At 35.4% G+C, this 72089-nt stretch overlaps 1 long non-coding RNA gene and 1 other non-coding gene across 4 annotated transcripts; one reads left to right on the forward strand and one right to left on the reverse strand.

The window, feature by feature from the left end:
• Positions 1-17623: 17623 nt before the first annotated feature.
• Positions 17624-46569, reverse strand: LOC144318317 (uncharacterized). Of its 3 annotated transcripts, XR_013384166.1 has the most exons (8): positions 46400-46569; positions 45452-45486; positions 44721-44860; positions 40252-40389; positions 22012-22121; positions 20323-20384; positions 18775-18811; positions 17624-18155 (listed from the first exon to the last, which is right to left on the reverse strand). It is a non-coding gene; the product is annotated as an uncharacterized LOC144318317 (long non-coding RNA). The 3 variants fall into 3 exon arrangements; XR_013384167.1 differs by lacking the exon at positions 45452-45486; XR_013384168.1 differs by lacking the exons at positions 45452-45486; positions 46400-46569 and adding an exon at positions 44991-45066.
• Positions 20876-20982, forward strand: LOC144319871 (U6 spliceosomal RNA). Its single transcript, XR_013385559.1, has one exon. It is a non-coding gene; the product is annotated as a U6 spliceosomal RNA (small nuclear RNA).
• Positions 46570-72089: the final 25520 nt, after the last annotated feature.

Consider the following 72089-nt stretch of genomic DNA (forward strand, 5'->3'; position numbering starts at 1 on the left):
CTACATTAGACTGAGTTATTTGCTTACCTCTGAATTTGCCCTTCATTTATCAGAATTGTTTACAAGAGCGGAGAAGGCTAACCTATCTCTCTGTTCTTTAATTCTTTTGTTTATGATCTTGTGTAATCAAACAAGAACGTACACAGTACGGGAGTGAATGGTAAACAGCCATTGCTTTGTTATCATAGTTTATAAAATTACAGAATTTCTCAAGAGATTTGCATCATTGTTTGGTGCAAACCTTTTTCCCATCAATTAAGAAATAGATTTGCTTTCAGAGATTCAGTAATCCATTTTAATGATTTCCTCAACAGAGTCTAAAAAGCAAACGAATGAGAAGGTAATATAATTTCTTTTAGTCACCTTGAATTGGTTTGAAAAAAATTTATGTCCAAATATCTTTTTGGCCTATATCATGTATATTAGTTTAGTTTTAACTGTGCATTTGTGGTTAGTACATTCTTAGCAACTAAAGCTGATGCTTCTGGGTGCCTTGGATTAGTGGTTGAGTGTCTGCTTTCAGCTCAGGTTGTGATCCTAGGGTCCTGGGGTCGAGCCCTGCATCAGGCTCTGCTTATGTCTCTACCTCTCTCTGTGTGTGTCTCATGAATAAATAAATAAAATCTTAAAAAAAAGCTGATGCTCCCTTGTGCCATGTTCTATAGAGATGACAGATTGTAAGCAGAACTGCCTTTGGAGGCACAAAGAGAGAGGTCCAATGAAAACATGGCTTACCTTCATTCTTGAGGATGGCTGATGTGTTTGAAACTTTCTCAGGATCCCTGAAGGCAACCATTTATCTCGAGATATGATTCCATGGAGCCCATGGAAACTAGGAGAATACAAACTAACTGTAAATTCCCTCAAAATTTAGGGCACTAGATTTGATATCCTGGAGCTCCTCTTCAGATTGCAGCATCTTTGATTCCTAGGAAAATTCCATTCATGTGTTTTCTCTGTAACATTCCTGTTATATTCATGTTCAAAACCAGAATAAGCATTAGTGATGTTACAAAGGACAACATAGACAAAAGTATTTCATACACAGACCAGATCTTATATCTGATTTGATTCCCTAGTGCCATAGGCAAAATGTTTGTGGCTCCCTAGAACTGGTATGTTGAAATCCTGACCCCACTGTGATGGCAGTCGGAGGTAGCTGACTAGGTTATGAGGGTAGAGACCTCATGAGTGGGATTAGTGACATTAAAAAAGAGACCGCAGAGAGTCCCCCTCCTCTTTTGTCATGTGCGGATAAGGCAAAAAGATGGTCATCTATGAACCAGGCAGTGGGCCCTTACCCAGCCTCCAAAGTGAAAAGAAATGGATTTCTGCTCTTTATAAGCCACCTAGCCTGTGGTATTCTGTTATAGTAACCCAAATAAACTAAGACACATTAGTTCACACATACATACCTTTTTCAATTTTGTCTTACTCAGGGGCATTTCATCACTTAAGATAATATCACCTGCTGGAGTATATTAGCTTGAAATCTTAATGGGTTAATAAAATAGTTTATTTCCTTTCTCACATAAAATCCAAATGAGGTGTTCCTGATTGGCAGGTAACTTTCCACATTTAGGGACTCAAGCTCTTTACATCTTGGGGCTCACTCGCTTCTTTCTCAATTTGGCCGGCAGGTGTTACGCTACATCCAGTGACACCATAAGCAAAAACCAGCTCCATGGCACTGGTGACATGCTAAATACGGCTGAAAACTGTGTGGTCTATTTTTTGCCAGCCATTTTCCAGCAACATTTCTACACAACGGAGGGGGAAAACTCGGTCTTTGTCCTTCAGACTTACATGTCTCAAACATCCTTGACACATGCTGAAGTGATAGTCTTTCATTTAAAAAAACTTAGTTAGCTCCTTACTGTTAAGAATTGTTAAGAATATGGAACAATATGATCAAAGTTTCTGGGTGAGAATGTATTATTTAAAGGAATTTTTTATTTTCTTAAAAGTAATCTTTCCCTTTTTTGGGAGTATTTCATTTTAGAGTTAGTGCAGCATTGATTTCCAAATGATTTACTCTTATAAAAGTTCAGCAAAGGACTGAAGTCAACTTAACTGAGCGACAGTGTCTTGTAAATTGTGATTTGAATTGAATGGGAGGAAGTTTTCTTTTCTCAGACATTTAGTCTCAACTTCTATTTGAACCATTGGATTTAGAGATTTACTGTATTGATCTTGGAACTTTTTAAGAGCCACACAGTAAAGTACTATGTAAGTATTCCTGTACTATAAATACTAGTGTCATTTAAGATTTAGCTTAGGAAAGGCTCTTCTAAGCATGGGACTCAGTAGGCAAGCCTGAGGAAAGAGAGAACCTGGAGCAGCTGAGTAGGATGTGGGAGACGGAAGGATAGTGCCAGTGATAACTGTTCTCTATTTTCTAATTGTGCTACGTGTCAGCTGATGACTTGGAGTACAATGAACAAATATCAGTGATTAAAGAAAAGCTACTACTCTATTCTCTTGAAATGCATTTTAAGTGTCTACTATTTGCTAGACATTTTGGAAGAAATGAGAGCTGATAGTCTAGCACAATTAAGATCGAATTAACTTAGTAATAATACATATTAATGAAAACATGCTGATAATATTGGTAGTTTCAGTTTCATTTAAATATTTCGACTTCAGGAGCACCTGGGTGGCACAGTCAGTTAAGCATCCGACTCTTGGTTTCGGCTCAGGTCATGATCTCAGGGCTCTGGTCTCTAGGTCGTGAAAACAATCTCCAGGTCTGGCTCTGTGCTCAGTGTGGAGCCTTGTTAAGACTCTCTCTTCCTCTGTCCCTCCCTCCCACCTGCTCTCTCTCTTTTTCTCTCTCTAAAATCAATAAATATTTAAAAACATATTTTGACTTCAAGTAATATATTTTAATTTATGTATGTCATATTTTTATATTACACATTGATATGTTGACATAATTATAGAGTGAAAGGCAGCATAGCAGTATTCCTAGACCCCAGTGGGGTCTGGTACGTTAACAGGTACTCAAACAGTAACACTGGATGAATGAATAAATAAAATAATCTTGGATGAAAAATCAGGAGACTCCAGTTCTACTACGATTCTGCCAATGACTGTGTGACATAACCAATGACTCCCTATTTTGGTTTCCTAATCTATAAAATGAGATGGAAATACCCATTCTACCCACCTACCAGTCTAGACAGTTCTTTGAGTAGGAACAAAACAGCAGATATGTAAAACCTGTGAATGTTCCAACAGCTGACAAACAGTCAAAATGGAGAAGATTCTTATTTGACTAAGATATTTCCATATTCTCTTTTAGAAATAAGCTTTCTGATTGGCACAGGTTTTAGGGAAATTAAAGTCATTTTATTTTAGAAATGTAATTATATCACCATCAGGCAAGTCTACTTTGTGAAATCTGGGAACCTAGCATCTCTTGGAAATGTAGCCTTGGGATCCCTGGGTGGCGCAGCGGTTTGGCGCCTGCCTTTGGCCCAGGGCGCGATCCTGGAGACCCGGGATCAAATCCCACATCGGGTTCCCGGTGCATGGAGCCTGCTTCTCCCTCTGCCTGTGTCTCTGCCTCTCTCTCTCTCTCTCTGTGACTATCATAAATAAATAAAAAAAATTAAAAAAAAAAAAAAAAAGGAAATGTAGCCTAATGGCTGTGACTTGGGGCCCTGGAATAATCTCAAGTGTGTCAAAGGGTATCTTGTCCCCAGTCCTTTTCTCCTCATGGGCAGATGCTTCCCAAAGTAAATCCTTGGTATGTATTTTTGTAGCCCAGATTGCGTAAGAGAAAGAGCTGTCGCTTGAAGGCAGTCAAACAGCAGACTAAAAGGGAAGAGGTGCACATTCACAAATTTGAGATTGAGGTGGAAGAGGCATGTTTCATTCAAAGTTCAACATCCACTTATTTTGAGGATGGAGACTGTGTTGTGACTCATGCATGCTGTGAAAAAAATGCCAAGTGTCTTGATAACTAATGTTAGAAGGAAAGATTCACCAACAGGGGGCAGAAGCTCATGAAATGCTAATTCTTGACTACAAGAATGAGAATCAATTTTAGATTCTAATCTCTTTGGAATATTTCAAAGGACTAATATTTTGGTAAAAAAAAAAGGAGAAATTTGTATATTATGAGAGAAATGAGAAACACTTTTTTTTTAAAATTACTATTTACCTTTGAGGTCTTCTTTTTCTCTTTATGTAATGCTTTGGCTTGTCCATTTTGCTTTTGTCTTCCAGCTGTCCCTTATCTTCCAGCTAAGCTTTCAGACTAAACATGGTGTTCATTTCTTTTCAAGCTTTCAGACGAAACATTCTATTTACCTTTATAAAATCTGGTTGTGAAGGTACTCCTTTTATGCTAAGAGTTGAAAAACCATAAACTAAGCCAGAAGGACAATACTTCCTTCAAAAACCCCTCCTTTAACACATGATTTTTCAGAGCATTAAAAATGCCATAAAAAGACATTTTCCCTTCCATTGAATGTATGATGAGTGCTATAACCTGAGAGCGAACGGAAGAGCCGTATTACAAAGTCTAAAGACCAAACACTAGGGCTTCGTTAGGGACGGCACACTTAACAAGAGACACAGGGCAGTTCAGTTGGATGACAGTGGATCAAATTAATTCTGCAAAATAACAAGGTCAAACACTGGGAACCTTCATTATAAAATGCCTTGGAGTGAAGGCTTAGCAAGGAGTCAGTCTTGCATAAGTACAAAAGCCAAACTTTAGAAACTAAATTGTTGGAGATGGTTTATTTTTTATGCGATGTTTTTTTCTTTTATTTTAGACATTTTACTTGAATAGAAATATTGATTTGGCTAATAAGACATACATTTTTTTTTATCTCAAGATAATAATGACTTCCAAGGAAGAGGGGAGTAGGACTCAAAAGAAGCAATCACAGACCACAAGCATAGAATAATTTCAATAACACTGCACTTGAGTACAAAATTTGGGTTAACAAAACCATAGCCTCCTTCGGCTTGTCATTCAAACACACAAAATAACTTGATTTCAATAGGCAAGACAAATTCACATTTACTTGGAAATTTTCTAAGGTACTTACAGAAAGTCAAAGAGAGGACTTAAAGTGAAGAAAAATGTGTCTGATTAATAATTAATAAAACTATTGTTGATTCAAGGAATATTGTTGAATAGAATCTTTTCCACATCTTAAATATGTCTTGATGTTAAATGCAACGCTGTTGAGTAGTTTCAAGAGAAATGTTGGCTCTGTATTAAGAAATCTACATTTAATACATAACTACATGGATTTGATGTCTTTGTATTAGCCGGTCTTGAAAGAAACTAGCCATATCCAAATTCATATACTGTGCAATTTGCATGTTTTGAGTCTGATAAATGTAGCTGTAGAGAATATGTATTTTTAAAAAAGTAACCATGCTACTTGCTCTTTTAAATTGCTCCGCTGCATTTTTAAAAGTTTTAAAAATGGGTACTTGTACATAGAACAGCAACTGTTGCTCATTCTGTCTTTGCCTCTACTTCAGCAAAGGAATATTTCAAAAAGGAATACATTAGGAATATATCAAGATACATAATGCAATGGAAGTGTTTTATTTTTTGTTTAACCTTCACTACAAGCATTTTGTCTGTCCTGCAGAAGAGAATGTCTCCCACAAAACCTTCGTGGCCACTTATTGCTGTGGCCACATTCTTAGCTCCATCGAGACAATTGGCAGAGATCGTAAAATATGACATTACTTTGAACAACAGCCTATCCCTTACTGGAATAACACGAGGGTTTTGGTTGAAAATGAACACAGTTGAATCACTTGTAAGAATGCAGTATGGCTGAGCTAGTCTGGAAAAACACTGCTTCCGGCTACATTTTCCTTGATCCCCTTTCATCTGTGTCACCATAATTCAGGAAGCTTATTTCAGCTAGTAACAACAGGGATGTGAAACACAGACGTAGAAAATTTGGATCTCAAAGATGAATGGGGGGACTTGTTTCAGAAGTTTGAAAGATCAAAACTTTGAGTAGTGTGTATTCCAAACCATAGAATTTGGGGTTAATCAAGGACCATAAAGTTGGGTGCCAAACAGTCTCTGAGAATTTTGAAACATAAGCTGAATATACAGTTGTTTTACATTAATAACAGCCAAATTCATTTTTGAAACATGCAAAAGGGTGCTGTGGGAATTTTTTTTTTTTGCTGTGGGAATTTTATAGTTTCTTTTGTATGTTCTATATTCAATTATAAAAATATTTAAATATCCTTAAATTTGTAAATAATATACTTAATTTATATTACATATTTGCATTATATACACAAATTATAGACATTTATATATGTATAATTTATATACATAAGTTATGTTTGATTTACTCAAATACATGTGTATATATTAGCAGAATAATCTAATAAACGTTAGTGAACCCATTATCGAACCTAAGAATTAAAGGTTACCATGACCTGCGTCTACCTATGTATACTTTGCTATCTCATCTTGTTTTCCACCAGAGAAAACTGGTTTCATACTAGTAGTTTCTACTCTAGTAGAGGAAACTAACTACATGGATAGTTATTTTGGCATAATATAAATAAACTGAAGGCAACATCTGGTCCATTTTTTCTTGTGTGGAGATTTATTAAAATGACCTTATATTTTATGCAGTCTTACAGGACAATTCTATTCAACATATTTTAAGACACATCCATATTTTTGTAAATGTTGTGTTTCATTTACCTTAACCACTTTCTAATATTTGATTCGGTAAATGCAACACCATTTACTTGTCTATTCCTTTGTCAAACGACACTTGTGTGGCTTCTAGCATTTTGTTATTATTAATACTGCTGTCATTCATATTTTTGCATGTTTCTTCCTGCACATATGGAAGAATTTTTCTAAGATTTGTATGTAAGGGTAGAAATATTGATTTGCAGGGTATGAGAATGCTTGTTTAACTTTACAAGATAATGTCAACCAGTTTTCTGGGGGGGGGGGGGACAAAAGCTCAAATTTGATTTCCCACCAGCAGTGTATAAACTGTTCCTGTAGATCTACATCCTCTCGTATTACCTACCATATTTCTTAATTTTTTGGCACTCTAGTGGGTATGTGTATTAATTACACATGACTTTACTTTTTAAAATTTTTTAATTTTTAAAAGATTTTATTTATTTATTCATGAAAGACACAGAGAGATGCAGAGAGAGAGAGAGAGAGGCAGAGACACAGGCAGAGGGAGAAGCAGGCTCCATGTAAGGAGCCTGATGTGGGACTCGATCCGGGGACTCCAGGATCACACTCTGGGGCGAAGGCAGGCGCTAAACCACTGAGCCACCCAGGGATCCCCTACAAATGACTTTATTAACCTATTAATAATCCCTCTCGTTGTTGTCTAAATTACATTTCATTCATCGTAACACTTAACACATATTTATTGAATGCCTACTATGTGGCAGGTATTGTTAACTGTGCTGTGGATCCAGCAATAAGCAAAACAGAAAAAGAAATACCTGCCCTCGTGAAGATTAAGTTCTAATTGGGCAGAAACTGAAAACGAATATAATAGCTAAGTGAATTATGTGGTATATAAGGAGATAACAAGTGCCATTGAGAAAAATAAAGAGAAGTGAAGAATCTGAGAGTAGAAGGCTGGTTGAAATTTTAAATAGGGTTGATTTTTGTGAGCGAGAATTTGAGCAAGGAGTTGAAGTAGTGAGGACTTTGGGATGTATAGGGAGCAGCCAGGGCAGGAAGGAGTGTGGTATGTTTGAAGAATAGTTACAAGGCCATTACATCAGGAGCAAACTGAGCGAAGAGAGAGTGGTATGAGATGAGGTTGAAAGGTAATTTGGGAGCCAGGCCAGCTAGCATCTTATAGGCTACCTTAAAGATTTAGCATTTATATGGTGAAAAGTGAATCTGTTGAAGGATTTTGAGCACAGGATTTATATGTGAGGCCTGAAGCAGCAGTAGGTTCAAGCAAAAGAGGCCAGTTAGGAGAGGACCAGAGAAATGTGAAAGATGATGGTGAATTGGACTATGGTGATAAAAATGGATGTGGTGAAGTTGAGGAGAGTAGATATTTTTAAAATACTGGCTTGTTGTCCTTGAACGTGGAAGATCTCTATGTATTTAGTTCTTTTATTTTTTAATTTATTTTTTAAAGATTTTATTTACTTATTCGTGAGAAACACAGAGAGAGAGGCAGAGACATAGGCAGAAGGAGAAGCAGGCTCCCTGTGGGGAACCAGATGTGGGACTCGATCCCAGGACCCCAGGGTCACAACCTGAGCCAAAGACAGATGCTCAACTGCTGAGCCACTCAGGTGTCCCTATTTAGGTCTTTTATAATGCCTCTCACCAATGTTAAATTTTCTACATACATATCTGTACATTTTTTGTTTCTGTTATTACCATAAAGAGCACCCCTCCTGCCACTTCTCATTCTTGCTCTCCCTCCTTTCAACACTTTTTCAGATTGTTACTTGTGTGAGATACCATTTATTTTTGTATAGTGTCTGCATAACATGGGTAAAACCCTGCTGAATTCTTATTAATTCTAGCAATTTGTCTATAGATAATTCCAGGTATTTTATGTGGTCAATAATATCATCTATAAATCATGTTTTCTTTCTTTAAGTATTCTTTAAATATTTATGCTCGTAATTTATTTTGCTTCTCTTATTGTACTGAAAAAGATCCTCAATAAAATTGGAATAAAATTTAGCGATATGGGCATTCTTGGCTTGTTCCGGATTATGAGGGGAATACATTTCATATTTTACCACTAAGGATATTTGTAGTAGACTTTTGGTATATATCTTTTATCAGGATAAGAAGCTCCCTTCTATTCTTAGTTTTCTTGGCTCTCTGTCTGAAGAGATGCTGAATTTTATAAAATTCCTACATCTCTTAGATGATCTTGTGTTTTTCCCTTTAAATATGTTTATGTAGTTTAATAGATTTGCAATGTGAAAATATATTTGTACTCCTAAGATAAGTCAAACTTGGTCATGTGTGTTTTTTATGCTATTCTGGATTGAGTTTGTAAATCTATTGTTTAAATTTTTGATATTCATAAATGAGATAAAGCTATGATTTTCCTTGTGAAAACTGTTCTTGTCTAGTTTATAAGTGATACCAGTACTTCTATTTCTCAGGTTTCAAATCCACTGTACAGAATTTGTACACACGAAAGTGGTAAAGGATATTTTAATACCTTAGTCCTGTTCACTAATATCATACTTACTAATATCTTTACTTAATCACTACATACCTTTAATATCTTACTTACCAATACTTAATATGTGGATTTCCTACATATTGACACAATTCAAAGATTTGTGTTAGGCCACATGGATATTTTACGGTAACACATGTTTGCCTTAGCTAATGAAATCAACACTCAGTCAATATGTATTATGTCCGTTGTGCTTTTGTAATTCATAAGGGATGATTAACTTATGTTGATGGGTAAACAACACAAGAATGATTATGCTATGGGGCTAAGGTGTTGCAAACCAATTCCTACAGGAGTGTGAAGTTTTGAACATATGAATGTTAAATCGGAATCACTATGTAAAGTGTCTACTATTTTATTATACATGCATTTTTTTTTTCAAAAGTTTTGTGTGTGTATTAGTTCCCAGATCTCTGCCCTAGCCACCACGGCTCCTGTTATTGTGTCTGCCTGCTTTTAGATTACCTAACATTTTCAAGTTAACTGAGTCTTATTAATAGTGATTTGACTAATTCACTCAAAGGTCAGAGATCTTTTCAAGCTGTAAGTCTCTTTAAGTTGGTGTCACTTCTAGATTTCACCAGACTACAGAAGTTGTTAAATAAATAGATTGATTAGAACTGAATACTTAAAAACAACAACTTAGAAGAAAATTTAAACAGCTTAATCTACAGCTTAATAATATCAAGAAGTTGTTTAAATGGATTATATTTTTTTCTTCACAGTGTTATGGAATTAAGCATTTGTGTTATACAATGGTAGTGGTTTGAAAACTCCAGAGATGTATTTATTTGACAACACGATGAACTCCTTGTGTAGGATTACCAGATATAAATGCAAGACATAGAATATTTGGGACATATACAAATAAATATTTGGTGTTTATTCAAATTTTACTTTTTGAATTTTTCAATTTATTCAGTTGTACCTGGATGTCTTACAGTTTTGTTTGCTGAATCTGGCAACCCTCTCCCTTGGGGAATTAAAAACAAAAATAAGTTTTCATAAACACAGTGTATAATTTTAAAGTAGCACCCAGCTCATCTGACTAAGTCTATCATGTAATCACTTCAAATGGTTAACATCTGTTCTGGTTATTCAAAAATAAGAAAGCAAGTCAATTGGGAGAGTTGGTGTACATCCTTTCTACACATTTAAATAGAATTTTAGGCAGTTCTTGGTATGCGGTCTTTTACATGTGAGATGGAAATATGTAGGACAATAAGAACAAGTGAGGGAAAAAGGAGTTGCTACATTCTCTCCTGACAATGGCTGGGGGTGAAGACTTCTTTCAGTAGTCGGGTCTAGGGTCACTTTGAGCAACTAGCTCAAGATGCCTGGACATTCACGGATGTATTAGAGATGGATGTAAATGAAGGAAGAGCGCAAAACTCTGAAACACAGTTACTTGGAAAATTGACTTATGGGTCCAAGGCCAGAGAATAGTTTGGTTAAAAAGTAAGCGAAATAAAAAAAAAAAAAAAAAAAGAAAAGAAAAAGTAAGTGAAATAACTGATATTTTCAACTAGTCTCTCTATTCACCAGGCAAGACCTGCTGCCTTTAACTGCCCATTCTACAATCTGATGAGAAATCCCGGGATTATTTTAAAGAGGAAATACTGTTAAATGCTCTTTCTGTCGATAAATTTTCAGTTTCTGAGAAGTTTATTTTCCAAGCAGAAATAATTCCCATTTCCATAAATAAAATTGCAATTAGGCTGAGAAGAAAAATTCCAAATAACTTGAAAGCCATTTTGGGAATTTGCATTAAACCAAATAGAGAAGTCACATAATGACTTATGTGGCTTTTTAAATGGCCATAGCTAAGTGTGCAAATTATCTCATAGAGTTAAATACTGCAGGTAATAATGTAATTTGAGCAGAGAGGAAGGAAATTCTTACTAAGTTTTAGTGATTAAGTAGGTTTTTTACTATAATTTGGTAAAAGCCCCCTGGCTTCCAATACAACTCGCCACCTTGAGTTTAACTCTCATTTATGAAAATCAAGGCAAAGTGAAAGGTCAAACCAACATGATATGCAAAACTCATCAATATCAAATTTCCCATTTTAATGTATGTTTACATTAAATTCCAAAAAAAGTTAAGATAAAATGCCAAGTTGTCAAATATTTATTTATGAATAAAAAACTTTAATATTATCTCTTACTAGTGTGCCTTTACTTAGAAATAGAAGACTGCTCAGGAAGCTGAATATCAGTCCAGTTTCAATAATTAGTCATGTTTGTCAGTGAAGCTTCCATATTTTGAGTAGTAGAATATTCTTAAGCCCTCTGGCATTAATGTTAATACTAACTAAAGAGCACTGTTGCCAATAAACAGCAAATGATTCACTTTCTAAACTTGTGTTTTAAAAAAAAAATAAACTTGTGTTTTCTGAAAATTAACTTGAATTGGATCTGTCATTTCTTAATTCAAGAATATATGTTTTTTATATGTGTAATTACTTTTTTTGATATTTTGTGGATTTTTTTCATTTTTTATAATGATTTTTCTCTGCTCTCAATGGTTTAATATATGATAGACTAAAATACTTAGGGCAAATTACCTGTTAGGATAGGGTTTATAGGTATCATGGATTGTGCAAAACCATTTGCAGTTGAATAATACTCCTTATATGTTAATATAGAAGCTTATTATCTCTCTAATATATATCACTTTGGCTGGGAATAAACTTGTCTGTAAAGAATATTATTGAGCAGAAAGCACATTTGATTCTAGCAGTCACGTTGGTCAATTCCCAGTGCAAAAAAAAGTCCAAGAGTCTGAATGTTTTTTGTTCAGACTTCTGAATAAGGGATGGAAAGAAACTTTTCATCAGCTCTTTAGCTCTCCAGAGTAGAAGTCTAAAGGTATCTTTTTGGTCCATGAATAGATTACCAAGAATTTATTTGACATTTAATGAATTCTGGGTGCCATGCAACATAGTGCACAGTATAGTCTGTGTCTTCAGAGCTTTCCTATTTATTTAAAAAATGGGTTTTTGGTGAAAGAATCAGGTGTACATTTAGCTGCATTAAAGTGAGACACTGTACAACCATGTGTCTGTCTATTGTGTTGCAAAGTGCAAATTCCTCATCTGGAATTTTATACTCCATAGAATGAGCACACCCTCTTTCAAAGTTTTTGGACCATTGTTTGTCCTGCGTATAGATTCCACCATAGTTTGATGGAGCTGTTTGTAATTAGTTAAAACTAATATTAGCCAGTTTTTCGAGTGCTCATCATGTGTCAGGTATTTTACAAGCATGAAATCATTTAAGCCTGACAATAATTCTACAAGGTAGTTACTACTATTACCCTTACTTTATAACCTGAAAAAAAAGAAAGGGGATAAAAGGGCAAAGCATGAAGATGTTGGGCAACTTGCCCAAGGTCATGGAACTAGAGGTTGGCATTGTCAGCAGGTGAACCTCAGCTGGCTGGTCCCAGGGCGTGCAGGTGTAATCGCAATGTTATGCCTCCTTCTTGCCTGCTCTTCAGCTTCTGACCTTGTGTTCTCGTTCCTCCTTACAATGCTTCCTTCCACCATTAAAACTTTTTCTTTTTATTGAATTCCTGTTCATCTTTGAAGGTTGTTCTCAAAAGGCACCTTTTCTTATTGACCATACACAATGTCCCCCTTCTGCTATTCTAAACTTCTCTATAACACTTTAACTCTTTTCAGCTATTTATTAAATTTTACCTTGTATTTTTGTAATATTTGCACGTATCTGCATTGGGAGATTATCAGCTTCTTGGCTGTCTCTTAATTCACTCATTTACTTATTCAACTGAATGAATGAATTCATTTATTCCTTCAACTCTGTCATTGCGCAAGTCTCTGCAGGACATGGAATTAGAGTTCTTGAGCACAAGAAAAAGCTTTTAGAGTAATTATAACAAATAATTACAATAGCAGTGGGGTCAGGACAATGACAATAAGGTGCAAATATGGGAAAACCAGGAGTTCAAACTGAAACTAGCTGGTGATTGGGGAGGTGAAAGACAAGAAAAACTTCTTAAGTTCTTGATATAGAGCTGAAAGCCTGGCATTGAAATGATTGGCGAAGAAATGGATGTTATAGTCCATAGTGCCACAGCACTGTGTTCCCGCATGTAGTAGGTGCTTAGCAAACATTGGCCGAATTTAATCAGATTAAAATCGTTTCCATTCATTGCCCTGTTTGTCATTTACATGTTCTCCTACCATGCGGACCCAGTGAGAACAACTTTGACGCTACTGATCAGAAAAGACTTTATAGAAATGAAAAGTTTCAGCTTTTTGTGAAGTTTGTTGAGCGATCTCACAATTGCACATCATGGCTAATAGTTTGGCAAATACTATGGGCTTTGTAGTCTTTATTTTCTTTAAAGCTCTCTATTTTTTTAGAGATTGTTAGATAAATACATGTCAGCACTCCACACAGAGTGTGCAGAACAGAACATTCAAGGATAAATCCTACCAACCTGAAGGGATAAAAGAATTTTTAAAAAGTCAACTTGCATTTCAGGTGGTTAGTCTGGGCAAAAAGAGAATAGAAACAGCTTTTATTTAGCCCATTCAATAATTCAAATCACTGGAGAACGGTAGTGGTGTCATCCCCAGGCAGCAAATTCTCTTATTTATTTTTAAAAATATTTTTTTTCTGCCAATGGTCTATTTCTACCATCTAATGAAAGCTGAGGATCGATTCTTCCCTGGTGAGTGCAGAGAGTTGGCCAAATGTGGCTGCATCACAGGTGACATATGTCAATACCTATGGAATTATAAAAATAGGCAGCCAGCATTGGCTCTGGTGTTTTAACATTAAAAAAATGTAGTATAAAGCTATGAGAACATGTGTGTTCTCTATGATCTTTGTACCAGGAAAGGTGTGATCGATATTTCCAGTCTAAAAGCACTCATGCTTTTTTTTTTTTGCAATATTGTGGAAAATTGAGTGTCTTTCATAGCAATTGTACGTATAAAATGTTTACTTGAAATTTACTTAAATAAATTTTCCTTAGCATAGTATTAAAGAAAAAGAACAGTGTTTTCCATAGCATATGCCCGCATTTGTGCTTTAATCCTAACAGCCTCATTTTCCAAAGGTTTATTTACATAAGTGCTTTCTCTGTAAATGTTACATTAGGAAAAAATACACACATTCACATAACCTTTTAAATCAACCACTGCTGGCAAAATGAATGGAGGAGACCCAAGAAATATGCCAAGAGTGGTTTGGAAATGTAGTTAGCCTTAATGCTGTTTGTAAAATTCATTTTAACTTTGATGCCTGATTGCATTGCAACACTTTTTCAAGATTCCATCTGGCACCCTAAGTGTAGTGGGTAATCTGTGCTGAAAAGGGAGTTTGGGAGGTGTTAAGTACATTGCCTCATGGGGATCTTGGACTAGGCTTTTTAGGCAGAGGTACTTTTAACCGATTAATATCTGGTGAATCTGACTTTGGTCTTCATTCTGTGCCCTGGAGACCTGCTTTTTTGGGTAGGATCTAACTTCACTACCTTTTTAGTGTATGATAATGAGACCAAAGGGCCCCCTTCTAACATGGTGAAAGGGATTGCCCTCAGATATTTAAACTCCTTTCACTTTCTAGATGCATTTTTTAAGATTTAGCCACATATGGTTTTATTTTATTATTTACTTATTTTTAAGAAGCCCTGTGCCCAGCGTGGAACCCAACACGGAGCTTGAACTCATGATCCTGAGATCAAGACCTGAGCTGAGATCAAAAGTTAGATGCTTAACCAACTGAGCCACCTAGGAGCCCTTCTACATGCACTTTTAAAGGAGCTAATGAAATTGACCAACTGTTTTGATCTTGAATGGGTAAAATCTACAAAGATAAAGCCAGAAAAACAAAAGTCAGACACATCCTAATAACTGAGGGAAATTTTTGATGAGTTCTTCAAATTTTGTTCAATTCTCAAACTTACTTTTATCATTCTGATGTCATATTTTCTAAATTCATTGGGTACATTTTTTCTTTGGTTTGGCACGGACCCAAATGTTGTAATTGTGAGACCACAAAACAAAGTAATTTGCTTTTTCTGTGTAAGTTCTGAATTATTTTTATAAATGTTTTACCTTAGAAACATAAATGTTTAAAATTGAGAGAGATACCAGCAAACCTTATTTTAGTCACTTTTAATGTTAACTTTCTAAGGACAATTTAAGAAAATTCTGTCTCTAGTATATCCTCCTACTGTCCTCCCTAGGGGGGCAAAATTCTTTCTCAAGATTACACTGCCATCTGTTTTCATTCGTTTGGTATTTGGTTGCAATTGTTTCACAGGGTATATTTTTGAATAATAATTAATAGAAGTAAATCAAACCTCTCAGAGAAATAATTCTCATATGTGGAATAACAAAACCAGATGAAAATATGACTGGAAATATCAAGTTTATTTTCAAAGTTAAGGACTGGAGAGTTTGCCTTGTGACCTTGATCAAGGTCAATAGGACTCATGTGAATAAGTCTTGGCAAAATGCTCCAAAATGCTATCCCCAGCAAGTATCTAAGGAAACTGGAACCAGGTAAAAAAGGTCAAGAAAACACAGGGCCATGAAAGAAAGAAAATCTCAGAAATCCATTCTTTGTAAAAGCTAGACTAACATGTTCTATTAAATCATTCAGTATTTTTGGCAGTATATTGGAAGTAAAATTTTATACTTTAGAGCAACCATGACTAATTCTTCTACCTGCTGTCCCTTGGTCTCTATATTTTTTCATTGGTGTTTTCTTTCTGTAGCTCTGCTGAATTCCTCTTGGGGGAAGACCAATGAAGAGTCCATTTTCTCGTTATTCAATATGGTCTAAAAATCTCATCAGCATGCTGATCTCACTTTGAAATCAATGGAGTCTCGGCCCCCTGAAGAGGTATTTAACTAAATGAGAAACAGCTCATGGGAAAATGACAGGGAAACCATTTTATCATACTAATGTACATTTCAAATCCAGATGTAAAAACTTGATGGACAATAGAAGGCAAAATTGTTTGACAAAGACCATGATGCAAAGAAACCTATTATATCAAGAATTAATTTAGTTCATGTAACAAATGTCTCAATTAGACAAAGGGGGGAATAAAAAGAGGCAAATGTTAATGTCATTAAGTTAATGTAATTAATGTTTAGGCAGGATGATTCAGCATAATTCAATACTTATTTGAACTCCTGAGCTAACAAGTTGTATACCAGGTTCTGTAATTTTTTATTGTCTATGACCAGAAACAACATTTTCAGAATTATAAATTGTACCTTTGAGTATATTACTGTATAGAAGTTTATATTATCTGTATTTTATCATAGAAGCATGATTGTTTCCGGGAATAATCAGAAATCTGGTTATTTCCTGGGAATATTATTTCCTTTGTAGGTCAGCTCAGTGGTAAGCCTCATTCCCCGGGGCTTCTCACTTTTTTCAACACTGGGAGTCTTGTCATTCTCCAAGACTTTCAAACTCACACAGAAACTTTTCAACATGAGAGTAGAACCATTTGCTATGCAGTCTGTATCCTTTCTATCATTTACTTTTCATTTACATTTATGTAAAGTTACATACATTTACATAAGTAAAAACATGGAAATTTTCATTCACATTTCAGGCATTTATTGAGGACAACCATTCCTATGTTAGAGTCATCCATCCTTTCACCTTCTATTTTCCTATGTGATGTCACTATATCAATCACCCCAAATATTTCAACTCTCGTGGCTTCTTATTCCTCTATGTCGACGTCTCTCCTCATATTTGTCCAGGGACTTACCTCCACAGCCCAATCCTGAACATTGCCCTCACCTGAAATGGATTAGAAGCATCATTTCTTTTCAGAAAACCTTACCAGCATTCCCTACACTCTTGTTCTTTGATCTTGTTGGGCCTTCAGTCCCTTGACATCCAACTTCATCTTCTATTCCTGGACTTACTTTAAGGTATTCCTTCCTTTTCTCAACATTCTTTTCACTTCAGGTGTCCTTTAGCTAATAGCCTCAGGTCCTTTGCTTCCCTGGCTTTGTACGTCATCCCTTAAAAATCTCTCTGCAAATCAAAAACCATTAAAAATTGCCTTCTACTTTCTTACACCTGTTAGAGTTTAAAATCGGAGGCAATTACACTTTAACAGCTGCTCTCTGATTTATTTCAACAACTATCCTGATCTTTCCATCTGTCATGCACTTTACTTTGTTCTCCTGCACACTTAGAGATAATCTTGACTTTTCTTTCTAAGAGAGAAGAGTATGAGCCACCAACATGACCTTTCTTTATTAACTCTCTGTCCTCTTACAAACATGTCTATGTCTGCCTCAAGCTTCGTTTTCTTTTCTTCAGTCTTTCTTCCTCTCTTTCCATCTTTTTCTTAAATATCAGTACTAAAAACAAACAAAAACAAAGATGTATCTCCAGATTACACCCCACTTTATATGGCACCAGTGTATCTTAACAAGTCTTGTGTGTGTGTGTCGCTAGTTAAGTCACTTAACCTGGTAAGTTCGGGTTCATCAATGTTCAGTGTTTGGCCAGTGTCACACTGCTCGTGGTAGAGCAGCAACCCATTTCAAGTCTTGTTACTTGTTATTTATCTTTTCATCTGCAATCTTCCAAATTAAATGTGCGCTCCCTATTCATTGTATCCATCACAGTGCTTAGCCCAGTACTTTTCTTGGCTTCATCCATGATAAAGTAATCACAGTGATTCATTGCTTTAAATTCTGCACTTAAAGGATATAATCACGTAACCTCTGCTCTTGGTGTCCAATTTAAAGAAATGTAACAGAAGATCCTTTTCAATGGCAGTCCAATGGAGGCTGGCATGATCTTTCGAATGCTTGAAAAGAGTAATGGTTTACATCACTGAACTATAAAATTGTACTGCCGACTCCTAATGACCTTCTTGACTGTCAAGATTTCCCTCTGGTTCTCCAAATGCCTGAAATTATAAAAGAAGAAAAATTTGAAATACTAAAATCATATTAGAAACTGCACCTGGAGAAAATGCTTCCAGGGGTCATAAAATCGCTAGGTTATGCAGATGAAACAATTTTATTTGAAAAAAATCATAAAGAGAACTTATGCCATGAATCAAAGTATCTAAAAAGAGATAGTAAAAAAACTACTGCATTTTTTTTCAATTTTCTATTCCATTTGGGACAAATATTTATCAGATACATTAAAGAAAAGTTTTTGTCAAAATAACTTTGGCATATACAATTGTGAAATTATTTGGAGTTGCTGCTTTTCAGTCATATTGTGGATATTGCTTTTGAGTATAGCAATAGAATAACATTTCTCTCACTTGAAGTATGAAAAGTAATTTTCCTACTTTACTTTTCTTTCCTACTATTTCTCGGATATTATTGCCCTTATGTCCCCTATAAGTGTCACATCTGATTGGATGCATTTCCATAAGCTTTTCTAGATTTTATTAAATGTGCATCTTTATTTTAGAGGATAGATGACAACAAAAAGATTAAATCCACATGTTAAATCCAGGTGCATCTGAAGAGACATACTTGAGTTTGAAGATATTAGTAGGGGAAAAGTTTTACCTGTCTTATTTACTGGAGTACTATTCAAGGGCATTACCTGTCATAAGAGAATGTAAAGAAAAGGAAACACATATCAGCATATGGGTTGGCTTTTAAAACCACCCATGCAGTTTGAACCAATTTACTACTTGCCTAATATGACATACACCATAATGAGAGAAATGCTAGAAATCCCAGCCATAAAACTGATGTCATTAAACCGTCATGGGCAGAACACCGTGCATCTTTGTCCTGTTAATGTGTATAATTAGAGACCCCTTGTTCATTTCATGGCAATTATAAAATTTTTTCCAATTGTACCAGTCACATCATTTGCATTCCTTCACATTCTGTAGTATCAGCTCATGAGATGTATTAAATGGGAATCACTCATTGTGATGTGAAAAAGGAGATCAGGAGATGAAACAAATGACTCTCTTTTGCTATCAGTTTGGGAAAACTGATGAAAGTGTTGGAAGGAAGCTGGCCAGATGGTAAAGTGTTTTATCAGAGACTAAATTACAGTGCGGTAGTTTGATATGTTCAGTAATACCTGCTAAAACATTAAAAGTGAGAGAGCAATAAAATGACATGTAACCTCAAAAACATTTGCCCATTCTAGGTTTGAGCATTCTTCTTTGAACTTACTCATTTTTGCTCTGGCAGAACTGGGGAAGGGGATATGGCTTTTCATGTAGTCATTGTGCCTTGAATTAGACTAATAGCTGGTTCCATTAGGTTTGTCAGTAGAAGTAGAATTTGCCAGTATCCTACTCTGTCACTTAAAAACTATTCTCTAGGGGGATTATGTGGCAGATGCAGGCTTATACATGTTAGAGTGAGTAACTCTTCACTGGAGTTTTATGGAAAGACTTTTTTGGCTTTCTGGGATGCATTTAGAACCCTCTTCTCTCTGTCAACTCTGTGAATTGTTTACTTGAAATTCATTCATTTAATAAGAACATAGGAGTGCCATTTGGAGAAAATCCTACCCACACCAACCCCTTCATCTTCGCCTAATTCTATTCCATTGGATCCCATTGAAAGAGAAAAATGAGAGGCTTCTTTGTGGATACAAACTCTCTTCTCACCCTACTTCCAGCCAGAGCCTCTCATTCCTTCCTAGGCCTCTACCTTCAGTGTCTGTCCTCATGGCACCCACATTGTCCTGCTGTAGCAAGAATTCCTCATCTTGATATCTGATCACCCTTGATCTCTGGTCACATTCCCTCTCCCCACTCCTTAGTGTCTGATCACCCTAGCCTGACCTCGGCAAGGATCCTATCAAGTCGATTTAGCCAGACTCTCCCCTTATCCTTGAAGTTTCCTATCAGTACCTTTCTATCCATTCACCACCACCCTACCACTTGGCTATGAATTTCTCCTGCCCATGCTGTATTTAGAATTGAACTCAGTTCTATGCTGAGGTCTCTTTCCTCCTGTTTTAACAGTTCTGAATGTGTTCTTACTACTTAAAAAAAAAAAAAAAACTAAAAAATTTATGAAAACAACTTTGCAAGTTATAGATAACTATTAGCAATGAGAAATAATTATTGTCATTATACACACCAATAAATTGTGTCAGGTGGAGACTCAGTTGATTTTTCTCACTCCCCACTCCCCAAATACTCCTGTGAAAAAGCCAGTATTAGGTCATTTGCAAGTTTATTTCAACATTTCTTTATTCTACATATGTTTGTAGTTCTTTGATTTCTTTTTTGATAGACAAATGAATTTTTATAAAGATTTATTTATTTTTGTGTGTGTGTGAGAGAGAGAGAGCACATGGGTGGAGGTAGGGACAGGGGAGAGAGAACCTCAAGCAGACTCCCTGCTGAGCACAGAACCTGATGTGTGGGGCTCTGTCCAAGGACCCTGAGATCGTGACCTGCTGAAACCAAGAGTTGGTTGCTCAACTGCCTGAGCCACTCAAGTGACCCAGACAGAAAGGTTTTCAAAGACCAGTCTCATATTGGGCGAGTCACATTACAAAAGCAGGTAGAAATTGAAGAAAATGATGGCAAATTAGATTATTTGTAATTGATCTCTCTTCTAATTTCTTGTACTTCTTAAGGTGAGTATGCCTTAGTTTTGGGGATAAAAACTAAATATTTGGTTTATAGTGCTCACTTCAGCAGCACATATACTAAAATTGGAACAACACAGAGAAGATTAGCCTGGCCCCTGAGCAAGGATGACATGCAAATTTGTGAAGTGTTCCATATTTTTCTGATGGTATCACAGGTGCAGACGTATGTCCAAACTCATCACATTGTATACATTAAATATGTGCAGGTGTTTGTGTATCAATTATACTTTAATAAAGCTATAAAAAAATCAGTACTTGTTATAAAAGTTGATCAAATCCAAATGTGATCTGTACCAGAGTTAATAGTATTATATGAACTTCAGCTTCCTGGTTTTGAAAATGTGTTATGCTAAAATAAAAAAAATATTTTAAAAATAAATATTTGGTTTATGGTGGGTATTTATTGGATGACAAACACTACATAATTATCATATAGGATAAATAACTCTCACTACATCTTACATTTTTTGGGAAGAAAAAAAATGTTGAATTTAATTCAAATCAACTCAGTTCATTTCAAATATGCCTCTACCGTGTCTTAGAGGTACTTTAATGAGAAAAGTTCTTGTTATCCAAGTTAAATATATTGTGTGTAGTTTTCTGAGGTTCTTATGGAAAACTATTGTATAATTATAAGGTACTTCCAAGATTTGTATGTAAACAATAATCAATTCTGGTTATTGCCAGAAGGTAGTGCCTTTTTAAAAAAAGTTGGTTTTCACCAATAACCTTACTCAGACATAGATATATTTAGGCTTTCATGTCAGTCCCTTAGCCTTCATTAGTACCAAGTATTTATGCATGATGGAGAACGTGTTGATATAGAGAAATGATGCATTCTGACTATTAAATTCAGGAAGACTACATTTGCAGGCATGGATTTTGAGGTGATGGTTTCATGCTCAACTGCAATTATTTAAAATTCTTTTAAGGAAGTTCTTATATTCATAATTACTTTGACTAAGTATAAACAATAGATAAATACTTTTCAAAGACAACATCACTAAACAATTTTTTATGACTTTTTTAGAGAAAAAGATATGTATGTTTCTTTTGCATATGTAATGCTGTAGTACCTTGAAATGGAAGAGACCATATATTAGTTAGTTAGGGCTGCTATAACAAAACACAGACTGGTTGGTTTAAAGAACAGAAATTTATTTTCTCACCATCCTGGAGGCTGGAAAGTCCAAGATCAAGGTGTCAGCAAATTCGGTGTCTAGTGAAGGTGTCCTGGCTTATAGACAGCTCCCTCTCACTATGTTCTCACGTGGCCTTCCTTGGAGTGCAAGGAAAGGTAGAGGAAGAGACAAAGACAGAGACAAAGGGAGGGAGAGAAAGAGAGTGTGAGCGAACTCTGGTGTCTATTGTTATAAATCCTATGAAATCAGGGACTCACTCTTATGCCCTCATTTAACCTTAATTATTTCCTTAGAAACCCTGTCTCTAGATATAGCCATGTTGGAGGTTAGGGCTTCAACATATGAATTTTAGGGGGATACAAGCATTCAGCTCATAACAGACCATATAGTTCAACTCTGATGAAAACTTTTGACTCTGCGTATAAGCATTTTGTTACAAACTAGAGAATGAATTATTCAATCTGAATAATATTTGCTTATACTAGCACAGTTACACCTTATAGAGAAACTGACTCTAGCTTCATGAAACCAACTTTAGTGCAAATATAAGACATATTTATATTCTGTTAATGAAATATGTTTCCATAGTGCAGTGCAATTGGTGAATTCTGATCTATTGTCTCATTAGTTTGAAATCAGACCCTTACATTGGAGTGAAAGTATAATATTCACTTACATTGCAGCTGTCCTGAAAAAAAGTTTACATTTTTCCATTTCTGTGACAAAACCCTTTGATTTTTACTGATAATCAAAATGAGACTCTAATAACAGCTTATTGTATTATAAAAGTAAGAAGTTAGTTACTAACTAAGTTCCAGTTGAAATCTATTGATTCATTGTGATTGTATCCTCCAAAATATCTACTATTCAGGTCCTATAGAAATGCAGTTATTATAGGCTATATGTCTGCCAAAGTGAGATTGTATCAACTGATATATTTTCACTCATATGTTACATTTAAAATTTCTCTCCAAGGTTTGTACATGAACCCACTGAATCATCACTTGGTTAACAATATCTGATACACTTCAGTGTCTTCTGGTTTATTATTTTCTCTTGTCTATGACATGAAGTGCAATGATTCAACTAAAGCCAAGTCACACCAACCTTCTTCTTTCTTACACTGTCACCTTGCCCAAGATTTATATCCAAGCAGAAATGAGAAAAAGAAGTGAGCCCCGGGGTTTGGGGGGCTGCTGGGGATCAAGTCCCGCATCAGGCTGATGACTGAGATGTATTTGATTATTACTATAAAATTGCTTACTCTTGGTACATTCTAAAAAAGTAAGAATGTTCTTTAGAAGTAAAACTTTCACTCTTTGCAGGTGACATGATACTATATATAGAAAACTCAGAAGACTCCACCATGAAACTAGTAGAGCTGATAAATGAATTCAGTAAGATCATGGGATAAAAACAATCAATATACAGAAATCCACTGCATTTTTATGCACTAATAATGAAGCAACATAAAGAGAAATCAAGAAAGCAACCCCATTTACTATTGTACCAAAAATAATAAAATACCAAGGGAGGTGAGGGACCTGTACTCTGAAAACTATAAAACATTGATGAAAGAAATTTGAGATGGCACAAATGGAAAGAGTCCATCCTCATGATTTGGAAAAACAAATATTTCTAAAATGTCCATACATTTTAAGTAATCTACAGATTTAACGCAATCCCTAACAAAGTACCATCATCATTTTTCACAGAACTAGAACAAATACTCATAAGATTTGTATGGAGCCACAAAGAAACCCTGAATAGCCAAAACAATCTTGAAAAAGAAAAACAAAGTTGGAGGTATTACAGTTACAGATTTCAAGTTATACTACAAAGCTGAAGTAATTAAAACAGTATAGTAATGGCACAAAAATAGACACATAGATCAAGGCAACAGGACAGAAAGCCCAGAAACAAATCCATGATTATATGGTCAATTAATCTTCGACAAAGGAGGCAAGAACATGCAGTGGGAAAAAAGAGTCACTTCAACAAATGGTTTTGGGAAAACTACCACTGTCTCATACCAGACACAAAATAAACTCAAAATGGGGTGGCTCAGCAGTTTAGCGCCTGCCTTCATGATCCTGGGGTTCCGGGATCGAGTCCCACATCAGGCTCCATGCATGGAGCCTGCTTCTCCCTCTGCCTGTGTCTCTGCCTCTCTCTCTATCTCTGTGTGTCTCTCATGAATATATAAAATCTTTAAAAAATAAAATAAAATAAGCTCAAAATGGATTGAAGACCTAAATGTTAGATCTGAAATCATAAAAAGCCTAGAAGAGGGTACAAGCAGTAATTTCTCTGACATCTATCACATCAGTATTTTCTTGACATGTCTCCTGAGGCAAGGGAAATTAAAGCAAAAGTAATTTTTTAGGACTACATCAAAATAAAAAGCTTCTGTACAGTGAAGGAAACAATTAACAAAACTAAAAGACAACCTATTAAAAGGAAGAAGATATTTGCAAATGGCATCTAATAAAGGGTTAGTATCCAAAATATATATAAAGAACTTACACAACTAAACTTTCAAAACACAAACTAATAAATGAGCACAAGATATGAACCGATATTTCTCCAAAGAAGACGTACAGGTGACCAACAGGCACATGAAAAGATGCTCAACATCACTCACCATCAGGGAAATACCTCACACCTGTGAAATGGCTAAAATCAAAAACACAAGAAACAAATGTTGGCAAGAATGTGGAGAAAAAGGAACTCTTATGCCTTGTTGGTGAGAATGCAGATTGGCACCGCCACTGTGGAAACCAGTATGGAGGTTGCTCAAAAAATTAAAAATAGAACTACCCTATGATCCAGTAATTGCACTACTGAGTATTTACCCAATAGTCAAATCACAGAAGCAGTGCAAGTGTCCGTTTTTAGATAAATGGAGAAAGAAGATGTGAAGTGATATATATATATATATATCTATATGAAATGGAATATTAGAATATTACTCCAGCATAGAAAAGAATGAAGTTTTGCCATTTGCAATGACATGGATGGGCTGGAGAGTACAATATGAAGTGAAACAAGTCAGCCAGAGAAAGACAAATACCATATGATTTCACTTATATGTGGAATTTAAGAAAGAAAATAAATTGAACAAAAGGAAAAAAAAAGAGAGAGAGAGAGACAAACCAAGGAACAGTTTTAACTATAGGGAACAAGCTTTTGGTTACCAGAGCAGGGGGTGTGGTGGGGGGGGAGGGATGGGTGAAAGAGGTAAAGGGGATTACCATGAGGAACACACTTACCATGAGGAGCATTGAGTAATGTATGGAATTGTTGAATCACTATAATGTACGCCTGAAACTAATATAACACTGTATGTTAATTATCCTGGACTTAAAAAACTTGAGAAAAAATAGAAATGTTCTTTATACTTTTAGCGTTCGGTGGTGATTGTTTTTCCTTAGGCATGTCTTTCCAAATGTCTCTCAGGTTCCTAGTATGGGTATCACTACATTACTGTTGTTTCTGTGGTCTGTTTTCTTTTTTCTTTCTATTTTTTCTTTTTTTTTTTTGTGGTCTGTTTTCTATTTCTTTTTGTTGAAGTGGGGTTAAATGCTGTTGCACAGTATGTGGAATTGAAGAGTCACATAAGCATGTCTGCCAATGATCTCGAAAGGCAGCATTCTCATTGAAGGTTTTGAAAATAGTTGAAGGACTTTCCTTCCCATTGTTTTCCCAGAAACTGACCATTAGAATGATTTTCAGAGTTACTTTCTTGACTTTAGAAAATACTCCTTTGTGGTCATCTAATAAATTACATGGACTCCTCTGCCTTTTGGCAATCTTCCCATAGTACGTCTATTGTTATGCTGATTTACAAAAGGGAACACATAAATTGATGCACATGGAGACCCCATTATTGTGGGGTTCTCGTGCAAATGTTATTTATTGGGAGCGGATCACTAGGAATTATAAGAAAAATAGTTGGTATTGACCCAGCTCCTGTAATTATCATACTCAGCCATTTAAATCACAGCTATATGCAGCCAAAGATCCACGAACACAATTCCCAGTAATATCATTGAAATTCAGCAGACAGACTTTGGAGCCAGACAAACCTGAATTTAAATTCCAGGTTCACCACACATAAACTTAATCTTCTGGAAGTCACTAACTTGTCTAAACTTCTGTTTCTTCATTGGAGGTTGATGAAATTAGAGATTATGTCTATAACCACCTAGTACAAGACCTGACAAAACTTTGAGAGTCAATAAGTTGTTAGTATCGTTTTTGGTTACACATCTGTGAGGATATAAGTCATTGCTTGTTCCTCATAAAGTATTAGAGATTACAGATTTAGTCTCTAGCTATGTATGGCTTTGTAGGAAATTTGCTCAGTGGTAAATATTTGTTAGTTTTTATAAGAGCAACGTGAAAATTTTAAATGTTTCAATACATTTGTATTTATGAAATATTATCCTATATAAATTGTAGCAAGTAGATTGCAAGGCAAAAGCGTAGGCATAGGACCCAGTTAGTCCAAATTCAGTGTGATGATAATTTGGGAAAAGGTGCTGGCAATCTGATGGAAAGGTGTAACTGGGTTGGAGAAGTATTTATGATAGATTCAAGAAGATCTGATGACAGAAAATAGGTTGTAGCAGGTAGGTTCAAAGAAAATTTCCAGATTTTTCACCTGTTTGTGCTCTCATTCAACACAAAAGAAAACAATAGAGTAAAATCAGACTTAGGGATAAAGTAAATTCAATGTTTTTAAAATTGATTCATAATTGGCATGCAATGAAGTGGACAGATACTAAATGTTCATTTTGACATGTTTTTACTATTTCCCGCACTAGTGCAATCATAGCATAATATAGAGGTGCCTGGGTGGTTCAGTGGGTTAAGTGTCTACCTTCGGCACAGCTCATGACCCTGGGGTCCTGGGATGGAGTCCTGAGTCGGGCTCCCTGCTCTGTAGGGCATCTGCTTCTCTTTCTGCCTGCCACTCTCCCTGCTTGCGCTCATTTTTTCTACCTCTGTCAAATAAATAAATAGATAAAATATTTTTTTTTAAAAAATCACAGCACAAAATAATGTGTGGAACATTTTCATTACCTCAGAAAATTCCCTCATGTCCCTTTCAAGTTGATTTCACCTCTCTTCTAGGCAGTGCTTTTATGAATTCTATTATCATCGATTGGTTTTGTGAATCCTCATACTGTGGATAAATGGTATCACGCTGAATGCATTTTCTGTGATGGGCTTTTCATTTTAACAAAATATTTTTGAGAACATTGTGTGTAGCTCATTCTTTTACATTGCTGAATAGTATTCCATTGTATGAAACTATCCCAATTTGTCCATTTTCCTATTGTCAGGCTCTTGGATGGTTTCTGGTTTGGACTATTATGGGTAAAATTGCTATATTCTTATACAAAGCTTCTTGAAGCCATTTGTATTTTAAGTTACTATCAAAGAATGGTATTGCTGGATTGTAGACTAGATGTATGCTTAATTTTAATAAGAAACTGGCAAACAGTTCTCCAAAATGTTTTCCATTTTATACTCTCAACAGTACTGTATGAGAGTTTACACTGTTCCACATTCTGTCCTGTATTTAGTGTATCTTGTTTATTTGCCATTCTAGTAGATGTGAACAGATGTCTGTGGTTTTCATTTTAATTTGTATGATTATGAATGATTATATTTCACGCAGGTATTTTGATCAACATTTGTCAAAAACAAAAACAAACAACCTTTTTTTCCCCCAATTGGCCAGATATTTGAGTCTATTTTTGGACTATCCTGTGCATGGATCTTACACGAATATCATACTGTCCCAGTTATTATAAGTTTTAAAATCAGTTTGTATAATTCCTTTAACTCTTTCATTTTTTTTCAGGAGGGTTTTCTAGATTTTTTACATTTATGTATGAGTTTTAGAATCTTCTCACCAATTTCTATGAGAAATCCTGTTGGGATTTTGTTGAATCCACAGAACAATTTAGAGACATGGACATCTCTAAAACATTGAGCCTTCCAATTCATAAAATGGCAAATCTCTCCCTTTATGCCACCATTAATTTCTTTAAACAGTGTTTTCTATTTTTCAGTACGCAGGTTGTGTATATCTTTCACCTGATTTAGTTGTAATACTTTTTATGTTGCTTTAATGGTATTGTTTATTGCTAGTAGATAGGAATGTAAATCATTTTTATATTTTTATTTTGAATCCTATGAGCTTGATCAATTCGTTTATTAGTTCTAGTCATTTTTTTGGTAGACTCTAGAATTTCACATATACATAAATCATGAAACTTTCAAATAAATATGGTTTACTTATTTCTAGGGTTTTTTTTGTCTTTTATTTATTCTTAGACATTTTTACCTGTACTGCACTGACTAGGACATCCACTACAATGCTGAATAGAAGTGGTGAGACAGTATCTCCGTCTATTCCCTATCTTGGAGGAAAGGGCTTAGTATTTCATTAGAAAATGTGATGTTAATATTAGGCTTTTCATAAATGCCCCTTATTGGGTGAAGGAAATTTTCTTCTATTCTTAATCTGAGTAGTTTTTTTTTAATCATGAATGAGTGTAGAATTTTGCCAAATGCTTTTTATGTTTCTTGAGAAATTCATGTCGCTTCATCTTTCCTCTCTTATTCTGATAGTGGATTGAGTTCTATTTATTTTTGAATGATACATTAACCTAAATTTCTGGGTTAAACTGTATTTGGCTATAACATAGTATCCTTTTTATGTATGACTGGATTGGATTCACTAATATTTTGTTATGGATTCTGTCATCTGTGCTTATTAGAGATATTGGCCTATATTTTTTCTTGTAATATTTTAACCATAAGCTTATTCTGGTTTATAAGATGGATTGGAAAATGCTCTCTCTTTTACTAATTTCTGAAAGTTTGTGTATGATAGCTATTTTTTCTTTCTTAAATGCTTGGTAGAACTTAATAGTGAAGCTGAGCCTACAGTTCTTTGTGGGAAAAATATAATATTAATTTCCTTAATAGGTATGGATCTCTTGCATTTCTATTTCTTTTTGTGTAAGTTGAAATTGTCCATTTCATCTAAGTTGTCAAATCACTGGCATAAAGTTACTAAAAATATTCTCATAATCATTTTAATAATTTCAGTATTTCTAATTACTTCCTCCTTTTCATTCCTGCTATTGTTAATTTGTGTTCTCTCTCCATGAAATACAGCGGGCTAACTTGTTAGTTTTCAAGAAGGGTAGAAGTCCTTCCAGCCTTTGACAGTAACTTGAGTAAATTTTTCAGCAGCCCCAAATTTGACTAATTTTAAATTAACAATAGTCATTTGCTATATTACCAGCTTTTTTCATTTGCCAGCTATCTCAATCCATTAATACTTGTACAGTATTTTTCAATTTCTTGGTGCAAATTAGTCTTCAGAGCTAATACTTGAAGAAGCTTCGTAAGTGCTAATTTCATTAATAACTGAAATTTAAATATACAGTATTTCTTTGCAGCTGAGAGGTACTTTGGTGGGTCCATGTTGACATTACTTGCACCATCAGGTAAAACTAGATTAAGTAATTTATTGAGCCATTAGGAATTATTGCCCATTAAGGCAACTCTTTTTGGAAATATAATAATGAATAAGGCACAGTTCCTGCCCTAAAAGAGCATACAATTGAGTATTGGGAAGGACAAGTTACTATGACATTATGGTTTACTCTAATAAGCAATGTGATAAAAATCGGCAAAAAGAACGTAAAAGAAGGTGATTCTAAGGGGAGATACCATAAACTAAATTCTGAGGAATAAGTAAGAGTTAGGTAATCTGTTCCCAGATTGCTGCCTTTCAGAGACTGCAAAAATGCAATCTATCATTAGTCACAGATGCTGTATTTGCAAATTTGCCTACTTGCTAAAATATATTTGTAATCCCCAAATCAATATTTGTGACATTTTTACAGTCATTTACAGATATGCACAGAGCAATGAATGATTTGAGTGGCCCAACGTCCATGTCCCTGTTCCCAGCTCTGCCATCCTGCATCAGCTCCCCTGGTGTAAGCAAGTATCTTTTTTCATGGCCTATTTGGTGCTCTATTTTCTGCATTTTTGTGCTTTTTTTGGTGGTGGTTTCACTGTTTAAAATAGCCCCAAGCATGATGTTGAAGGGCTTTCTAGTGTTTCTGAACACAAGAAGGCTGTGCTATGCCTTAGGGAGAAAATACAAGTGTTAGGTAAGCTTTGTTCAGGCATGAGTTATAGTGCTATTGGCTATGAGTTTAGTATTAATGAATCAACTACATATATCAACTACGTAAGTGCTTTTAAGCAGTAACACACATAAAGCAAAGTTATGTATTGATCGTTGGTTGAAAAGGTTGTGACCTGAAGCTCACAGGAGCCTAAGCCTGTGTTGCCTCTACAAGCCATTGCTCAGAATTCAATTGCTCCATTTTTGCAGTGACTTTATAGGACACGCTTACTACAGATAAAGAAAATTGACTATAAATGTCTTATGTTTTAAGTTACTAAGTTTTACCATCTGGGTTTCCCCAGCTATCCAAAAATAGAGCATTTTTATAAGAACTTTGGTAAGCTGAAGTGGCATGAAACAAAGAAGTAATTACCGTTCGTTTATATGGAAACATTTTTAGGCATTTCCAGACCTAAAAGACAACCTCTCTGATACCTTTAGCAAGTAGATTTTCCTGATACCTTAAGACACATCTTCTTAGTGAATTCATAAAATCAATTGAGATGAAGCACAAATGTTCACAGACCCAGTTCAAGGCTACTGAGTCTTGATGCTGAGATGCTGAGTGTAGTTCCTGGGGGAGGAGCTTGGTGGGGCTGCTGTGCTGCTCCAAGTGCACACTCCCTCTGTAATAGCCCACAGCAAGACACACACTGAATGCTACTTTCAATTTTTTTTTTTTCCATAAAAGCAAAAATCCTCTTTGGATTTATTTTGGTTAGCAAAAACAGGTAGTAATGCAAGTCTTTCATAAAAGCAAAGTGGCATAACGTGGACTTTTGATATCCATAATTGGTTATGCAGCAAAAGATAACTAATGTAACGTATAAAGTCCAATGATACAACCTTTTTATAATCTTAAAACTAAATCACATGGGAAAACATGTCTAATGGCTTACCTGAAATGTTTGGGGACAGAATAAATGCATACACTTGCAGGTGGATATTTACTCTGGAATCAGCATTGCTCTCTAAACTGTTTATTTGAAATTATTGTGTTTTAAGAGATTCTGAGCAGTTTTCTACTTGAAAGCAATTTAATGTACCAAGAGGTGGCCACATCAGATGCCATCGGACTTAACTTGGTTTTGAGGATCTCTTCTAGCAATGTGTTGTGGACAACATACCAATATTAGAAAATACCTGCTTTGTGGATTTAATGTTCTAAAGTCAGTTTGAAAAACAGATAAACAAGAGTATACTGGATATGTGGAGGAAAGAGTAAAACTTGACAACCTAAGATCTCTGATGGTTTGCATCCTCCACAACTACTTTATGCTTGTTTTAGCTTGTTAAGACAATAATTATTATTTAAGTTCTAGAAGAACTTTGCCTAGTTCTGATTAACACATAGAGGTGATGGGTGAGCCATTAGTGAAAGATTAAATTATTGGTTTTTTTTTTTTTTTTGGAAAGTCTCATTTAGTTTATAAAAGGGGCCGATTGTGTATAAAAATAGAAAATTGCTGAATTGGTCACAGGCATCCTTCTGAGATTAGATCAATGGCAGCTGCAAAACCACTGGGAGACACAAAAACAGCATTTTAGCCTTCACTAAAAAGACTTTGTGTCTCACTTTCATGTAGCTCTGGCCCATGCCTTGCTGCCAGCTCAGCTGTTAAATTACTGTGAGATTGAAGAACAAGTTGGGGCTAGTTCTATTGATAAGGAAAATAATTTAGGAAGTTCATGTGTTCATTCCCCAAAATGGTACTTTAAAAGGATAAAGAATAATAATCATAATGTTCAATTGTTCAATGTATACACAGATCTTAAGAGATATAAGAAAAGTAAAATGTTTTACCTGTGAAATTAAATATCTATTGAAAATTTTTAAAATTGTGCATCTTAGAAAGAACAATGATTCTGAAAATCAATAGGTTATCTGGCTTGGGAAAAATATAAAGGTACAAATAATGTATTTTAAAATTTTAACAGATAACTGAAACATTGTATATATCAGATCTTCCAGGATTCTTTTTTTTTAGGTCTTACTAATAGTCAGATTTTGGTGTTTGAGCACAGCAACAGGAATCTCGGCACTTACTCATATTCTTTGTAGTTTCTGATGTCGCTCTGAAAATCACAAGAGACATGACCTATTTGAAATTTAGTTTCTGCTTAGACACAAAGTCACAATTCTTGCTTTCATCTACCACAGGAATGGGAAGAAAGCATGGCCTGGGAAGAAATTAATCAAGTATTTTGCTTCTATTCCCTTCCCTGATATGACCTCTTGCCCTGTTCCACCAGGTCAATAATTCCCATGGGGGTGAGGGGTTATGGCAAACAGACCTCAAGACATTGGTTCAAAAAAACCAAAAAACCCAAAAACTAATGGCTACAAAAATAGCAAATTTTGGAACTGGAGAGGAGTTCCTATTAGGACTACCCATTTAAAATTTCCATGTTTTAAAAGTCTCAATAAACGCTCATATTCCTGAAAACCACAAAGTGGCTTAAATAAGATTTTATTTCCTTTAAGTAATCCACAAGGAGCCTGAAATATAACTACATTCTAATGTATTATACCTTAATAGATGCAAATTATTATTGAAATTGACTGTAGTTGTATTTTATTTTATTTTTTCATAGAATTACATTCAATCTAGCCTTTAGTCTACCCTGCTGGAAATTTTCTTCACTAGAAAATCTATTAGAAACTTTGATCTCTTGTTGAATTTACCCAATAACCAGTTCAGTTCACTGATCTGATTCTAAAATCTAAGCATATGAAAAGACTGGAATAATTGGTTTCCTTGAATTACACAGATTCATACGGATAGAATCTTTGGAAGAAACAGGAAAGCTGAAAATACTGCGAAAAGATTTCCTTCATTGGTTTCTTTGTGCTAGAAAGAACAATAAATTAGTTTTTATCTCTGAAACAAAATATTACCAATAAAAGATAATGAAATAATATGTTTTACTATAAAGATGTTTAATTTACATATCTGAAATAGTTACTTAAATCAAATTAAATCAATTAAGCAATTGAATATTTATGTTTTAGGGATAAAACTTGATGAAGTTTTTAAATTAATAAGCTATTTATGTTTTTATCTTTTTATTTTCTTAAAATATTGTATTTATTTATTTGATAGAGAAAGTGCATAAGCAGGGGGAAGGGTAGAGGGAGAGGGAGAGTCCTGAGCAGGGGGCCTGATGTGGGGCTCAATCCCAGGACCCCAGGATCATGACCTAAGCCGAGGGCAGACACTTAACCAACTGAGCCACTCAAGCACCCCTCTATTTCTGTTTTTAGAATAGTTTTAGGTTCACAGCAAGGTTGAGTGGAAGGAACAGAGAGCTCCACATACTTCTCCTGTCCTCATACCCACAATCTCCCCCACTATTTATATCCTGCCCCATATGGTACATTTATTACAGTCGTCCAAGCTATGCTGACACATTATCAGCCAAGGTCTATGGTTTGCATTATAACAGGGCAAACATTTTCCTAAACAGGTATATTTAACATAGGTATATTCACATACACATCTTTATTCACACGATATCCAAAAAATTTTAAAATTGTCCTCTCATTATAAAATTGTAACAAAGACTGGACAGTGTTTTGATTACTCTGGATGTAGTTCAGTGTAGATGTAGTTCAGTGTAAACACAACTTTGGAAGTCATCCAGAGGTTGTGACAGTATCTTCTAAATAGTTAGATATTCTTTCATTAAAGGTACCATGTACTCTTAGAGGGATCTTGTGAGGAGTATAGGACCAGTGCAAGACAGGGACCTGAGAGGGTATCTTTCCGTATTGAAGATTGAAATGGTCTTGCCTCTCTTTGACCTTATCTTTTGCAATGGAGTGGTGGTGGGAAGGAGGATCTGGAAACTGTGCCTTATATGTGATGAGACATCTTGAAACAACTATTGTTTGCTTGTGTTCTGATTCCCTGTTCATATTACTTAAAGCTATGGTAATCAGTATTGGGTAATATTGTGTGTCAGAAATCTTTTAGTTAATTCCTAATCTAGGACTAATTGATACTGACCCTGTGGTCATTGTAGCAGGTCCTTGAATCATGCTGTCCCCTGCACCATGCATGTTGAAATTTTAATGTCCAGTAGGACAGTATTAGGAAATAGGAGGTGATGAGGCCATTAGTGTGGAGCCATCATGAATGGGATTAGTGTCCTTAACAAGAGATCTCGGAGCTCTCTCTATGAGACAACACGTCAGGTAAGTTGCCATCTACAAACCAGAAAGCAGATCCTCACAACACATCAGACATATTGGTGCTTTGATCCTGGACTTCCCAGCCTCCAGAACTGGGAAAAATAAATATTTATTGTTAAAGCCACCAGCCTGTGGTATTTTTGTTACAGCAGTCCCCCCAAACTAGGACTTTCTGCCTACATAAACAACCAGTATTTCTAGATCAAATTTCTATTTTAAAACCTTGAACTGCAACCTTCAGCCAAGCTTATATAACTTCTTCCATGCTCAATGGATGTTTTATAAATGTAGTAACACAATGTACATTAGTGGTGAGGCAAGTAGGTTTGGAATCCCATACATCTGGGCTTTAATCAGAGCTCCTCTATTAACTGTGCTACCTGGAGAAAATTGCTGAAAACACTCTGGTTCTCAATTTAGCCATAGAATGATTTCTACTTGATAGATTATAATGTAAATAAGTTATTTATAGGCTAAATGAAAGCATGGATACCACCTTGCATAGTTAATATTAAAAAGTAGATATTCCATAAAAGTTATTTTCCCTTTATTCCATCTTTTAGGTTATTAGTTTATTTTTTAATAATTGTGCTTATAGTGCAATGAAAGAGCCGTGTGGGCAGTGCATTTATGATGATTTTATAGCATATCTATAAAATATAAATAATGATAATATAAAATGCCTTAATATGACATCATAAGGGGATATCTTGCTATCTTAATATTACTACTACAATTACCTCAGTCATTCCACAGGGCCTCTATTTTACGACAGATTTCAGACAGCTCATGTTTCAAGAATGAATGGGGTGATTTTCCTGCCTTTCATGCAATTTTGACAATTGAAATACAGCACTATAATTTTTCAAACTATACATATCTACTCTTGATGGTATTTTCAAAAATTTCTGAGTTGCCTTTCTATATATTCAGAACACGATTTGATTTCTGATATGAGATGTAAATTCTTCCACTTTGGCCCCCAGGATACTGAAAATTGACAGGTATGAGAAGCTGTGTTCCCAGAGACTTGGTGAGTTTAAATGAAAGAACGAAGTTATTTTTTTGGCCAGTTGCCACTTTACTCCATCACTATAACTGAATTAATCCCCAAAAAGGATCATAGTTTTGATTTTGAGTGGAAAAAATTTTAAAAGCAGTAACTTTGTACATAGCACTTCTTTACATTTCATGTGTTCCTTTAAAAAATTTTTCTCATGGAAATTTTAAACATAAAAAATAGAAAGAAAAGTATGATGAATCCCCAAGTACTATCACCAAACTTCAAGAATTTCATTTTACTATCTCATTTTATCTCTCTCCTCTACTTTTTTCTTTCTTCCTGGAGTATTTTAAACAAATCCTAGTAAAGGACTTAAAAAAAAAAAAAAAAAAAAAAACCAATGGCGGTGCCATTATCATGAACCAACACAATTAAAAATTATTTATGTCCTCCAATATCCAATCTGTATTTATATTTTTCATATTTTCCCCAAATAATCTGTTTGAATTTTTTGTTCAAAGAGATATCAAGGGATGCCTGGGTGCCTCAACAATTTAGCACCTGCCTTTGGCCTGGGGCCTGATTCTGGAGTCCTGGGGTCGAGTCCTACACCAGGCTCCCTGCATGGAGCCTGCTTCTCCCTCTGCCTGTGTCTCTGTCTCTGTCTCTCTCTCTCTCTCTCTCTCTCTGTCTCTCATGAATAAATAAATAAAATCTTTCAAAAAAAACAAAACAATACAAAAAAAAACAAAAAACAAAAAACCTCCCCCCAAACCAAAGAGATATCAAAACAGGTTTTACAGGTTGTATTTGGTGTCTACCTCATAGGCTTCATAGACTATAACCTCTTTTCCTTTCAGTTTTTTCATTTTAAAATTACATTACATTAAATTGAATGAATTTTTTTTTCTGTCTTCAAATTGTCTCTCTGTATAGAAAGTAAGTAAAAATCTTCTAAGGATTATTTTTTCCACAAGAAGTATGTAATCACTGGGAACACAAAATATTAGGATTTTTTGTAAGCTAAAGCTATTTATTTATTTATTTATTTATTTATTTATTTATTTATTTATTATTTATTTATAAAAGATGTATTTATTTATTCCTGACAGAGAGAGAGGGAGAGAGAGCGAGAGAGAGAGGCAGAGACATAGGCAGAGAGAGAAGTAGCTTCTTGCAGGAGCCCGATGTGGGACTCGATCCCTGGGACCCAGGATCACGACCTGAGCCAAGGCAGACACCCCAAACCCTGAGTCACACAGGTGTCCCCCGTTCATTTATTTAAAAGGCAGTTTTGGGTGCCATGTGCCAGGTAGTGTGCAATGTAACTAGGAAAGAATGTTGAACAAAACAGATACAATTACTGCTCTTCTGAAGTTAAGTGTTTTGCGGGAAATAAAGACATGAAATCAGAAGTTAATATGCAGTGTGTAATAGAAGTTCAGGGCACCGGGGGAACAAATGAAGGAGAACCTGACCCAGTCTAGGAGGCAGGGGCATGGGATGGGGAGTGGGTTGGGGCTGAAGGTGTCCCCCTCTAAATTCATATGTTGAAACCCTAATCTCCAATGGGACTATAACTGGAGATAGAGCTTTTAAGGATGTAAGATGAAGTAAGGTCTAAGGCTGGGGCCCTAATCTATAGGACAGATTTTCCTACAAGAAGAGGAAGAGATACCAGAGCTAGCTCTCCCTCTGGGAGTGTGTGCAGAGAAAAGGTCATGTGAGGACACAGCAAGAAGATACCGTCTACATACTGAGGGGAGATTGCTCCCTAAAAGCAAACTCTGCTGGCACCTTGTTCTTGGAACTCCACATTCCAGAACTGTGAGAAAACAAAATTTCTGTTGTCTAAGCCACCCAGTGTGTGATGTTTTAGTATACCAACCCGGATAGACTAATACAAGGAATTAACGGTTAGAAAGCAGCAAACGAAGTCTTTTCTTACCTTCAACCCCGAAGTGAGTTGAATTCCTTAATTCATTCATCAACAATACTGATTATGAATCTACTATACCAAGGGTTAGGCTAGGGTGTGTGTTGGTGGAACATACAAACATCCTGCCCTCGTGAGATGTATTATCTGATGGGCCATGTAGACCTTAAGCCCATGGTATCAGCTATAAATTCATCATTATAGAATACACTGAATCCAGTGAAGGGGAAGGGGAGAGTCCTAGGACAGAAATAATGGGTAGCTGTGTGGATGGGAAAGGGTGGGCGCATGGGGGGTGGTGATGAGGAGTATTCGCAGGGCTGAGGGGACATCTTAAAGAAGAAGGGGCATTTAAAATAGAGCTTGAAGGGGCAGCTGGGTGGCTCAGTTGGTTAAGTGTCTGCCTTCGGCTCGGATCACGATCCCAGGGTCCTGGGATGGAGACCCACATCGGGCTCTCTGCTCAGTGTGGGGAGTCTGCTTCTCCCTCTCCCTCTGTGCTCTCTCTCAAATAAATAAATAAAATCTTAAAAAAAAATAGAGTCTGAAAAAAGAGTGGGAATTCAGGGAAGTTTCAGAGAAAGAGTATTTCAAGTCTGAGGACAGAATAAACCTTGATACATTTGAGAAACAGAGACAGAAAGTGTGTGTGGAGCATGTGACAACAAGAGAGCAAAGAGCTGGGAGATGAGTCTGGAAGGAGGTGGGGAGCCAGACCCTGCAAGGCCTAGGCAGTCATGCTTCCAATGTGATGCACAATACACTGGGAGACAGTGAAGGGTAGAAAGCAGGAACCTGCCTGTCTAATGGAGGAATTCAGAAAACCATTCAGGCTGCTACATGGAGAATCATGTCCAAACACGCAAAAGCAAGCACAGGATTATAGGAATGAAAGCGGAGGGCAGGGTAAATGACCAGAGCAGCTCAGCTCTTGGCGGAAGCTGAGGATAAAAGATGCCTGTCTTGTTCACCATTGTCGTTGGACCAGCTGCAACTTCGGCCCCCAAGCACCTAAAACATGGCTAGAGACAAACCACCCCATCCTGACTGGTCCAACTTTATATTTATGGCTATAACCTCAAGTCAGCCTTTAGCTTCCTGCAAACTCAACTGCATTTCTCTGGGCATCAGTTTTTCACTCTCCTGGATCAGGGATCTGCAAACTATCTCCTGTGAGCAAAGCCCAGCTCTGTGTGATTTTGAAAATAAGATTTTCCTGAAACACAGCCATGCGTATTTGGTTATGTATTGTCCGTGGCTGTCTTTACACTACAACACAGACGTTGAGTTGAGTAGCTGTACGGAGACTGAATCATCCACAGAACCCACAGTACTTAATATCTGATTCTTTGTTAACAAAACTTTGCTGATCTCTGTTTTAGGGGGCTATGACATACATTCATCTCTGTCTCCAAAGTTTAACCCTCTTTCCCCTCAGTTGAAAACCTTCCTTTCTGTTTCAAAATGAGGATACAGAAATGCATAGGAAAAATGTCACATTCTTCCAACACCAAATATGTATCTTCTTTCAGCCACCATCCAGTTTCCCCGTTCTCTGTTTTCCTTCCATCTTGTTGACCCTGATGAGTATCTGAAGGAGTTATCTACATTTACTATCTGTGCTTCTACTTCTTCCATTCTGTAACTAGGTGTTTTAATAAGAATGTTCTTGTTAAGGACAGTCAAACCCGTTTCTCACCCAATTTATTGGTCAATTCTAACTTGCCTTGTAAAAAGCACTTGTAAGAATTAGTCATTTCCTCTCTCTTGAAGACCTTTCTTACTGTCTTGAAACCTGTTGATTATTCTCTTACTTCACTGACTTCTGATCTTCTTTGTCCTTTTCCAGAATTTATTTCTCTTCCCATCTTATTTTTTTTAAGATTTTATTTATTTACGAGAGAGAGAGAGAGAGAGAGAGAGAGAGAGAACAAGAGTGAGGAGAGGGAATGATTCAGGGGGAGGGGCAGAGGGAGAGGGAGAGGAAGAAGCCAACTCTCCACTGAGCAGGGAGCCAGACAAGAGGCTTGATTCCAGGACCCTGGGATCATGACCTGAGCTGAAGGAAGATGCTTAACCGACTGAGCCACCCCGGGCGCCCCCTTCCTATCTTCTAGACATCATTGCCCCAAGACTTAGTGCTCTCTCCTCCCCCTCTATATACACACAATATTAGTGCTCTTACCCACTCTCTTACAGGAAGTGCCATCTCTATATTGATGATTCTTACATTAATACACATCTTTGAATTCCAGATTTATATTTCTCTGCCAGACTGCCTGGTTGATATTATAAATTAAATTTTTCCAAATACAGACTTTTAATTTCCTCGTAAAATCTACTGTTCCTTATTTTGGTGAAAGGCACTTCCCTCCAGTCTTCTGTTTGCTTGGACTAAAAGCTCTAATTTTTTGGGCAGGGGGGTTCTCTCTTTCCCTTGTTTACTAAACTCAATTCATTAGCATATCCTAACAGATTTGTTTGAAATGTATGTACAATTCAACCTACTTCTTGATACCTCTAGTTCTATCACTTTATGTAGGCCAACGTTATCTTACCTGGATTGTTAAAATACCCTCTGAGATGATCTCTCTGCTACTAACCTTGGTTATTTTATTCACACAGCAACCAAAGTGATACTATTTAAATACTCAAAACTCTCCAGAGACTCCATGGGCGCCCACCCATATTAACACCAAATCCTTCCCTTGTTCAATGTAGTCACAACAGGAAACAAATGGCATATTCAAATTCACAATTTTTGGAAATAATCAAGGGTCTGTTTACAAAGCCATTACCAGAACTCGGAGACAGAGGGTGACCCGTCAGGAGCCATGGCTTCAGGGGCAAAGCCAGACCAAGGCAGTGAAACACAGAGAGAGCTGGAGGATTAAAAACCTTACCTTTATTTCTTTTCTCCTCTAATTTCCTCTTCATACCTTTTATTGGCTAAATCCTACCAGAAGCCAAAGGGCAAGGCAGCCCATTGATGTGGTCCATAAAAGGGCACAGATAAGGGTGTAGAAGATTGGGGAATATATCTGAGGAACAAATAGAAAGTATCCAATTTATGAGGCCTTATAAAGCTGTCCTGGAGTTGCCCTACTCCTTTCTACCTATTTTTCTACTTATTCTACCTAACAATATTTTCCTTGTGAACACTGGCCTGCATCCTGCATCCTTTTTTCCCCACTAAAAAAGTATACTTCTTTTTTGAACCTTCTGCTTCTGTTCCCTCCTCTGCTTGGCACTTTTTTCCACTTCCTGTTTTAAGGTCATTCCATCAGAGAAAATTTCCCTGACTAGTCTGTATAAAAATACAACCCATTCATAACACTATTGCCCCACCCAGATTTTTTTAGTAGTATTTTTACCTCCCAACATGTTATATACTTATTTGGTTTTTGCTCTCCCCTACTCCCAACCACTGAAATGCAAACATTTTGAAGAAAGGACTAAGTCTAATTTATTCATTGCTGAATCCCTAGAATCAGAGAAGTACTTGATATGTAGTAGGTATACAGTTGATTCAGGGTAGTTATGTTCCGTAAAGTTATTGTGAACATGAATTAGTGAATACTGAGTCATTGTTAACTGAGGAGTTACAGGGTTATGTCTTTGACAGCCTCTGATCCCAACATTTTTTGTCAACGTTTTGATCAATACATAATTTTGTTTTATCAGGCTCCTTGCTCAGCAGGGAGACTACTTCTCTCTCTCCCTCTACCCCTCCCCCTGCTTATGCTCTTTCTGTCAAATACATAAATAAAATCTTTAAAAAAAGACATGTTTAATATATGGTATTTATTTATACTAAAACACTAGATGAGAAGTGTTTAAAAATTTTTCTGACTCTGGGTAGCCATAAATTTCTTTGCCTTTCAGTCCCACAAAGATGCTCTTTTTCACACTTAAAAAAAAATAAGTCATCATCTCATGAATTCACAAGTGTAGCTGCTTTTTCACATCTTTCAGATAGTAACTAAAAAAAACCAAATTATTTGTAATACCCAAATGTTTATCATTAGTAGAAGAGATAAATGAATCCTGTTATATTTACATAATTGAATACAGCATTGATAAAAATTGAATTAATACTACATGCTACAATTGGGTTGTTTCTCACGGTCAAAATGAAAAAAGTCAGACACGACAGGCTACCTATTGTGAAATATCATTCAGATAGACTTTGAGAACAGTGACAAGTATACCATGATAGGAATTTGGGTAGGTAATCAACAGGGAGTTGGGGGATGTGAGATTTCCCAAACACATTTCTGTCCCACCCATTTTATAGTTTTATGCAACAGCAAGAAGGAGCTTTGAATAACGCGACATGGTGATATGTGTGTCTTGGTCTGGGTGGTGGCTAGGAAGTTGTATTCAACTAATAAACGTTTATTGATCTGTACACTTAATGTTTGCATACTTTATGTAGTGTGAATATTATGCTTCAATGAAAAAGTTAAAATAAAATATAGAGAAAGGAAAAAGTGACTCAAAAATCTTATACACAGGGGCACCTGGGTGGCTCAGTGGTTGAGCGCCGGCCTTTGGCTCAGGGTGTGATCCTGGGGTCCTGGGATCAAGTCCCACATTGGGCTCCCAGCAGGGAGCCTACTTCTCCCTCTGCCTCTCTCTCTGTGTCTCTCATGAATAAATAAGATCTTAAAAAAAATCTTATATACATTCAAGTTGACATTTAAGTGCATGAGAAATAATAAGCATCTTGAAATATATACATCTATCTCTGTTTCTATTTCTATCTCTGCCTCTATTTCTTATCTCTACCCCCCATTTCTCTTTAATGGCTAAATCTATTTTCAGAGATATTTCACAGGTTTAAATACCTAACTTGACTAAAAATAAATTATCAACTCAAGACAAAGAAAGCTGAAATTAGTCCAGAGAGAGCAAAGGAAATCACAAAAGGAAAAAAACAAAAATTAATAAATTAGAAAACAGAAAAAAGAGGAGAGTGCTAAATGTATTCCAGAAATAGTCCTTTGAAAAAGTAAAATAAATTGTGACTGCCTGAAAGACTCCACAAAAAAATGCTACAATTGATACAGGAATTCAGTAATGTTATAGGATATAAAACCAACTCACAGAAGTCTATGGCATTTCTGTACACCAATAATGAAGCAGCAGAAAGAGAAATCAAGGAATTGATCCCACTTACAATTGCACCAAAAACCATAAGATACCTAGGAATAAACCTGACCCAAAGGTAAAAGATCTTTACTATGAAAACTATAAAACACAGATGAAAAAAATTAAAGATAGAAATTGAATTGAATAGAATTGAGACAATTGAAAATAGAAATTCCATGCTCATGGATTAGAACAAACATTGTTAAAATGTATATACTACCCAGAACAATCTATACATTCAGTGCAATCCCTATCAAAATAACACCAACATTTTTCACAGAGCTGGAACAAACAATCCTAAAATTTATATGGAACCACAAAAGATTCTGAACAGCTAAAGCAGCTTTGCTGGAGACATCACAATTCTGGACTTCAAGCTGTATTATAAAGCTGTAGTGATCAAGACAGTGTGGTACTGGCACGGAAACAGACACATAGATCAATGGAACCGAATAGAGAACCTAGAAATAAACCCGCAACGCTATGGTCAACCAATCTTTGACAGAGCAGGAAAGAATATCCAATGGAAAATGACAGTTTCTTCAACAAATTGTGTTAGGAAAATTCGACAGCCACATGAGGAAGAATGAAACGGCCATTTCCTCACACCATTCACAAAAATAGACTCAAAATGGATGAAAGACCTAAGTATGAGACAGGAATCAATCAAAATCCCAAAGGAGAACATAGGCAGCAATCTCTTTGACATCATCTATAGCAACTTCTACATCTCCAGAGGCAAAGGAGACAAAAGCAAAAATGAACTATTAGGACTCCATCAAGATAAAGAACTTCTGCACAGCAAAGGAAACAATGAACAAAAAAACCAAAAGGCTACCTTTGGAATGGGAGAAGATATTTGCAAATGGCATATCTGATAAAGAGCTAGTGCCTAAAATGTATAAGGAACTTATCAAACTCAACACGCCAAAACCAAAAAAATCCAGTTAAAAAAGGTGCAGAAGCCATGAACAGATATTTCTCCAAAGACATCCAGATGGCTAACAGACACATGAAACAATGCTCACCATCACTCACCATCAGGGAAGCAGAAATCAAAACTACAATGAGATATCACCTCTGACGCCTGTCAAAATGGCTAAAATTAAAATTAACTCAGGAAACAACAGGTGTTGGTGAGGATACGGAAGAAGGAGAACCTTATTACACTGTTGGTGGGAATGCAAACTGGTGCAGCTGCTTTGGAAAACAGTATGGAGGTTCCTCAAAAAGTTAAAAATAGAGCTACCCCGCCACCCAGCAGTTGCACTACTATGTATTTATCCAAAGGATGCAAAAATACTTATTCAAGGGATACATGCACTCTGATGTTTATAGCAGCATTATCACCAGTAGTCAAATTATGAAAAAGGCCCAAATGTCCATTTTAAGTGGCCTTTGAGGTTCTAACTGAGCAGTTTGACTATGAACTCATTGAACGATTTCAGTACATCTTATAGTGATGATGTAAGAGAAGTAAAAGCGATCCAATGAAGGAGATTTTTTTTATTTTATTTTATTTTTTATTTTTTTTTAATTCATGAAAGACACAGAGAGAGAGAGGCAGAGACACAGGCAGAGGGAGAAGCAGGTTCCATGCAGGGAGCCTGATGTGGGACTCGATCCCGGGTCTCCAGGATCACGCCCTGGGCCAAAGGCAGACTCTCAATCACTGAGCCACCCAGGTGTCCCTGAAGGAGAATATTAACCCGAGAGGTACTTTTCAAAGAACCACACTTGGTCTGACCCATTTCATGAGGAGGACTTATGGCTGATATAGAAATATTGAACCTTTAAACTCTGAACACTTAACCTTCAAATATCTTTTGAAGGATCTATCCTGGTAGAGATATATCTGTATATAGATATAGGTACAGACAGAGATACAAAACATATTCTTTTCATAAAGCATTATTAATCTGTGATCCTCCATATTTACCCAAGTCAACTAATGCTTTTATGATGAAGAAATTGAGGGGGTTACTTTTATACACTTGTCCACAGATTTTAGAGTGAAGATATTTTCTTATGTAAGATGGGAAACATTAATATCACCGCGTAATTAGAATATAATTCTCCATTCAACATAAATGTAGTATGAATTCTTGAAATGCAAAACCAGGAAATGGTACTAATTATGTTAAATATCAAGTAGCAGTGAAGTGTTTGCTTTTGTATCTGTTTGTTTTCTGCATATGAAATGAGTTGATTAACTAACCTGAGGTTATATGGTTTTCATACAGTTGAATAGATCTTGAGATGAACTGCTGTGCATTTAAAATTATGCTCTTTTATCTCCCTTGAGTGCAGAGCTGAAGAGATCCCTCCAGTCCAAGCCTGGCTTGAGCTGAGAATTATCTGGCAAAAGTATGAAATGGAATTTAGGTAGGCTACTACGTAAAACAACAACAACAACCCCCCCTCCCCTCCACAAAAACCGGTCTTAGTTACATTCTGCATGAGTAAGAAAACGTATGATGAAACTCACTTATTTCTCCAAAACTTGAAAAAGTTGTAGAAAGAAGGTAATTTCAGCTTTCAAATTGGATATATTTTCTTAACCTAATGAGACTGGGTTTTAGATCAAGGTCAGTGATTTCTACTTTACTTTTCACTCACATCCCAGTTTTTCCAAGCATGATTGTGGCCGTCCATCAGAAATATCCTTTCTTATTTAGAACTATAAATCGTCCCTTTCTGAAGTTAAGTTCTAAAAAATAAAATACGACTCCAGAATTATAAGCATGTTCAATTCTACTTAATGAAATATGAAGAATAGGTCTAAATAATGGATGTGCTTTTGTTTCCCTGAAGAACACGTGCAAATGTGAAAGCCATACTTACATTAAAATGCCTAAATACTCTATATTGTAGATTCAATTATGAAAACACTATGTATCACATATGCTAATATAATGAGATCCAATAATTAATGAGGTAAAATAGTACCTCCTCTAATGCAGTTTTTGTTTCCACAAACACCCCTGAAAAGTAGAAAATATTGCAGTTAGGTAAGATTTAAAAGAATGACCTTCCACTACGTGGCAATATCAGGTTTTTTTTTTGTAATATATCTATTTTGTCAATTCTGTCTTCCTTTAATTGATACTCTCCATTTTCAGGAGCAAATCAAACTAGCTTCTTATTTCATGATTATTAATACTATGAAGAATTTCCTAAAGATCTATTAGTTTTTCATGCTAAGGTTCTGAAGCTTTTATGTTTATGAATGTTCCCCAAACCAATAGTCTGTCTAATGTATTATCCATCATGTACTTCTCAAGAAACTGATGATAACAAATTAAAATTTACTTACAAACCCTAGAGAAGAAAAAAAAGAAAAAAAACAGACTACCTTATTTTAATGTGAAGTTCACTGTAAATACTCTAAATTCACCTTAAAAAGGAATATTTAGCCAAAACCATTTTGGAACTTAACTGGAATAAATTTTTAGAGTCAATATAGATATTTTTAGAGTCAATATAGATCTACAATTGCAGGGAAAGCAGATGTTGCTTGGCTTTAGCCAAATTACTTCCATTATTATCTGAATAGTAAATATATCTATAATATTTGTATTTTTGAACAAATTTCCAGTCTCAGTGATCTGATTCTGCAATTATTAGTATATCTTAGAGACTAAAAAAACAAGAAAATTATACTTTTATTCCAATAGTGGTTTTACATAAATTAAGGTTGTATAATAACCTAGCAAAAAATTATGGAAATCGAGGGGCCATTGAAATCGTAACAAAATTTGTTTAGATGATTTCTAGCCCACTGACTAATTTGATTCTTCCAGAAATCCTGGGGGGGGGGGGGTAATAAGTAATAAAACAAACACAGCAGCACATATCAACACTTGCTTTCTTCCAGGCTCTATGCCAAGAGTTCACCTGCTTTTTCTCATCAATTCTTTCAACAACGTGGTGATTATTATCCCCAACTCACAGATGTTGAGACTGAGGCACATAGAAGTTAACAAATATGATTAAGTTTGCAGGCAAAGCAATAAAAATGAAAGGCACGATTACTGTGTCCACTTGAAAGATGAAGTGTTACTTGGGCAAATTCTCTCAGCAAGGAGGCATCAGATCATAATGGCAGGCATTAGGTCACAATTAGGACACAGTGCAGAGATTTCCAACTCCAACTCCTATACAATTTTGATTATACCACACCAATCTGGTCTTGAAATAAATGTATTCCCTCCCGGGAAATCAGGATCTCTAAAATGGCAAAAGAGTAAACACAAATTCTATAAATGGAACACCTGAAGTGACCCCACTGGGAGCTTTCAAATAGCCCCTGCAATAAGGGGGTGTCTACTGTATGCAGGAGAGAAATAAACTTTCAAGCTTACAGAGATAGAAAATAAGGCTCAATCAGAATAACTCTCATATCTATTAAACGTGGTTACATTTATTTTTCCATTTCTTTTTTTTAATTTTTTTTTTATTTTTCCATTTCTATACAATTCTGCTTTGTCTATTATAAAACCATTGTTAGGTACATGTACATTTATAATTGATATACCTTTATAACAAATCAGTTTTTTAAAAAAAATTAGCGATTCCGATAGGTATCACGTGTGATGTGTGTGGCTTTAATTTCTATTTTTCTAACGACTAATCATGTTGACCATCTTCTCATGTGTCTGTATGTCGTTTCTGGTGACATGTCTGTCATATTTTTTGCACGTTTTCTAGTTGGACTGTTTGTTTTTAGTCTAACCCAAGTATTAGTGAATGTCTTGTGATTCTCCCTGTAATATAGCAAGAAAGGCAGTGTCCTGAGGAACTGTCGCAGGACTGTTTCTCATCCACCCCTAGAGGGGGCTGCCATGAGGCGGTTTCTCATTCACCTCCCTGGGTGTGGTGAGCTATGGGACTTCCCACCGAGTCCTCCACGGAGGGTGGAGGTGTAAGCTCTAAAACACCAGTTAACTGCAGTCCAGAGATGGCTCATCCATAGCAGAGCAATGTACAAATTGTGCTGCCATTTGGTCCCTCAGGTCAAGTCCTGTGTCATTCTATGGGATTAGGGTCACAGGGAGCTGAAACCATGCTGATAATTGCTTTTGCTTTCTTTTAGGTAAATAATAAACTATCTAAATCCATTCAGATTCATTGTCTTTTGCTGACCGAATCTATAGAAATGTGGCAAGCCAACCTAGTAGCTACCACCATCACCCTGCTGCTCAGGAACTGCTTGACCACTTGACAATATTCATTAACCTTCTACCCAAACACTATCTCTCTTACCTCTAATTATATTTGCTAAACCGATCTCCATGCCAATAATTTTGCTTTCTGCAGATCTCTATCTTACATCGAAACTAGAGTAGATTTCCTAAATGCCAAACTAGTATTATTCCCCATCTTTAAATCTAACTAAGTGTAACATGTTACCATGTGTCTTAGCCAGGTTGGGCTGCTACCACAGAATACCTTAGACGAGGTGGCATACAAACAACAGAAATTTATTTCTTACAGTTTTGGAAGCCACGAAGTTCAAGATTAAGAATACAGCAAAATTGCTGTCTGTGAGAGCCCACTTCCTGGTTCACAGTTGTCTTTCTATGTCTTCTGCTGGCAGAAGGAGTAGGAGAGCTCTTTGGGGTCATAGTTGTAAGGGCACTGATCTCACTCATGATGGCTTCACCTTCATGACTTAATCATCCCCCAAAGGCCATACCTGTTAATATAATTATATTGGACATGAGGATCACAACATGTGAGTTTTGGGGGGGCACTTCTAGTCCATAACATGTGGCTTAGAAGGGCTTCCGCAATTTGCCCCTGCACTACCTCTGCCAACTCATATCTTGACACTCTTTCTTACAGTGTAAATTCTAGTGGAATTTAATATATTCTCATATTTTTGAGGCTAGATACACATGTCAAATTTTAGGCATTAAAAATATTTAGTTCTTATTAACCCTCAACACAAAATATGGCAGCAAGTAGGAAGCTGAGTAGAAAAGCAGAGCAATGTTGGGTTCATTTGGAATACTTCAATCTTACCTTATTTCTCTTGATTAACAAGGTATATCCCTAAAATATATCAGCAATCCACGATTTGCTTACAACAAATACTGCACCTGCCATATATTGATGGGTTATAGGAGACTCCCAGACCGGAGCCACATTTTATTCTCCTTTTCCATATATCCAGGAAAACAATGACTCGTTAATTTCTTCAGTTTTATAAAACCTTAAGGGTGATTACAGGGAGCTGATTTGAAACATCTTTGATTGAGTAGTATGTGTAACATTATGTAAATGACTCTAGGATTAACTAGGGACCTATTTGATCTAACATTCTACTTCAGTATTTGAAAAGCCAGTCCATGACTCCTGTTGATATGTGTCAGGATAAAACTCCAGACTACAAAAAAAGGTGGCTTTTTCATCTTTGACACTATACATGCTGCTCTCTCCACCTTAAACTCTGAGAAATTAAGCATGCCTTTGTAAATATTTTCTTTTTTTTTCAATATGTGATATCCAGAAAAACAAAAATGGACTATCAGTTAATCCCTTCCAATAGAATGTTCCTTAGTAGGCAACTCACTAGAAAACCAAGAATAATGTTCTATAGAAACACAAAAGATCTCGAGGAGAGATATTTAGAGGAAAATGTTATTTTAACACTTGTGAGGGAAAATATGATTCTTCTCCTTAGCGGTAAGGAAAACTGACATTTGTGAATTGCCCATTTTAATACTTTTATGTGCATCTGGTACTTGGCAGTGTTGATGGGAGTAAAAATAAGAGTGAGCAGAGCATAAGTGTAGAAGAATGAATGTAGGATGTTTTGAATTGCAAAATGCCCTAAAAATGCATTTTAATTATCACTTTAGAAATACTCCTTTCACGTTGGTGTTGTTACAAACATATTCTCTTTAGGTAACAGAGTTATGTTAATGACTGTTGAAATTCAGCTGATATTCGTAGGTACTCCTCTTACTATATTCATGACACTGAATTATGGTTTAGTGATACCACTTTCATATGTTGTTTAGGGATAAAAACAGGATTAGGAAAATTGCTCTCAGCCACCATAGTAAATTTTTACCGGAACAAATAACCAGCTATGGTAGATGACATTGGCATTTACTTCAACTTCCGAATACATAATTAGAATGGAAATGACTTTATGTCATATCTCCAAATATATGTTCTGTTTAGTACCCTTTGTTGCTGAGATATGTTTCCTAAGATTAGTATATTCTGTGTTAGTATACCACAGCTTAAGCAAAATCAATACTTTTGATATTTTCTATTTTGTAATTTGATGACATTGGCACACTGTCAAAGACTTATTCATGAAGTGACTAGTATTTCAAGTGTCATTATATACGGATAAAAGTTAACAAAATTTTTAATCTCTATACTTAGCATTTTCTCTGCAGATTCCGTATTTTTTTCAAATCTCCCAAACCACACAGCAACAGAAATTGTAGTTAAAAGTGACAGCTGACATTGTAAAAAAATAATTTCATGACTGAAAATAATTTCATTGTAGAAAAATAATTTCAACTCAGGGTAAAATGTAGCACTAATTCTTTGAATGCATTTTATCAGTTTTAACTTTTAAAAAAGATATTTATTTATTTATTTATTTATTTATTTATTTATTTATTTATTTATTATTTGTGAGAGAAAGAGAGAGAGATAGAGAGAGAGAGAGTATGAACAGGGAGGAGGAGCAGAGGGAGAGGGAGAAGCAGATTTCCTGCTTAGTAGGGAGCCTGATGTGGGCCTCAGTTCCAGGATCTTGAGATCATGACCTGAGCACAAGGCAGACGCTTAACTGATTAGCTACCCAGGTGCCCCCCATTTAACTTTTGAGGAAATATGCTTTTAGGAAAAGCATATTGCTGAACATCAGGTCAGAACCCAATGTAACAGTAATCAGCTGACTTGGAATTTGTATTTTAGCTTAAATGTCTTGTCTACAGTGAATGTTTCTAATTGTAATCTCCTGTGAAATTCATCAACTCAGGCTGTTCTCTTAGTTGCTTCTTTTAGAGGGCACTGCTGAATAATTGAACTTCACCCTCATGGTAAAGATAATTTTAACTTGAGGCCAAGGTTTTAATGTCAAAGGCCAAAATATAGTCTCGAATAAAATGAACCATACATTCCAAAGAATTTTTTCTTGCAATATTGTAATATTGCACAATATTTTTTTACTATTATGGGAATATGTGAGTTTTTAGTTCTCTCCCAGTAATTTTGCATAAAAATTTTGACATGAGAAACCAGAAGATTGAGATGTTAGTTCTGATTTTGCCACTTTGTAAGTTTGTTACCATGCCCAAACCATATTAACGCTTCCAGACCTTAGTTTTCCTAATTATAGTGTGAAGGAGTTGGATAAGATCATCAATAAGATTTAGTTAATTATCAAATGTTGTAGTTTTATAACAAGGAACTTGCTTATGTAGGAAATTTCTTAAAAAAAACTGTACCACAAAATTTGGTATTACCTGTCATGTGATTTTAAAGTGATATCTTATAAAAATTTTGTTGATGTAGTGAAATCAAAGCTACTTTCTTAAAGCTTAGTTACAATAACCCTATAAGTTATATTTTTGTTAAAGAATAATAAAGTATTGGGATCCCTGGGTGGCGCAGCGGTTTGGCGCCTGCCTTTAGCCTAGGGTGGGATCCTGGAGACCCGGGATCGAATCCCACGTCGGGCTCCTGGTGCATGGAGCCTGCTTCTCCCTCTGCCTATGTCTCTGCCTCTCTCTCTCTCCCTGTGTGACTATCATAAATAAATAAAAAATTAAAAAAAAACAAGAATAATAAAGTATTATTTTTTCTATAGAAGTATATTTTAATAAGAAATACATAATTTGTTTTTTTTTAAGGACTTGCTATGTTACAAAGATTTGGTTTTTGGATGGTGTGTTTTATTTTTCTATCTAGAATTAGTATTTTGTAAAACTTAACATCTGGAAATAAGGACAATACATAAGTCAGCAGTTAAATGAGTTATTAGATTTGATTGTGTAGAATACAATGCCTATTTTTGTCATCTGTGGGTCATTGTAACACATAGTCAGAATGACACTAGGTCAGAAGAGAGGTAGGTAATTTAACACCCAAAGGAATCTTTGTGCTAAATCAGACCCCTTTGTGCCAACTCAAATAGAGAACTTGATTTTATTCTAGGAAATGTAAAATCGCCCAATCATCTAAAAGTAAAATGTCCTTAGAAGTAAACATATTCTTTAATCTGATAATTACAAAAATGCCACTTACTGGTTACTCTATACACTTTCAAGTATTCTTTGGCTCATGTAATATGGAGTCTGTATATTTTGCTATTTTTGTTCAATTTTGTTCACATTTTTTTTTAATTTTTATTTATTTATGATAGTCACACAGAGAGAGAGAGAGAGAGACAGAGACATAGGCAGAAGGAGAAGCAGGCTCCATGCACCGGGAGCCCAAATCGCTGCGCCACCCAGGGATCCCTGTTCACATTTTTGTTTCAAACATCATTCAATGGAGCAATGATTTCAATGACCTCAACTCTCTATATAGCAGAGCAATTTGCTTCTGCCTTTATCGACATTGAATTAGAGTCAGGATAGTTTCTCTTTGGATCTATGAGAGATTATATCTGCATATGTACAGTCCAAGACAGGGGGCTTTAGTGACTGTGAAGAAACCTATGTGATCCCCTAACACAGCATTCTAGTGTGTCATTGCCAAATATACTACACACTCAGGGTTAAGTTTAATGGGCTTATCTCAAGAGTAAGTCTAAATGTTTTTCAGAAATCTTTAAATCATATTTTTGATGACTATTAATCATTTTAAGATTGGAAGCAATTTCTAATTAATGAGCCTCAGAAGAAATGCATTTGAAAAGCCAAAATTAACTTATTCTAATGACCTTTGAAATCAGATTATATTAGAATAACAATTTAGTAAATCACATGCCTCTTAATTGTAAATGAAGATTTGAGATAAAAAAGAATAAAAAATGTTACTGTTGGGGTGCCTTGGTGGTACAGTTAATTAAGCATCTGACTCTTGGTTTGGGCTCAGTTTGTGATTTCAGGGTTGTAAGATGGAGTTCCACACGGGGTGGAGTCTGTTTAAGATTTTCTTTCCCTCTCCCTCCCCTCTTTCTCTCTCTCTCAAATAAATAAATACATCTTAAAAAAAAAAAAAGAAAAAAAACAAGTTGATGTTACAGATAACATCATATTGAGAAAATACTTGGTTTCATATCCTGATCATCCCTAATCTTGGCTTTGGGCCTCAGGCTGTCCTCTCTTAAATCATTTGAAATCAAAGAATCTAAGAAAGAGCCACATTACACATCAGAAACAGTGCTTCCAATTTTATGATTGATTGGATATTCTAAAAACAAACAAAGAAACAAGCACAAAACCCCTTTCTTCTCCAACACAACTAGATCCTGGGTAAATTTTAATATCTATTTATATTTAAATGAGTGACTGAGCTTATAAAGAAGTAGGAAACATTACCACGGGTTCCAAAATAGGACTAGTTTGCTGAAACCAAATCAATGCATTAAGTAAGCAAAATCTAGGAGATGTCCCTTAGGGCAAATGCATGTATTAGTTACTAGACTTTAAATGTAAATGATATAGTATGCAGGAAATTTGACATTCTTATTAGGCCACCAAATTAGAAAGCAATGAATAGCACACTGCTACAATAATATGAGGTAATATAAAAAAGCTACACATTAGTGAAAGGGCAGGTTACCAAAAATTTTCAGCAGAAGGAACATACAAAAATATTGCATCTCAAAAAAGTGAAAGTTTTGATATAAAATAATTATAATCATCAAAATGATAGTCTTATTTCATAATTTAGAAACATTGTGCTTCTCTCAGGTGACTCTGGATTTCAAATTTCTACAACCGATGTCAACTGAGAGTGTTAAGGCAAGAAATTAATTTAAATTGGTCTCAAGTAGGCAGTTCTTCTGATGACATATAAATCCTCTCAGGAAGAAAACAGACCCAGGAAAATCTCAGGATTCCAACAGATTAAATTTTATACAACATTAATTCAGATTAAAATTTCTGAGTACACCAGAAAAGGAGCCATTATGTGTGAGATCCAGCAGAAATAACACAATAGATAAAGATATCCAAGGACTTCATATATCGGAATTAACAGATTTAGAATATAAAATAATTATATATTAACTATTTTTAAAAGAACAATGGCATAAAAATAGCAATGTACAAGAAGTTATAAACACCAGAAAGATTTGATTTTAATTAAAGAGAGTTGAAAATTAAGGAAAAGAAATTTAAAGTGAATAGAAAATCGAACAGGTTAAATAAATCTGTAGAGAATCTTAATGAACTAGAAGAGCTATTAAGAAATTATTTAATCTCTAGTAGAGAGGAAAGGAGATGTATAACATGAATGAGAAGTGAAAGATATATAGGATAGATGGATATGCTCCAACATTGATATGATTAGAGTTCCAGAAATAATGAATAAGATAATGAGAAAAAAATTAATGTTAGAAGAGAATGGTTGATAAGTTTTTCAAAATTTACATAATTTTATATGACACAAAAGCCATTATGAATACTAATAGTATAAATGGAAAGAAGTGAAATACTTTGATACTTGATACTTTGTAGTGAAATAGCTATACCATGCCCAAACAAAAACAAACAAAAGCTACACCAAATATATATGCATATATATTTTAAAGATTTTATTTATTTATTCATGAGAGACACAGAGAGGCAGAGACATAGGAAGAAGGAGAAGCAGGCTGCTGGTAGGGAGCCCAATGCGAGACTGGATGCCAGGACTCTGGGATCACGCCCCAAGCCAAAGGCAGACGTTCAACCGCTGAGCCACCCAGGCATCCCTACATCAAATGTTTTTTAAAAGGCATAAATTCTCTTCTTATGACCCATAGTCATATTGACAACTGATGTTTCAAGAGTAATACTGTAATTTAGACAATAATGGAAAATATCTTCAAAGTGGAAAGAGGATTTCTACACCCCACAAAACTGTTTTTTACAAGTGAGGGAAAAGAAAAGAAATTGGCAACTATTTAGTGAAAGGGAATATAAGGGAAGGAAGAAGAAATGTGTGGGAAATATCAGAAAGGAAGATAGAACATAAAGACTCCTAACTCTGGGAAACGAACTAGGGGTGGTGGAAGGGGAGGAGGGCGGGGGGTGGGGGTGAATGGGTGACGGGCACTGAGGGGGGCACTTGACGGGATGAGCACTAGATGTTATTCTGTATGTTGGTAAGTTGAACACCAATAAAAAATAAATTTATTAAAAAAAATAAAAAAAAATAAAGTGAAAAAAAAAGAAATTGGCAACTTAACCGAATGGAGTTTACTATCAATAGATCCTTATCTAAAGAACTTGCAAGTTACATTTGCATGTTAGGAAGAAAGAAAATGACCCTAGAAGAACGTTTGAGATGTAAGAAAAAATGGTGAGAAAATAAACTTGTAAACATGAGTATAAAAACACATGTATGTCAATTGTATAAAATAATATTCATGTATAATTTGGGGGAAGTAAAAAAGACAAAATATCACATACATTGGGGCATATAAAACATTCAAAGTTCTTGGTATTTGAAAGGAGAATTAACATGATGATTATATTGAGAGTTTATATTAGGCACTGATGATACAATTTTAAGTGTAACTCATAAAAGAATAGAAATGATATGATAGCACTCAAATGTGTAGATTTAAGGAATAATATGAAAAATTAACAGGTGCAAATCCTTGGAAAATTCCTCCAAAATAAAAAGCAACAAAGAAAAATAACATATAAGAGAAGAATAATAGAAAGCTTCAAATAAAATGATGTAAGGAAGATTTGATATATCAGTGATCTACTCTATGCAAACTGAATGTTTCCTTCATAAGACAGAAACTGTCAAGTGCAGTTTGCAAGGTCCAGTTGTAGTTATAGGTTCTTTATAAGCAATAAGCCAAAAATATGAGGATGCCAAAATGCTGCATACAAACGGATGGAAGAAGTCATATAAGGTGAATACCAGAGATAGCACATATGCTATTAAGAGAGGAAAAAATAGATTTAAAGACAAAAAAGTTATTTGAGACCAAAGGAATCGCCACATTATGGTAAGAGGCTTAGTTCACCAGGAAGATATACTAATTCGAAGTTGTATGTAGCTAATAGATACAGCAAACTTTGATTTAAAACAAGTAGAATTTGAAAAGTATGCTTAACAAACTTCATTTAATAAGAGATCTTTTCCTGAAGCCAACGCTCAAAAAATATAAATCCTTCTCAAATACTCATTAAATATTTATATAATTTGTCTTAATGAATGCTAGCATATTAAAAAATCTCAACAGTTTTTAATAAATTGATATCATGCAGATAGTTTACTGACCACAATTCTATGACCCTAGAAATAAGTGAGAATTAGTTGGATTGTGGTAATTACTTCATATTATATATATATATATATATATATATATATATATATATATATCTCAAACCATCATGTTATATCCTTAAATATATACAATTTTTTATTTGCCAATTATATATCAATAAAGCTGGGGAAAAATGCCCCAAAAATCCAAATATAAGTTAGAAATCAGTCATAAAATGATATTTAATACAATTTATTTCTATATTAGGAAGTTAAAAAAATTAATTATTTACAGGATGAAAGTATCAAAATGGACATTATGTAAAAAACATTTCCTGTATGATAGCAAAATATGGCATATCAATACTAGGTAGATGCAACCAAGTTGATTACATCAAAATGTACAGGCTTTACCACTCATATTAGAAAATAAAGAAGACTGAAAATAAAAGGGCTCAGCATCCAACTTTAGTTGGAAAAACAACAAAGAGAATAGACCGAAATACATTAGAAAGACAAATCTCATAAAGACATGAATAGAAATTAATGAGATATAAAGCAAATATGCAAAATAAAAGAACCACTAAGCTAAAACAAGGATTATTAAAGTGATGATAAACCATCATACCTTTTACAGGTTGACAAGGATAGAAAAACAAGAATGAAAATACAAATAACATCAAGAATTAAAATGGCAGCAGAACTAAGGATATAGCTGAGATTTAAAAGAGAGTAATAGAATATCATAAACAAATCTATGCCAATATATCTGAAACATATGGAGTGGGAAAACTTCCTAGGAAAGTGACTTACCAAACCAATTCAGAAAGAAATAGGAACATGGAATAATCCTACAGGCATTAAATGCACTGCATCAATTAACAATCTCCATAAAGATAATACCACTAAATGCTACTCGCAGATGGTTTTACAAGCAAATCTTATCATTTATATGGAAGAAATCTGTTTCAGCTTGAACAAATTATTTACAGAATAAAAATAGAAGGAATTCACCCCAGCTTAATTCATGAAGCAACTGTAATCTTGATTCAAAATTAAGAAGTAAGAAAATCATATTCACAAAACAGGTGAAATCATTAAAAAATAATCAAATAGCAGTATATAAAACATATTATGTCATGACCTGAAAAGTGTGTCTGATTTAATTTTATGCATTCTATGTAATTTTCTCGTTAACAGATTGCAGATAAAAATCCTACAATCTATAGTGTAAAACAAAATTCAGCATCCATTTATGATAAAATAATCCTAACAAAGTAGGGCCAATCGGGTGAACCATCCAGAAGTTGAGGCTCTGTATTTATTGTATTTGGTTGGAGGTATGGGAATTGCATGTCCTCCCTCAGAAAGGGCATTTGGGATACTCCTATTTTCTGGCATATTTTAGCATGTGCAGTGGTAGTCACCAGTATATATATAAGATGACTTTAAAAAAAAAAACATTTTTTTTCTTGAAGTGCAACATGTATTCGGGAAAGTTGAAAATTTTATAGGTAAAATCTTAGGTATAGAGGATCCTAGGTGACTCAGTCAGTTAAGCGCACAGCTCTTGGTTTGGGCTTAGGTTCTGATCTCGGGGTTGTGAGATCAGCTTTGCATCAGGCTCTGTGCTGAGATCCTCTCTCTCCCTCTGCCCCCACCCCTTCTCCCTATCTGAAAAAAAAAAAAAAAGAAAAAAGAAAAAAAAAAAAACAGGTATAGAGTTTGATACATTTCTTAAAAGCCATGCAGTGACCACCACCTGAATAAGATAAAGAATATCTGGGGATCCCTGGGTGGCGCAGCGGTTTGGCGCCTGCCTTTGGCCCAGGGCGTGATCCAGGAGACCCGGGATCGAGTCCCACGTCGGGCTCCCGGCATGGAGCCTGCTTCTCCCTCTGCCTGTGTCTCTGCCTCTCTCTCTCTCTGTGTGACTATCATAAATAAATAAAAATTTATTAAAAAAAAAAAAAGAATATGTGAACACCACTCAATTCAATCCCTTATTTCATTCAATCTCTTATCTCTACTTGGACTCCTATCCATTCCAAGTATAATCACTATCCTAACATCTGGCTTCTATCATCATAGATATCAGGGTTTATTAATCTATTTTACTTATGAAAAATAATACTGGATATATTTCCACCATTGTAGTGACTTGCATATCTATATTTTTTTGTTCAACTTTTTTCTTTTCTTTTTGTGTGTGTGTGTGGCGAGAGCACTTTGAATACCTTTCTTCTTACCGGTTTTTAGGTGCGCAATACAGTATCGTTAACTGTAGCTAAGCACTGCATGGTACACCGCATCTCTAGAACTTAGCCATTTTGCATAACTGAAACCTAACACCTGTTGAACAACTCCCCTTTTCCCCCTTATTGCAGTCCCTGGAAATCACCAATGCTACTCAATGCTTCCAAGTTTAACTATTTTAGGGTCCTCATATAAGTGGAATCATGCAGTATTTGTCCTTCCGTGACTGGTTTATTTCACTTAGCATAATGTCCTCCAGGTTCATCCAGGTGGTTGCAGATGATAGTATTTTCTTGTTTCTAAAGATGAGATAATATTCCATTTTATGTATATACCATATTTTCTTTATCAATTTATCCACCAATGGACAATTAGATTATTACCCTACCTCGACTATTCTGGCTAATGCTGCAAGGAACATGGAAGTGCAGTTCTCTCTTCAAGATCTTATTTCAATTCTTTTGGATATATCCTACTTATAAGTGGGGATTGCTGGATCACGTGGTAATTTTATTTTTAATTTGTTGCGGAACCTTGTGTTTTCAATAGAGGCTGCACCATTTTACATTCCCATCAACAGTGTATAAGGGGTCTAATTTCTCTACACCCTAGGCAACACTTCTCTTCTTCATCTTCATCTTTGTCTTTGTCCCCTCCTTCCTCCTCCTCCTTCTTCCTCTTCTTCCTCTTCTTCCTCTTCTTCTCCTTCTTCTTCTTCTTCTTCTTCTTCTTCTTCTTCTTCTTCTTCTTCTTCTTCTTCTTCTTCTTCTTCTTCTTCTTCTCCTCCTCCTCCTCCTCCTCCTCCTCCTCCTCCTCCTCCTCCTCCTCCTTCTCTTCCTTCTTCCTCTTCCTCTTCTTCATAATAGTTATCCTAGTGTGAGGAGATATTGATTGAGGTTGTGATTTCCAATTTCCTGATGACTGGTAATGACGAACATCATTTCATACACTTGTTGTCGAGCTGGATTTTTTTCTCTGCATTTCACAAATTCTGATAGTTGTATTTTCATTTAGTTCAAAACACCTTTATTTTAATTCATATTTCTTTCTTAGCCCATGTGTTATTCAGAGGAGCGTTGTTTAATCTTCATATATGTTAGGATTTTCCAGCTATTTTCTGTTATTGATTTCTAGTTCAACCCCATTGTGGTCTGAGAGCAGATATTGTATGATTTACATTCTTTTAAATTTATCAAGGTATGTTTTATGTCCCAGGTTGTGTTTTACCTTGGTGAATGTTCCACATGAGCTTGAGAAGAATGTGTATTCTGCTGTTATTGGATGATGTAATGTATAGATGTCCATTTTATCCAATTGATTAACGGTGTTGTTAAATTCAGCTATGTCTTTACAATGATTTTCTGCCCACCGGATTTGTCTATTTTGGAAAGGGATGTTGAAGTCTCCAACTATAACAGTGGATTAATCTATTTCTCCTTGCACATGTATCATTTTTTTTGCCGCACCTATTTTGATGCTCTGTTGTTAGGTATATACACAGTAAGGTTTGTTTCATCTTTGTGGAGAATTGACTCCTCTATCATCATGTAATGTCCCTCTTTATCCTTGGTAGCTTTCTTCATTCTGAGGTCTACTTTGCCTGAAAGTAATATAGCCAATCCTACTTTTTTTGTTGTTTTTTAGGTGTCAGCATGCTATCTTTCCTCACCCAGTTACTTTTAATCTATCTGTGCCTTTATATAAAGTGGGTTTCTCACAGGCAACATATGGTTAGATAGTGGTTTTTTTTTTTTTATCCACTCTGAGAATTTAAGTTTTTTAATTGGTGCATGTAGACCATTATTGATACAGTTGGATTACTGTCTACCATATTAGTTCCAGTTTTCTACTTGTCCTTGTTTCTTGTTTCTATTTTTGTTGTTCACCTTTTTCTGCTTTTTGCAATTTTATAGGATTTCATTTTCTCTACTTTCTTAGCATGTAAGTTATACTTCTTTTTATATATGCATTTAGTGGTTGTCCTAGAATTTGCAATGTATATTTACAACTGACCCACATCTACTTTCAAATGACACTCTACTGCTTCACAGGTAGTGTGAGTACTTTATAATAAAACTAATCCTAATTATTCACTTCTGTCCTTTTGCTGTCATTCACTTTGCTTATTCATAAGCATGCATAAGCATACACATACACACACACACAAACGTAATCAGATACACCATTGCTACCACTATTTTGAATAAATCTATCTGTTAGATCAATTAAGAGTAAGAAAAATACAAGTTTTTATTTTATCTTCATCTGTTCCTTCTTATCTTTAGGCAGATCTGAGTTTTTTAACTATATAATTTTCCTTTTCTCTAAAGAACTTTTAACATTCTTTACGAGAACTAATAACAATAAATTCCCTATTTTTTTATTTGAGAACACCATTATTTCTCTTTCATTTTCTTTTCTTCTTTTTTCTTTTTAAGATTTTATTTGTTTATTTGGGAGAGGAGGGGGTGAGATCATGAGCATTGGGGAAGAGCAGAGAGAGAAGTAGGCTCCGTACTCAGCAGGGACTGATGCGGGACTCCATCACAGGATCCTGGATCATAACCTGAGCCAAAGGCAGATGCTTAATCAACTGAGCCACCAAGGCACCCTTCATTTTTGAAAGCTAACTTCACAACATATAGAATTCTAGGTTAGTGTTTTTTTTATTTCTTATAACACCTCAAGTATTTCCACTGTCTTCTTGCTTGCATGGTTTCTGAGAAGATATAATTTTTATCTTTGCTTTGCTATAGTCAAGGTTTAATCCTCTGACATTTAAAAACATTTTTCTTGGGATCCCTGGGTGGCACAGCGGTTTGGCGCCTGCCTTTGGCCCAGGGCGCGATCCTGGAGACCCGGGATCGAATCCCACGTCGGGCTCCCGGTGCATGGAGCCTGCTTCTCGCTCTGCCTCTCTCTCTCTCTCTCTCTCTCTCTCTCTGTGTGACTATCATGAATAAATAAATAAAATCTTTAAAAAAAAATAAAATAAAATAAAAACATTTTTCTTTATCGTTGGCCTTCTGTTGTTTGAAAATGACACGTCTTGGCTTAGTGTTTCTGGGATTCATGCTGTTTGATGTTCTCTGAGTTTCCTGGATCTGTGGTTTCATGTTTGATGCTAACTTGGAGAAGTTCTCAGTCTTTTTTTTTTTTTTAGATTTTATTTATTTATTCATGAGAGACACACAGAGAGAGGCAGAGACACAGGCAGAGAGAAAAGCAGGCTCCATGCAGGGAGCCCAATACGGGACTTGATCCCAGGACCCCAGGAGCATGCCCTGGGCTGAAGCAGAAGCTCAACTGCTGAGCCACTGGGGTGTCCCTCAGTCATTGTTTTAAATATTTCTTCTGTTTCTGTTGGGAAAGGCAGTTCTGTGCACCATCTTTCAAATTCCAGTTAGCTGCATAAGACAGTGTCTTGTTCCTGGAATACTTTGCAATAGTTAAAGAGCCCACACAGCCTGTGCTGGACTTATTATCTTCTGTGGTAATATATTTTCCTGTTTCATGTTCAGTGTATGCCCTTTTGTCCTGTTTAAGTGTGTAAGTCATATGGATCTTGGACAACTCCATTGCTATATCTGTCCCTTGTGGAGAGTGGATGAGGTCCTTCTACCAAGACACAAGATGGGTGTTTATCAGCAAATGGCCCTACAGCAGCTGACAGGAGAGGCCGGCTGGCAGTGGAAAGCGGGCATCCACTATTGAGCCTGGTTGTTCTCTGGCTTGTTTCTATGTAAGCCAAGCATTGTTCCATCCAGTGCTAAGTCAAGTGTGTTTTTCTTGGTGACTCTGATATGAAGATGCAGTGGGCAGAAGTGCTTTAACTTCTACTGCTGGTGGTTGGCATAGGGATGATCTTTGCTATCCCTCACATAGTTGGAGTCCTCCCTGGGACTAGTAACTGGTGCACAGCATTCTGTTCAACAGTGCTTTTCTGTCTTCTTCTGGTATTATTCCCATTATGCATATGTTACACCTTTGGTAGTTGTGCCAGTTATTAGAAATTCTGTTCCACTTGTTTATTTTTTCACTCTTCTTTCTCTTTACTTTTCAGTTTTGGTGGTTTCTCTTGAGATAGCCTCAAGATTCTGTCTCCAGCTGTATCCAATCTACTAATAAGACCATCAAAAGCATTCTTCATTTCTGTTAGGTTTTTTTTTGGAGGGGGGGCTCTCTAGCATTTCTTTTTAATTCTTAGGATATCTGTTTTTGCATGCTGTTTATTCATTAGAGCCCTTAGAATATTAATCCAGATGTTTTAAATTCCTAGTCTGATAATTCCAAAATCCGTGTCACTTCTGGGTCTGTTTTTCATGCTTTCTCTGTCTCTACAAACTATGTTTTTGCCTTTTAATATGTCTTGTAAGTTTTTCTTGATAGCTGAATATGGTGCACTGGGTAAAAGGAACAGCCATGAATAGGCCTTTAGTAATGTGGTGGTGAGGTGGGGGAGGAGATGAAGCATTCTGTAGTGCCCTGATTAGGTCTCAGTCTTTAAGTGATTGTGTATCTCTGGACCATGAACATCACACAAGCTTCTCATTCCTCCTCACTCCCTTATGTGGGACAGAATGGACAGAGGTACTGGATTTGGATGTTTCCTTTTATCCATGTGGAAGAGTAGATCTAGCTGGAGTTGAGTATTTCTCTTCTCCCAAGTCAGTTAGGCTCTGATAAAATCCAGCTGATTACAATTTGGTTAAATAGTTTCTGCTATGGGCAGACCTTGTTAAGGAAAGAGTGCTCTTGGGTGTTTCAAAATGGTCCCCGCCCCCCCCCCCCCCCCCCCGCACTTGTTTCCATGGAGGTTTCAGTTTATGGATTTCTGCCGAGGTAAGTTGTGATTTTCAGTATATGTCTATTGATGTCTCCAACTTTATGGATAGCAAATTGCCCTGTGTTCTCAGTTCTCTTACACATCTGAGAAGCACTGTTGATTTTATAGCCCGTCCGCTTTTTCATGTTATTAGGATGGAGTGGTAACTTTCAAGCCTCTTATGTGCTTCACTGGAAACCCAAAGACTTGGCTTGGTTGTCTTTAATCTGGGTTTAACTAGTGGGACTTGATCCTCATGGAAAGCATGTGACCCTTCTCATAGAATTACTTTTGTTCCTTAACATACACGAGGCCATTTTGCTTAGCAGTTGTGGATATGGGAGGCCTCCAAAAACTCATAGTCTCTTCTCCAGCATATTTCTGTTTGTGGTTAGCAGTTTAAGTAGAACTTTCACATGCACATTTGATCCTTGGCATCAGTGAGATTGGTTAGGATTTGCATTTTCTTCATTTTACAAAAGAAGGCATTGAAAGATTGATTTGGGCAGTCATACAACCTTATTTATTCAACCTGAATGTCAGCAATTTCTAAGCACAAGTATATTTTGTTTATCTTGATCACCTCAGTGCCTTGCAAGCTCCTGGCATATAGTTGGTGTAGTTAATGATTGGTGAATACGTAAATAAATAAATATGAAATTAGAAACTAGACTTCTAGTCTTTTACTCATTCCATTTTACTAAGGGGATTTTAAATTTAAAAATATTTTGAAGCTTTATGTCCCTGTCATTAGTATTTACTATCATATTCCCAAAAGATACTCCTGGGGGATATACAGTGCAGAAGCACAATGGCATCAAGTTTTAAATTACTTTGTAGCTGACTACTGTGCACAGAGCTCATGCCTAATTTTGTCGTTTTGTAAAAAAACTTGTATTTCTTCAATAAATGTTTCTATCTCCCTTGCTTAAATTAGATCCAATTTTAACTTCAGCACTTTCTCTCACTGAGTATTCACTTGCTAATTCATTTAAACTTATGTGTAGACATTACACGGATGCTACATTCATATCTTGCCCTGACTAAATGGACAAAAAAGGCATATTTATTAGTTGGTAAATATGATTACTCTTCATTTTAAATTTCCACAAAGGCATATAAAGCAGTAAGGAAATGTGCTGCATGTGCTATGTAAATTTCTTTTTTTTTTTATTTTTTTATTTTTTTATGGATATACAGTAAACGGAGTTCTGAAAATCTGAAATCTATTGTATTTTCGGTGGTTTATTTTGGGTGATTTATAACCTTAACACTGCTTCTAGCGGCAATCAAAATGACAACTGCATATTCATTCATGAACTTGATCTGTGGAGAAGAGAAATCCCTACATATGATTTAAGCAAAAGGAGAGTAGAGAAAATGAAATTTGTAGAAACTAGGTGTTACTGTCCATTATAGTTGCTAAAATTACCTCCAGGTTCTCAGAGAAGGGGCAGAAAGAGTGCCCAAGTGTTGGCTAATAATTCAGAAGGATGTAAAATGAGATTAGAAAAGGAAAGTTTAAGGTCCATATAACAAATATGTGTGAGCTGGAGTGGTACATTTTCTCATCCAGAAACAAACAAACAAAAAAACACCTGAAGAGAAACTTTAATGGGAAATCTTAAACTTTGGGAAAATTAGTCTGTCTGTCAAACTTCATAATATGAATTAGGTAAGAGTTTTCCTCGCCTCAGGGAGTGAGAGGGCTATTGGTTTTAACTAATGAGATTTCATGGAAATAGATGAATTCAAGAAAAGAATAATTGCTCTAATATTTTTACCCTTCTTAATGGTTAGGATCAAGAAAATTACCTATCCATATATACATGTTTCTCAGTGTAGTCCTTTTAAAAAATTTAGACCTTCAGTAAAAGACTGTACACTCAAGGAAATGTGTATATTTTCTTAAGTACATTGTTGGAACCCAAGGGGGAGGAAGTAAATACATAGTGTACTGAGGCAGCAAGAAAAACAAAAAGATGAAGGGGTATGAAGATAACAAAAAAAAACGGAAAGAGAAAGAAAAACGGGAGACATCATTATAGTAGTTCTGAAGTTGCTAGTTAATATATTACTGGTTTTTAGGTTTAAAGTTTATTAGTACTTAAGACTTCCAAAAAGATGTAAGAAATTTTGTATCAAGTACCTACATACTTACCAACTGGCTCAAGAAAATAGCTTGATTCAGCTAAATCTTCACAAATCTTTCCTTGGCACAGCCAATGTCTCCTCTAGAAGTAGCCCGACATTCTTATTTAGCACTGTCATGAATTTCTTTATAGTTTTCTATATATGCAAAAATTCCTAAGTAATACATAATTTTGTCTTGAATATTTAAATCTTTATATAATTGGTTTCAATGTGTAACTTCAATTTTTTTCATCCAACATGGTGTTTGTGAGATTTATTTATATTCATTCTTTTTGCCTATGGTATGAATATACCAGCATTTATTTATTCATTCTCCTGCTATAAACATTTAAATGTTTTTTCTTTCTTTCTCCATTTTTTTATGATGTTATTTTTATACATTCTCCCAAGTGATTGTACCAATGCCCAGTCCCACCAGCTATGTATAAATATTCCTGATGTTTCTCTGCTTTGCCAACATTTGATATCAAGCAACTCTTAAAATGTTTGCCAACTCGATTATTATGAAATGGGATTTCATTGTGACCTTAATATATTTTTTCTTAATTACTAATAAAATAGAGCATCATCATTTCATATGTTTATTTGCCTCTTTTTTGAATTGCCTATGCATCTTGCTTTTTACGTGTTTAGCAGTTAAAAACATATTATAGCTATCTGTATAGTATACTATACATAAATATACACAAATATAAAAATTAAATATTTTTTAGGCTCTCTTTCCACTTTTGTAGTGTATCTTAATGAAAATAATTTTATATTTTAATTCAGTCAACATACAAATAAACTCATCACCTAGATTCTTATCCCTATTAGATTCTGTATGACCCACTGAGACCTACAGACTTCAATCTATAACCTCTTTCTCTCCTCTTTTTACCTTGCCTATAACCTTCATTGTCTTGCTTTTTTTGTAAAAGTCTGAAAAATCTGTACCCTAAATGAATCCAACTCTTTGTACTCATCATTTACACTGGTACTCTTGCCTGCATTGGATAAGGAAAGCTCACAACCATGATGGCTGGCCCACTAGAACTCAGAATCCCCCCACTCTACTGCTCTCATAGGTAACTATTTCCTGCTTTCTTCTTACATTTAAAACTCTCTTATCCATCTTTACTCTCAGCTTATGACCTTGCTTATTTCACTAAAGACAGAGAAACAATAGGAATAAAATGCCACATACTTTCTCCATCACAACACCCAGGAAACTTCCAACTGTGTGTACAGTCCCTACATCACTCCTACACCCATGTCATGCTCTTAGCTAAAGTGAAACCTTTGTTGGATAACCCCTCCATTTTATTTGCTCAATTATCTTTTGAGCATGTCTTCCCTTTCTCTTTTATGCATCATCAATTTTACCTCTTTATTACTATCATTGTACAAATAAATAATGCTTTTTCATACACTTGAAAACAGGTCTCTCTGGATCCTACTTCCTCTCCAACTAGCATCCCTCAGCCTCATTTCTCATCTCCCTTTTATAACTAAGCTACCAAGAAAAGTTACGTGTAATTGCTTCTCCAGTTTTCTGCTTTGACTCTCCCGTTTTAAAGTTTTTGTTTTGAAAAATTCAAACATACACAAAATTAGATAATGGATAATGAAATCTTATATTCCTGTCACCCAGATTTGATAATTATTTGCCCTACTATCTACATATCCACCCCTTTTCTCTCTCTCTCTTTTAGCTTAAATATATAAAAGCATGTTTAACTTCTCTACTCACTTCACCATAATGACTTTTGTCAAGGTCAACTATGACCTCTACTTTGCTAAGTCCAGTGGTCAGTTCTCAGTTCTCCTCATACTTGGCTTATCACCATTTTATAACGCTGATCACTTGTCTTGTTGGAACCATTTCCTTCACATGCCTTCCAGTGTATTCTGTTTCTCTGGCTTTCCTCCTGTTACACTGGACACTCCTCTGCAGTTTCACTTTCTGGCCTCTCTCTAAATGAAGGCCTTGAAATTTAGTTTCTGGACCTCTTTTGTTCTTTGCCTTGATTTCTTCCTGAGTAATCTAGTCCAGTCTGAATTTAAGTGCTGCTTAAATATCTAATGATTTTCCTGTTATATCTCCAGACTGGTTCTGTTCTAAATCTGACTCATATGTTCAACTATTTTTCTTGTCAGTATCCCTAAGATGTCTAATAGTCATCCCAACTTTGTCCCAAATTATATTTACAATCTTTTCACCTCTTGTCAGCAATATCATCCTTTAATACTTCCTAATCTTTGAAAATAGCATCTTCACTTGCATAGTTTCTCAGGCCATCAAAATTATTGTTTTTCTTCCATATCCAACATCCAATCTGTCACCTAATGCTTTTGGTTCTACTTTTGAGTTAGATCTCAAATCCGAACAATACTCAGCTACATTGTTACCACATTATCATTTCTAATGGCATTATTATAATAGCCATTTACCTGGTCTGGTCTCCATATTTGGCTTATCATGTTCCTCTATAGAGATAAAGTAATCCTAGAATATAGAAGAATATGTATGTCCTATGTATATATAGTCTATAAGCCACATCATGTCATTTTTTTAGCTCTAAATGATTTTTATTTTCATCAGAGTATAGGCATAACTTATTTTACTGTACTTTGCTTTATTTTGCTTCATAGATAGTGCTTTTCTTTGTTTTGTTGTTTTTGTTTTTCGTTTTCCAAATTGAAGGTTTATGGCAGCCCTGTGTTAAGCAAGTGTATAGGCAGATTTTTCAAACACCAGTTGCTCACATTGTGGCTTTGGGTCACATTTGGTAATAGTGGAAATATTTCAAACTTTTAAAATGTTATTATAGTTGTTATAATGATTTGTGATCAGCAATCTTTGATGCTACTATTGTGATTGTTTTGGGAAGCCACAAAAGAGGCCTATGTATGATGGTAAACTCACACGTTGTATGTTTGCTGACTGCTCCACTGACCAGCCATTCCCTCATTTCACTCTCTCTCCTCAGGCTTCTTTATTCACTGAAACACAATCTTATCGAATGCAGTTAGGTCAGTTGATACCTCTACAAGGGCCTCTAGGTATTCAAGTGAAAGAAAGAATTGCATGTTTCTCTTTTTAAATCAAAAGCTAGAAATGATTAAGCCTAATAAGAAACCATGTCAAAAGTTGTGACAAGTTGAAAACTGGTCCTCTTGCACCAAATAGTTAAGTTAGTTGTAAATGCAAAGGAAAAGTTCTTAAAGGAAATTATAAGTGCTACTTTAGTGAACACACTAGTGACAAGAAAGTGAAACAGTTTTATTGCTGATATGGAGAAAGCTTTAACGATCCAGATAGAAGATCAAACCAGCCACAACATTCCCTTAAGCCAAAGTTTAATTCAGAAAAAGGCTTTAACTCTCTTAAGTTTCATGAAGGCTGAAGGAGGTGAGGAAGCTGCAGAAGAAAAGTTTGAAGATATCAGAGGTGGGTTCATGGATTTTAAGGAAAGAAGCTATTTCCATAACACAGAATTGCAAGATGAAGCAGCAAGTGCTAATAGAGAAGCCACAGAAAGTTATCCAGAAGATCCAGCTAATATAATTAATAGAGATGGCTACACTCTATTAATTCTTCTTATTAGAAGAAGATTGCCATCCAGGGCTTACATAGCTAGAGAGGAGAAGTCAATGCTTGGCTTCAAAACTTCATAGGACTCCTGACTCTCTCTTGTTAGGGGTTACTACAGCTGATGACTTGAGGTCAAAGCCAATGCTCATTACCATTATAAAAAAATCCTAGGGCCCTTAAGAAATAGGCTGAATTTACTGTGCTTGTGCTCTACAAATTTACCAATAAAGCCTGGATGACAGCACATCTGTTTGTAATATGGTTTACTGAATTATTTAAGCCTGCTTTTGAGACCTATTGGTCAAGGGAAAAGTTTCTTTTTAAAATGTTACTGCATGTATGGAGCTCTGATGGAGATATACAACAAGATTAACATTGTTTTCATGCCTACTAACACATCTATTCTGTAGCCTCTGGATCAAGGAGTAATTTCGACTTTTGAGTCTTCTTATTTAAGAAATAGGTTTCAGAAAGCTCTTGCCTCCATACATAGTGATTGCTCTGATGGATCTAGGCAAAGCAAGTCAAAAACCTTCTGGAAAGGAGTTACCATTCTAGATGCCATTAAGAACATGCTTCATGAGAAGAGGACAAAATATGAACATTAACAGGAGTTTGGAAGAAGTTGATTCTAACCCTCAGAGATGACTTTCAGGGGTGCAAGACTTTGTGTAGGAACTAATTGAAGATGTGGTAAAAATATCAAGACTACTAGAATTAGAAGTAAAGCCTGAAGATGTGACTGAACTGCTGCAATCTCATTTTAGGCTTAAGTGGACGAGAAGTTGCTTCTTATGGATGAGCAAAGAAAGTGATTTCCTGAGATGGAAACTACTCCGGGTACAGATCCTGTGAAGATTGTTGAAATGACAGCAGAGGATTTAGAATATTACATAAACTTAGTTGATAAAGCAGAGGTAGGGTTTCAGAGGATTAACTCCAATTCTGAAAGAAGTTCTACTGTGGGTAAAGTGCTATCAAATAACAGTGCATGCTACAGAGAAATCACTTGTGAAAGGAAAAGCCAATCTATGTGGCAAACTTCATTGTTGTCTTATTTTAAGAAATTGCTGCAGTCACCCCAACTTGCAGTAGCCACTAACCTGATCAGTCAGCAGCTGTCAACATCTAGGCAAGACTCCACAGATTATTGACTTGCTGAGAGCTCAGATGATGGTTAGCAATTTTTAGCAATAAAGCTTTTTCTAATTAGGAGATGTACACTGTTGTTTTAGACGTAATGCTATTGCACATTTAATGGGCTATAGTATACTGGAAACATAGTTTTTCTATGTACTTGGAAACCAAAAAATTAATTTGATTCACTTTATTGAGATGTTCTGGAATGAAACCTGCAATACCAAGGTATGCCTATAAAAGCCAAAGTCTTTCAAGCTTATAAGGTGAGCATACATTTATCCTCTAAGCCAGAACACTTTGAAGAGTGGAAGACAATAAAAATGATTTAGAGCATAGGATTTTGAAATACACCCTTATGAATGGGCAAATTGGATTAACTATATTTGTAGATGTCAAAGAATTATATTAAAGAAATATTTTCACAACTAAAATTTTCTCCCCAATCAGTGGTTGTTAAAGCAACATTTAAAAACAAAATATCTTATTAAAAATTATCATAGCCCATAATTATTCTTATACACTTTCACATATTTTATCATGGCTTAGCTGTAACTATGTCTAATACTAGGTCACTGGTATTTTTAAGTACAAAAATTTACCATGGCTTAATTAATTTTATTTTTTAAATATTTTTTCAAATATTCCTTGAAGATGCATTGTATGATTAATTTGAAAGTGATGATACTTTCAATGTGTTCTTGTTTGCAAACTGTCAATAATTTTGAGCTGCCAAAATTTTTAGACCTAAAATTTTGGAAGGCGCTCCATTTGTTGAATTCTTTAAATATTTTTAATTTCTTATTTTGAAAAGAAAATATCAACATCTAGAGGATTTTTTTAAAATGTTCAATATCATTGTAGGACCTTTAGCTTTATTGACAAAGCAGTTGTTCAAAGAGTCAAACATTTCCAAAATATTATTGATATGGGCAGCAAAAGAAGAAGTTACATGCTCTCATGTAGAAATATCTGTCTATATCTCTTTGTATATGAAGTATTTAACATTAACTTAATGAGGAAAGTTGTGTGGGAAATTAACATATGCATATATGTATGTGTTTATAAATTTGATAATTAGAGCTCTTATTTTTATTTTCAGAACACTGCTGTTTGCGATGAAAATTATGTGTGCACTGTACTTAAGAATATCTTTTTATATTTTCAACTTAATAAGAACATTAGTACAATAATGCTGTCCCTCAACATTTGTATTTGTTTCATCACTGCAATGCCAGACTTTCTAACTGAATTAACAAAATATTTCTGCAGGAATGCTAGTTATTTGACATTTGAAAGAATTGACTTTGAAGAAGTTTATTTTTACCCATAAATTATATGAAAAGTTCAAATCATTATTAGAGCTAAACTTTTCTGAAGCCTCAGACAGCACAGATATGAAAATAGAATCTTTTACCTGTTGGTAAAATTCTTTTGCAGCCATCATTCTGCTCTTCATACATACACAAGAGAAGTAAATAATTTACAAGGAACTTGTGATTTAAAAGAAAAGCCACACTTAACAGAGTGACATGTAAATGAGCATTTTGTGATTACCAGCACTAAATCATTATCTTGTATGTAGTCTTCTTAAGAAAAGAAAAACACCAATGTGTAAAGTAGACAGTAGCTTTTTAGAGAAATCTCCAGCAGATTTTTCTTCCTGGTTTCATGTGGTCAGTGATATCTTTATAAGCCCCCTGGAAGATGGCCAATGTTGATATACAGCAATAAAAGCAGCGTCACTGTACAGATGTTACAAATATTTGCCAATGTGAGAGTTTGGGATATAGGACAAGTCTATGAATAACGCCAAAGAAACTTAATTCTAAGGATCTGAAAGTATGACTATCATTGAATATCATATTCTCCTATAATGCCATAATTATGAAAAGGACTATTTTCTTCCGCAGAACTGATAGTGAAAAATAAAAGTCAGATCATGATTTATGAGCATCCTGATAACTATAATTATAGCTAATCCTTTTATGCTGTTTAGTGTGTGTCAGGCACTGTTGAAAATAATTTAGATATATTAATACACATCATTCTTTTTTTTAAAGGATTTTTTATTTATTTGATAGAGACAGAAAGAGACAATGAGCATTAGCAAGGGAAGTGACAGAGGGAGACAGAGAAGCAGGCTTCTCACTGAGCAGGAAGCCTGACACAGGGCTTGGTCCCTGATCCCAAGATCATGACCTGAGCCAAAGGCAGACACTTAC

This window comes from Canis aureus, chromosome 8 (genome assembly GCF_053574225.1).
Source record: "Canis aureus isolate CA01 chromosome 8, VMU_Caureus_v.1.0, whole genome shotgun sequence".
In the NCBI taxonomy this organism is placed as follows: Eukaryota; Metazoa; Chordata; class Mammalia; order Carnivora; family Canidae; genus Canis; species Canis aureus.